This window comes from Salvia splendens, chromosome 11, assembly GCF_004379255.2.
Source record: "Salvia splendens isolate huo1 chromosome 11, SspV2, whole genome shotgun sequence".
NCBI lineage: Eukaryota > Viridiplantae > Streptophyta > Magnoliopsida > Lamiales > Lamiaceae > Salvia > Salvia splendens.
The window spans coordinates 33,568,770-33,639,064 of NC_056042.1; the positions used below are offsets into that span (position 1 = coordinate 33,568,770).

At 39.9% G+C, this 70,295-nt stretch overlaps 6 protein-coding genes, 1 long non-coding RNA gene and 1 other non-coding gene across 10 annotated transcripts in view; 4 read left to right on the forward strand and 4 right to left on the reverse strand.

Moving 5' to 3' along the window:
- Positions 1–7,095: 7,095 nt before the first annotated feature.
- On the forward strand, positions 7,096–23,771 carry LOC121756087 (transcription initiation factor TFIID subunit 1-like). Of its 2 annotated transcripts, XM_042151549.1 has the most exons (21): positions 7,096–7,259; positions 7,424–7,533; positions 9,453–9,515; positions 9,673–9,718; positions 10,861–11,118; positions 11,568–11,668; positions 13,827–13,992; positions 14,218–15,313; positions 15,738–15,940; positions 16,030–16,267; positions 17,145–17,481; positions 17,734–17,943; positions 18,071–18,163; positions 19,419–19,625; positions 19,728–19,931; positions 20,277–20,763; positions 21,187–21,377; positions 21,514–21,624; positions 21,879–21,935; positions 22,010–22,999; positions 23,135–23,771. In XM_042151549.1, exons 1-21 carry the CDS (start codon positions 7,181–7,183, stop codon positions 23,483–23,485), a joined length of 5,598 nt encoding a protein of 1,865 aa, XP_042007483.1. In that variant the 5' UTR covers positions 7,096–7,180; the 3' UTR covers positions 23,486–23,771. The 2 variants fall into 2 exon arrangements, with proteins under 2 accessions (XP_042007483.1, XP_042007484.1); XM_042151550.1 differs by lacking the exons at positions 7,096–7,259; positions 7,424–7,533; positions 9,453–9,515; positions 9,673–9,718 and having other exon boundaries at positions 11,087–11,118; positions 11,576–11,668.
- A 134-nt stretch (positions 23,772–23,905) lies between these two features.
- On the reverse strand, positions 23,906–25,560 carry LOC121756089. Its single transcript, XM_042151551.1, has 2 exons — positions 25,314–25,560; positions 23,906–25,170 (listed from the first exon to the last, which is right to left on the reverse strand). The coding sequence occupies exon 2, from the start codon at positions 25,168–25,170 to the stop codon at positions 24,109–24,111; it is 1,062 nt and encodes a 353-aa protein (XP_042007485.1). The 5' UTR covers positions 25,314–25,560; the 3' UTR covers positions 23,906–24,108.
- Positions 25,561–31,425: 5,865 nt separating this feature from the next.
- LOC121754266 (peptidyl-prolyl cis-trans isomerase FKBP12-like) lies at positions 31,426–33,056 on the forward strand. Its single transcript, XM_042149638.1, has 4 exons — positions 31,426–31,657; positions 31,734–31,795; positions 32,671–32,723; positions 32,816–33,056. The coding sequence occupies exons 1-4, from the start codon at positions 31,536–31,538 to the stop codon at positions 32,915–32,917; spliced, it is 339 nt and encodes a 112-aa protein (XP_042005572.1). The 5' UTR covers positions 31,426–31,535; the 3' UTR covers positions 32,918–33,056.
- Positions 33,057–33,081: 25 nt separating this feature from the next.
- LOC121754267 (zinc finger CCCH domain-containing protein 6-like) lies at positions 33,082–35,572 on the reverse strand. Of its 2 annotated transcripts, XM_042149639.1 has the most exons (4): positions 35,285–35,572; positions 34,341–34,490; positions 34,102–34,226; positions 33,082–34,011 (listed from the first exon to the last, which is right to left on the reverse strand). In XM_042149639.1, the coding sequence occupies exons 1-4, from the start codon at positions 35,342–35,344 to the stop codon at positions 33,192–33,194; spliced, it is 1,155 nt and encodes a 384-aa protein (XP_042005573.1). In that variant the 5' UTR covers positions 35,345–35,572; the 3' UTR covers positions 33,082–33,191. The 2 variants fall into 2 exon arrangements, with proteins under 2 accessions (XP_042005573.1, XP_042005574.1); XM_042149640.1 differs by lacking the exon at positions 34,341–34,490.
- Positions 35,573–37,017: 1,445 nt separating this feature from the next.
- LOC121754851 (root phototropism protein 3-like) lies at positions 37,018–40,280 on the reverse strand. The gene is made up of 4 exons (XM_042150145.1): positions 40,171–40,280; positions 39,976–40,045; positions 38,466–39,926; positions 37,018–37,709 (listed from the first exon to the last, which is right to left on the reverse strand). Exons 1-4 carry the CDS (start codon positions 40,278–40,280, stop codon positions 37,164–37,166), a joined length of 2,187 nt encoding a protein of 728 aa, XP_042006079.1. The 3' UTR covers positions 37,018–37,163.
- Positions 40,281–59,499: 19,219 nt separating this feature from the next.
- LOC121756526 (serine/threonine-protein kinase PEPKR2-like) lies at positions 59,500–63,299 on the reverse strand. Its single transcript, XM_042152090.1, has 5 exons — positions 63,142–63,299; positions 62,926–63,025; positions 61,772–62,841; positions 61,315–61,611; positions 59,500–60,000 (listed from the first exon to the last, which is right to left on the reverse strand). Exons 3-5 carry the CDS (start codon positions 62,517–62,519, stop codon positions 59,657–59,659), a joined length of 1,389 nt encoding a protein of 462 aa, XP_042008024.1. The 5' UTR covers positions 62,520–62,841; positions 62,926–63,025; positions 63,142–63,299; the 3' UTR covers positions 59,500–59,656.
- Positions 63,300–63,871: 572 nt separating this feature from the next.
- On the forward strand, positions 63,872–65,448 carry LOC121755639. The gene is made up of 3 exons (XR_006040844.1): positions 63,872–63,956; positions 64,267–64,322; positions 65,320–65,448. It is a non-coding gene; the product is annotated as an uncharacterized LOC121755639 (long non-coding RNA).
- A 4,825-nt stretch (positions 65,449–70,273) lies between these two features.
- Positions 70,274–70,295, forward strand: part of TRNAL-CAA — an 84-nt gene continuing 62 nt past the window's right edge. Inside the window, exon 1 of the tRNA in view lies at positions 70,274–70,295. This exon is cut by the window's right edge and continues 62 nt beyond it. This is a non-coding gene — a tRNA (tRNA-Leu).

Consider the following 70,295-nt stretch of genomic DNA (forward strand, 5'->3'; position numbering starts at 1 on the left):
AAGAGACGGACTACATCCTCAGAGAAGTTCATGAAGGATCGTGCGGTAGCCACATCGGAGCCAGAGCTTTAGCTAAAAAAGTTCTGAGATGGGGGTATTATTGGCCAACCTTGGTACAAGAAGCAGTGCAGCTCGTCAAGACCTGCCCGAAGTGCCAAATCCATGCAAATATCCCAAAGATGCCGCAGACCGATCTATCCACTATGCAGAGCCCTTGGCCTTTCATGCAATGGGGCATAGACATGGTGGGACCACTTCCTCAAGCTCCTCGGCAAATGAAATTCCTAATCGTTGCCGTGGACTACTTTACGAAGTGGGTGGAAGCTGAGCCATTAGCTACGATAACGAGCTCGAAGGCATTGGATTTCGTCTGGAAGAACATAGTGTGCCGATTCGGCATACCCCACATCCTCATCTCGGATAACGGGACTCAGTTCACCGACAAGACGTTCAAGAATTGGTGCCAAGAGCTGAATATTCAACAGCGGTTCACTTCGGTCTCTCATCCACAAGCAAACGGACAAACGGAGGTAACAAATCGTATCCTGGTAAAAGGGTTAAAAGCTCGGTTAGAACAAGCCAAAGGACAATGGGTAGAAAATCTCCCTCAAGTCCTATGGTCCTACCGAACTACACCCACAACCTCCAACGGTGAAACTCCGTACAGCCTTGTGTACGGCACTGAAGCCGTAATTCCGGTGGAGATCGGCGTACCCAGTCCCCGAACTCTAAATTTCTCCCCAGAAATGAATGACGACGGACTGAGAGCTGAGCTAGATCTTGCCGAAGAAAGAAGAGAATTGGCATGCATAAAAGCAGCCAAGTACAAGGAGCAAGTAGCCCGGTATTACAACCAAAGGGTGAAGAAGCTGCAATTTCAAGTGGGAGATCTCGTCCTGAGAAACAACGAAGTAAGCCGAGCAGAAAAGCTGGGCAAGCTCGAACCCACATGGGAAGGTCCGTATCGGGTGTCAGAAGTCCTCGGCAAAGGGTCTTACAAATTGGCTCACATGTCAGGAGAACAGGTACCCCGAACATGGCACATTTCCAACCTCAAGAAGTTCCATTTGTAAGAGACAGTCCGGTCAGTCAGTCAGTCAGTCTTATGTGCTTTCCTTGTTTTTTATTTGCTCTCTTTGCTCTCTTTGCCTATGTGCGTTTTTGTTTGTCTTACGTGCGTTGTGTCTATCTATGTGAGTGTCGTCTCTTACAAATGTAACTGAGGTATCTTGTTCTTCGAAGGCTGATCCCCTTTTTAGAACATATACAAGCCAACGATTGTGAGTCAAAGCTTCTACAGAAGATACAAGACCACAATTCAGCTTAAACAAGCAGTTCGTCTGAAACGAGCTGCAATAAGCCAACGATTGTGAAGTCCAAGCTTCTAAAGAGGATACAAGACCACAATTCGGCTTAAAAATCAAGCACTTCGTCTGAAACGAACTGCAACGAAAGTCCGATTCTCGCGATAAAACTTGCCTGAATTAGGACAAGGGAAAGTCCGATCCACGCGATAAAACTCGCCGAATTAGGACAAGGGAAAGTCCGATCCCCAAATTAGGACAAGGGAAAGTCCGATCCACGCGATAAAACTCGCCGAATTAGGACAAGGGAAAGTCCGATCCCCAAATTAGGACAAGGGAAAGTCCGATCCACGCGATAAAACTCGCCAAATTAGGACACAAGACGAGTCCGGTCAAAGATGTTTATTTCATCAGACCAAAGACGAGTCCGGTCAAAGATGTTTATTTCATCAGACCAAAGACGAGTCCGGTCAAAGATGTTTATTTCATCAGACCAAAGACGAGTCCGGTCAAAGATGTTTATTTCATCAGACCAAAGACGAGTCCGGTCAAAGATGTTTATTTCATCAGACCAAAGACGAGTCCGGTCAAAGATGTTTATTTCATCAGACCAAAGATGAGTCCGGTCAAAGATGTTTATTTCATCAGACCACAGACGAGTCCGATCAAAGAGGTTTATTTCGTCAAGGCCAAGGACCAAGTCTGGTCAAAGAAGAGTTCACTTCATAAGACCAAAGACAAACATCAACTTACCCCGTACCTTTATCCAGAATGCCGAAGTGATTCACTTCGCTTTTCGGGGGGGGGTAGTGATGGAGTACGTACTAAACAAGCCAGCACAAAGCCCAAGAAAGAGTATCAGTTCGGCATGACCAAAGAGTTCGGCCTCAGCCTACAGCTCGGTAAAAGCCAACCAATCAAGCTCTGCCCTCAGGTCGGCATCAAGCTCTACTCTCAGATCGGCAAAAGCTGCTCGGCAATAGTTCAACAGTTCGGTTTCAGCATCGGCAAAAGCTGCTCGGCAATACCGAACTGGGAGACACGATCTATCTAGTGGTGGACCCATGCAGCCTCCACGACATCCACGACATCCACGACATAATTACTGATGATGTAAGCCACCGCCTAGTTAGTGGCCATGCAGGATCTCATGACCTCCACGACCTCCACGACTTAAGGTGGTGATGCAAGCCACGATCTCAGTTCAATATATAAATAGAACTTAGATCTGGTAGAAGGAAGGTTAAGCTCTCTAGAGATAAAACACCATATAGCAAGTTTGTATTTGTAAGCTGTAGAAAACAGATCAAGCAATACAACTCTGCCCTCTTTTCTTCCCGTGGACGTAGATTTACCTCAGTAAATCGAACCACGTAAATCTCTGTGTCGTAATTTATTTTTACGAGCATTCATCATCATCGAAAATTCGCAGCTCCATCACTTATTAATTGTTGAACATAAATATGGTTAGACCAATATTGGAGATCAATTAATGTAGATGTTATTATCTCATAGTAATATCCAACATTTTTATAATGATTCTAACACGTGAAATTAATAATTTCTCAAAATTTAACATATGACTCTTTTATTAATTTTCTCTTGAACTGTTTTTAACCATACATCAGTGATTCGGTAAAGGTGTGTGTCTCGGTCTTATTGTTGGGTGTTTGGCTACACGTGACTCGGTTTCACCCCTCTAAGTACGAGTACGGTCACAAGAGTTGCTTTGAGCATGCATCCAAGCAACTCTAACCTGCTCTGTGTGTGCTTTGAACCTACTCTGTTGTGGATTGTAGGTGTAGTTTTTTTTGTTGATCTCGTTGTCACTTTGTGTTGTGTGGTGTTATTTGTAATTTTGTGTATGTTTCTTTGTTTTGATATTGCGGACTCAATTCGTGAAGAATTTCTACTACAATAATTCACCAATACATATAGTCATTAAAAAGTTGGAAGAGTAATGCGCCAAAATGTAAGCAAAAATGTCCCAACAAAATATCGAGTAAGCTATTAGATCGTATTATTAGTGGTGTTTAAGATCATCTCCAATAATACACTAAAACTTAAAATGATGTAGACAATTAGTTACAATGGTACTCCAAAATCAATCTCATTTTTTTATTTTTGAGTAAAAAATACATATTTTTAAGTTTACACTTAAATAAAATCAGAAGCTTTTTCAAATTTTGTAAATAAAGAAGGCATAATATAGAGGATATTTTTTTAATTAAGTTTTAGTTTAGTGTAAATGGTTAGAGTAAAATCATATTTGGTGTGACATTTATATCAAGATAAGTTTAAGTTTAATGTAATGGTCGAGGTGCTCTAAAAACTTTTCTCTCTACTATTTTTAAGGGTAGTTTTCTTTCTAACATGTAAATCACTTCATTATTCTATTTATAAGTTTTAAGTATATCATGATTATCCTCATTATGACTGTCAATGTTATGACCAAATAGTGTTTTCCAAAAATGCTACTTTTAAAAATAGAGGTATTTATATATTCAATATATTCCAAAAAGAGAATTCCCCAACAGCTTACCTAACTAATTAACTTATCACGTGACAAACTAATCACATCCTCTACTTATTTACCTTTTTTATTTGGGGAAAGTATGTGTCACCACTCACCACCAACCAAAAATAAATGAACCTTCAATTCTTTGAGCATCCATGCAAATCTAACTCCACATAATAATTTGTTCGACAGCCGATGCATAGTTGTATGATAATTCCAAAAATCATACCCCAATCACACTCAACATTCAATCACTGCAGCATATAGTTACTAAAAAGTTGGAAAAGTGTGATAAAATGTTCCAACACATATATGCAAAAGTGTCCAAACAAAATATTGATTGGATAAAAATGTTTCCAACCACAATAACTAGTGGCGAAGAGTATCAAATTCGTGACAACAACAATAATAACAATCTCCACACAAATACAAAGGAAATCAAATGAGCCGAGGGGCACCGCCGAATAAGGCATAAACAAGTGCATACACCGGCTATATATGATTCGTGTGGCGGGGTTCAGTCATCCAGTTTCATTAATTTCCTACACAATTGTATGTCGGGTACAAAAGAGCAATGCTATCTGATCATATTATGACCAACCATAAAATAGATGCATAAGAGTGATGCTACTTGATCATAGTATAACGGACCTTAAACAGTTCTCTCTCTATGATTTCGAGGATACTTCTTTTCTCTATTGCATGCAACACCACTTCATTATTTCATTCATTAAGCCACAATTATTGTTAATCATATTATGACCAAATAGCTTTTCGAGAACAAAATTGCTACTTGTAAAAATGGAAGCACTATTTAATATTGTCCAAAAAGAGAATTCCCCAACAGCTTGGCCAAGCCTAATTAATTAACCTGTCACATGACAAACCAATCACATCCCCTACTTATTCACCTTTTATTTGGGGAAATTGTGGTGTCACCAACAACCAAATGACAGGCTCTTTAATATCAAAGATTAATAAGCTTATGTGAAATAAATGTAATAGGTCACCCTATGCATCATATTAGCCCTATAAATTCCCACACTTTCGTGCCACAAAACCAAACCGAACCAAACCAAATCGAATCAGTGTCTACTATTACACCTAGTAAACACTTCTTTTTCCTAACTAACTAGTGAAAATGTCTTCAACCAAGTTCCTCATCTCCATCATCCTCGTCGCTCTAGTAATGCAAGTATCGGCAGCTGGGAACCGCCGCCTCCTTAACATCCCGGGATTTCAGCTTCCTCCCTACATGAACATCCCAACGCCACCGCTCCTCCCTTCCCCGACTAACATTCCACCCGTGGTGTTCCCCAGCACCCCCCCTTCCGATCCAACGAACAATCCAGTACCGGTGGTGTTCCCCACCCCGTCCAACCCTACACTCCCCAACGTTCCCACCGTCTTTCCACCTCCATCGGTTATCACTACTCCTTAAGAAAAAAATTGTGTTAATTAATTATGTAGTTTGTGTTTGTGATAGTGTGTGAGGTGTGTGCAGATCCATCCATGTGAGGAATGATTTGCATATTTATGATGTATTGTAATAATGAAGCAATGTTAGTTTAAGTTTTGAAAGTGCCATTATGGCAATATGTCTTATGTAGTAATTGGCCTAGTTGTTTTTTCCTAATGTATAACGTCTTATGCAATGTTGGTAATTTTGTTGTGGGAATATATCTGTTTTTGCAAGCCTCCTTTATTTCATGAATTATTCTTTAAATCTAGCATTTTTTAATTTCCCATATATTTGTTATTTGGTTCTTCTATGATGGATGAATTGGCAAGTGAGGTAAACACTTATTTTTTAAATGGTAAGACGTTTTTTCTTCATTCAATCGAAAGTTCTAATTTTAAAGGACAAAAAAGTACTTAGATGGAATTGAATATTTACGTGTATCAAAACTCCCGTGAAATCGGCGGGTACTCACTAAAACCTTCTTGAAATTTTTTCATAGAAATCAGCACCCGATTGAAAAAAACAAAGTTATAAGTCGAAGAAAGACAAGAACTGCCCGATTATTTTGGTAGGAGTAAAATGTTTCCTTCGACAAATAGGTTATAGATTTGAGTCAACTTAACATAAATATGAGTTGCAACTAAAAAAATAAAGTTATAAGTTGAAGAAAAGGCAAGGACTGCTCGATTATTTTGGTAGGAGTACTACTTACTATAAGCATCTAAATTGAAAATATTAGTGAAAACCACATGAAAAAAGTTCAATTCTTTCGTTTCATATGAAGGAAAAAAAAATCTTTATTGTCTTCTTTAAGTTGAGAAAAAAATCTACCAAAAAAATAAAGGAACCTATAGTTTTTTTTTAAAAAATTCCAAAATATCAAGTAACCATTAAAGTAAAAACAATATATAGAAAAATTCTTAAAAAACAATTAATAGATATAAATATATAGCCCCCAAAAGTATAAGCAACACTAAATAATGTAGCATACTTATTTTAGACGAGTACTATTTTCCTTATGGTATTTTCTCTTTGTTATTTCTATTAAAAAATTATCTATCAATTTATTCTAGACAAATACACTTTTTCTATGATATTTTAGAGATTTTTATTTCCTTTTATCAAATTATCTTTATTTCGCAAAAGAGAGATTCCAAATTAAAAAAGGCTCATCAAAACGAAGGCCCGATCCGCTGAGAGTCAAAGTCGGGCTTAGCCTGACCCGATAGTCATTATTTCATCAATAAATTCACTATAAAAATGTAAAAAAAATAAATATATGAAGCACTACTAGGAGTATAAGAGCATCCACAATGGCGGCTAGCCGATTCCCGGCACTGGCCGGTCCGCTCGCCGAACCATTGCAGCCGGCGAGCTGCAAATCGGCGAGAAAAGCGGCGTGCGCACGCCGATTTGCGGGCGCTAGCCGATCGGCTGACCGCCATTGCAGGCTCCCGATCAGCGAGCGACCGGGCAACCGATTTTTTTTTATTTAATTTTTTATTTAATATTATTATTGAATTTTCTCGTATCTGTGTCGTAAATTTAATTCCGTATTTTGTGTGATTGTTAATTATTTGTTTTTATAATTTTGTTTATTGTGACTAGCCTATGGCTAGCTAGCCTATTGCTTGTCCTGATGATGTGATATGAAGAGTTTTTAAGTGCTAATGATGTGGCGAAGTTGTGGCTAGCCATAAGCCATCGTGGATGCTCTAAAATTAAAAAAATAAAATAAAGAAATCAATAAAAATGTACACAAAAATAAAATGAATAAATCTCTATAAAATAGAGAGAGAGCAATACACAGAATGCAGAGAACGAAGAAAGAAGAGAAATAGAAAGGTGAAGAAGAAGACGACGGAGACACTGTAACACAGAGAGAAGACCGAAGCTATGGCTCTTTGGGGCGAAGGAACTAGCTCAGGCGCCGCCCCCAGCGATGGAGCTGCCGAAGACGAGGACGTTGCTGTCGGTACGTGCCGAATTCTTATTCGCCAACACAATTTAGGGTTTAAATTCAGCTGAGACCGTGCTCGGATTGGCCGTTTGTAATTCTCAGTGGCCGTGCTGTACTGCGGTAGGGTTAGCTTCCGGTTCATGTCGCGGTTCTGAATTAGTCTCGTTTTGAATTGGCAGATGACGATGAGGAGGAGTACGAGGAGGCTGAAGGGGGAAACCGCCTCCTAGGGTTCATGTTTGGGAATGTCGACGGCGCTGGTGATCTTGATGTCGATTATCTGGATGAGGTGGTTATGCGATTTCCTTTAGTTTAGAATTTCTTATTTTTTACTGCCGGAGCTCAGGAATGGCCGACATGATTGAAAAGATAAAATTGAGTAGCGTATAGTCGTCTGCGTTGATTGTTTCGAGTGTCGAGTGATTAATCCTAATGGATTTTAGTCAGCTGAACTTTAGCAATACAGGACTGAAAAGACAAAATTGGATTATGTGATTATAGTCGTCTTGGTAGTTTCGAGTACTTAATCCGAAAAGATTTCAGCCAACTGAACTTTAGCTATGCACTTATACTGCGATGATTATAATTTAGAATGTGGCTAGTCCTCTACCAGAAAAGCTGCTATGTTCATTTGTACATTAACAAAAATTCGGAAGTATTATGGTTGTTCTGGAAGTATGATTGATGCTTTGGTAAATGGTATGTGTATGCCCAATGTCTTTATATGCCAATGCCAGATTCTCTAAGCTTAGTAAACATTGTGGCCCTTGTGGATTATCTGGTACTGAACTACTGATAGAAGATTGACCAAACTGAATAAGAAGTGTAGAGATATGTGGACTTCCATTCAAAAATTTAATATTCAGTTGTTGTTAGAATGAGATTTTCACAGTTATGATCCATTTGAGTAAAAAGGTTTATGCTTAGTGTCATTCTCCTGCAACAGTTGTCTTTTAAGCTTATGGAGTACTATTTTTTGGTTTTTAGTACTTTTTACCCTTGCGATTCGTGCCTTTTATATTTAATGGTAAGGTGAAAAATTGGGAGCTTTCTTTGTTGCTGCTGACATGAGAATCTTGAAAGGTACGGGTAGGCCCTTTGGTAGGTTTCTTGGAAAATGAGACCATTTCCCCATTATCATGTATGAAAACTAGGTTCAGTTTTTGCTCATATCATCCTGAAATAGTTTGTCTTCTCTTTCCTAATTTTCATCTTTTTTGGGGTTAGATGGGGTAATGTTGAGCTTCTTTCCTGGTTTTCAACATATCCAAGCTCTTTTAATGTTAACAAGTCCCCCAGCTTGAATAGAATCAAACATGCTATTGTTATTTAATAATTAGTAGTATTAAATACTTGTAAAGAGATGCTGTGTTCATAGAATCCACCATTGTTACTATTGAGGTACTGCCACGCCTTAGGATCCATTAGATAGAATACTATATATATGTAATTAATTAATTATTATTTCTGAATATCTAACTGTAGTAAAATGCTGAAGTGAGTAATTGTTTGCAAATTGCTATTCTTGATCATTCCAGCAGCAAAATAGCTTGCAGAGTACTTAACATCTTGTAGTTGGTTGGAACAGCATTGATATTAATATACTAATAGGTGGAAACTGAATAAATAATGTAGTATCTAACAAGTAACTTTATGTAAAGAATCTGAACCTTTAAATGTGATGGTGGTGATTTTAGGAAATATACCAAAGTGTAGCAGTACCTACACTGTGATTTGGCTTTCTGATTGTCAGTTGGTTTTGAGTATCATCTGGAGCTTGGTTCGATATTTGTACCAATTTCTCAATGACAAGCTTTAACTTTTAGTACCCTGATAGCAGAGAGGTTATTTGGCTGCCATTGTCTATTAATCTGAAAAGCCTGTAACAAAGACTGTACATCTGATACAAAACATGTATATGAGTGTCCTAGTTAGTAGAACAGAATCATGGTTTTTGTTAACCAAATCTCAGTAGGAAAATTATGGTGAAGGCTTGTATGCTCACTTCCCGAAGGGCTGTTTAACTACATGCATAACTACCACCTGAATTGGTTTCGTATGAGCTGAAACAGAATTGTAGGAACAGTCAGATGGCTTGTGTTTCCTGTCTAGTGTCTACTAATCCTTTTTCTCTTTAACCATTGACTCTCCTTCCCTTACTATCCTTTGCTGAATAATGCACATGCTAAACTACTAATCCTCTTTCAGGATGCGAAGGAGCATCTTTCTGCACTGGCCGACAAGCTTGGTTCTTCCCTAACAGAAATAGATGTATGGAAATCTTTATCACTTCTCAACCATGGTTATTAATACTAGATCAGATCTTAATGGCTGCTTTTTTACAAATTAGGATATTATTTTTGTAACTAGTCACAATGGCACTCTTATCAATGCTGAATAACTGTTTTTTTTTCTAATTGGGTTCCAGCTCACTATGAAATCACTGCAGACACCATCGGACGCTACTGATCAAGGTGATTATGTATGCCAATTAAAACAAACGGAGAAACTTTCTAAATCTCAGTTAGTATATTCTAGTTTTTCTAAGTGTAGTGTGCCATTTTTGTTGTTAATTAGAACAATGGTTGCTCTTGGTTTTCCACTAAGTAGCAAGTAATGTATTAGAAATTATTTTCTGTAGTGAATTACTACCTAGTGGCACATTTCAATAATTATCTTGTTAATGATACTAATATATGCGATCTTAAAGTAGATTCTTTTATTTGGGTGTGGTGGAATAAATATTTAGAAGTAATATGTGCAAGCATGTATCTTTTTCTGGGAGAGTCTTCTGGTGAAAAGATATTGCTGTATGCTTTTAAATTCTTGGCATAAGTTAGATTTTCCAACTTTATATGCATGTACCGGATGTTGGACCTTGGAAATTATAATTTACCCCCAAGTTTGGTTACTTATGGCATGATGAACTCTGCATATGGTGCTGAATTGAATATGACTTTAAATTATGACGATTTGTTATGTGATAAAAAATTTAATTTAGTTTTAAGATTTTCTTAACTACCCCTTCAATTTACTTCTAGAATCTCTTGGAGCAGAGAAAGAAGTTTTCTGACTTTGAAGTGGAGTGCTAAGTAATAAATTCTTGAAACGCCCTATGGTCCTACAGTCCCACTAAAAGAATGATGCATAACTTTGTGTGGGTGTGCATATATATGTACATATACTTTTTTTATTCAGACTGTCTCAATCTCCCTGTTTTAAGTTGTGATTACAAAACATCTTGAAAACTTCAGATGTTAGTCCAACAAAAGTATACGAAACTTGCTGGTCGGTCCTAATTAATTTTACAACCCTAGTACGTTTTTAATACCTGTTTCATGGTTATTTAATGAAATGCATTATGCTATGTCATATACTCATTACCTTGGAAAGTAACACATATAAGATTACAATCTCTTATACTTTTGAATCTTAACTGTCATTAAACCTTTATTAGCAGAACTTTCCATCTGAACACGGAGCTATCTACTTAATTTTATTAGTTCGAATTAGGCTTTAACTTTGCATTGCATATCTATCAGGACGTGCTACATTTTTTTTCCTTTGGTCCTGATTTTTATCTTTCCCCCCTACCATTTTCTCCCATGCAAACTAGATTATGACAGAAAGGCAGAAAATGCTATTGATTATGAAGATATAGATGAGCAATATGAAGGACCAGAGATCCAATCCGCTACCGAGGAGGACTTTTTGTTGCCAAAAAAGGATTTTTTCTCCAAAGAAGTTTCAGTAGCGTCTTTGGACAATAGAAATTCTCTTTTTGATGATGAAAATTATGATGAAGATGATGATTTGGAAAATCAGAATACAGGTGGGGAAGACCATGCTGAAACTCAACAGTTGTCTCCATCAGGTTTTACTTTATTTAACAAGCCTCTATTTTAAGTAGTTAATTGCTGAATTTGTTTTGACTTCATTTGTGATCTTCTCTGGTTTTGAGTTTGTGCATGTGGTAAAAATATTCTATGAAACCATATGGCATGTAACTTACTTTAACATGTTAACTCTAGGACTTTCTATCTAAAATGATACACTCATTAGTGTCTGAGGACCCCAACAAATTCATTTCTAATAGTAAGAATGAACGGGAACAAATAGACAAGCAACTGATGAAATCCTTGTCCACTCATGCTGGGGTTCCGTCATGATTATTGGAAGATGAACCATAATTCTTGCTCCAGGGCAATCTAAACTCGGCTTATTCTACTACGCAGTTGATCTAGACATCTTTGCCAAGTTGTATAATGGAATATGTAATGTTATCCTTTTTGATATACAGTTGATTCATTTTTTCCTTGACAGATGAGCAGGATCATAAACATGAAGCCATTTCTCTGGACGAAAGTCTTCCAGATGATGATCTTGATCCTGAAAAAAGTACAGATTTGGGAGATTCTGAGGAGGTTGGCTTTTTGTATATTTTGCAATTGTGTCAATTTCTGGAAACATCTGAAAGGAAAATCTTTGTGATTTTTTATACCCCCTAAGCAACTCTGAATATTACCCATCCCACACCTCCTCTAAGATTTCTTCTTTATCTTAAAAGATTCATCTACTTCTTTTCATGGATAAAAAACAGAATTTTTTTAAGCCTGTGCCACGGTGGACTCAAACTTAAGACCTTTGGCCGCATAACTACTCTACCACTACACACACACGCCAAAGATTCTTCTACTTCTTTATAGCCATAGAGGCCAAAGAAGGGCGGGAACTTTAAACCCCACTACCCCAGTAACACTCTACTTTCTCTACATGACTGGTTGTCATCGTGCTCGGCATTCTATGCCATAGTCTTAGGGCAATGTAGGTCTACGTCTTCAGATTGATTTCTGTATTTGACATGCTACTTTGGGGGAAGAAGAATGTGTGTCTTTGTATCACTTCCCATGTGTGTAACTATCCAACACCTGTAATCATGAAAAAACACCATAGCTTTTCATGGCATGAGAATCTCCTAGATAACTGTAAAGCAAGGGAAAGAGGATAGTCAATTCATTGGGAGGATTGGATTTAAAAAAGGATTTGCAAGAGAATTTTCCAGATACATCTAAGACCCAACTGCTAACATCGTCAAACGCCTTTCAATTGCCTTAGCAAAGAAATATAATTCTTGCATTCAAAATCTTAAGAATATGAATGACGTGCAAATCCCAACTAACTGAAGACCAAGAGGTGCCATGAATCAGAGGGACAAAGATGCAATAAGTTTATATTGGTAATGAACACCAGAGTAGTTAATAGTCCATTCACCCAATGCGCAATCAATAACCCCTCATTGCATCTTTCTATAAAAAATAGTACTCACTCCGTCTCACTCTAAGTGATTCATTTTCCTTTTTGGATGTCTCATTTTAATGGACACGTTTGACGTTTTCCAAAATTGAAACATCATTATCTCTACTTTATTCTCTCTTCACTCAACTCACAAAACAAAACTGCATAAAATCCTTGCAGAACTTAAGAAGTGGAAATGCTCCACTTAGAGTGGGACAGAGGGAGTATTTAAGAAGTGAGATTGCATGTTTGTTAGAACTTAGAAAATTGCAATTAGCATAAAAACTTCTTGCAAAACAACTAATGATTGTGTAACCTTAGTTCTACAAGATTAATAGTTTGTTAAAAAAATATACCTCAACCCTATGTTCATTCTGTTGAAACCCCTTTTTGTCCCACATCGACAAAATGGAGATCCTGGCTCCTTTGTAAATGAGTGAATAACCATCCCCTCTTATAAGGCCTTTTAAAGGGGTGAGTGACCCATTCTAACATGGTATCAGAGTGGGCCTGCCCAAGTCGGTGATGAGTTCCGTTGTTGCAAGTGTGGAAGTCCGATGATCATTTCGGCCCACACATTGCGGGGGCGTATTGAAACCCCTTCTTGTCCCACATCAACGAAATGATGATCCTCACTGCTTTATAAATGAGTGGGTAACCCTTCCCCCTAAAAGGCCTATTAAGGGGTTGAGTGGCCCTATTTCCAACACATTCCATGTTGCATCTTGTTGTCCCTGAGTTCATTGCTTTTTTTGTTTTTGATGAGTGAACACCTAATCATATTTAATGTTTTACTCCTTCCGTCCCATAATAGGAGTCCTATTTGGTTTGGGCACGAGTTTTAAGAAATGTAAAGAAAAGTGGGTTGAATAAGCTAGTTGAATGTGAGTCCTACTTATATATATTAATTTTATAATAAAGTGTGAGTGGAATTAGTTGGTGGGAATATGGAGCCTACATACCATTCATGGTAAAAGTGAAATAGGACTCTTATTGTGGGACGGACGGAAATAGCAAAATAGGACTCTTATTGTGGGATGGAGGGAGTAAGTTGTACTACCGACCTAGAACATGTCCTTTCAGTAGGTTTCCCTATCCTTTTAAGCTCTATGTTAAATATATGTAAAGTTGGTTTAAATGTTAGATCTTTATAGCAAGTGTTTCTAAGTGCCTCTCCTGGAAGTAAGCTAGATGTGGCCCCATTTATGAATACTTCTTCGGGTTCTTCTTTTTATCCTGTACGATATGATTTCATATTTCATGGTATAACTTGTCATGTTTAAGCAGGATGATTCAAATGCTCTGGATGAGTCAGTTGATGGTGACATGTTTTCGCTGCTTCCTGTTCTTTATGTAGAGGATGACAAGGCAATCTTACGGTTCTCTGAGATTTTTGGCGTTAAAGAACCTGTGAAAGCTGCAAGAAAAAGAGACCGGCATCCGATACCTAAAGGTGGGTATGATTTGGTTAAATGATATCTGTTCTGATTAACAATGCTTCGCTGCTTTTTTAATTGATTCAAGAAGCAGTCTGGGCTAGCTCCACTCTTTATGAAATTTTGGCGCATTTTCTCTATTTAGTCCTCTTATTGACATTACACCTTACAATCTAAAGTTATTACTGGCTTGTAGTTTACTAGCTTTCTGAGCCAGTGAATCTTCTTCTGTTTTCTTATAGAGAAATACAAGTTGTTAGATGCTTCTGAGAATGTCGAGGAAGACGAAGAGAAATTTATGAAGGCACCTTGCCAAGATATTTCCTGGATGAGACAATATGGCGCAAAAAGTGACGTTTACATGGGTGAAATAGGTGATACATTGATAACGGATTCTGTTGGGGGATCAGGAAGGATGTCTGTTGGACATACGAGGGATATGAAAGATTCCTTTGTTAATGCTGAAGTAATGAAAGATGAAGTGTCGCTGTCTAATTTTCCGGAATGGAACACTAGCTTTTCTTCCAAATTCTATCCTCTTGACCAGGAAGATTGGGAAGATAGAATTGTTTGGAATAACTCACCATCATCTACTGAAACCTTGGTAGAGAGCTGTGAGCTGTCTGGACCTGATTCTGACACACTTGGTGACAAAGAGAGGGATTTGAAAGCTGAACCAGGAACTGTGGAGTCGGAATTCCAAACTGAGCCGCATGACAAGCATCATAACTTATTTGAAACTAAATATTCCATTTTGGTGGAGCCTTTTGACTCTGACAGATCCCGCTCTACAGACCTTATCATCTCACAATACCATCCCCAGCTTCTACGATTAGAGTCCCAATTAGATGATCATAGTACAAATAATGGAGCACTGAAAGATGTTGCCCCTGAAGCAAGGCTTTGTAGTGATGCTATTAGACGTTTCAATGAGCTCACCTTACAGAATACAGATGTAGTTAAAGGATCGTGGATAGATAATGTTATCTGGGATCCACATCAATCTATTGCAAAGCCAAAGTTAATTCTTGATCTCCAGGATGACCAGATGCTTTTTGAACTCTCAGATACAAAGGATACTGAACATCTGCGGCTTCATGCAGGGGCTATGATTGTAGCACGCTCTCTGCATCCCAGTAGTGGGGATGTACTTGACCTGCATAATCATGGCATTCTATCCGCGGGACGGTTTAATATCTCTAATGATAAATTCTATTCAAACAGGAAATCCTCCCAGCAGCTGAGATCTCATTCTAAAAAGCGTCCTGTTCATGGACTTAAGGTTTTGCATTCAGTGCCAGCACTTAAGCTGCAAACCATGAAAGCAAAGCTGAGCAAGTACGAAATCTGTTTCGATTCTATTTCTTTGCATTTTCCTCCATATGCATTAATAGTAGCTGCTGCTGCTCAAATCAAAAGAAGACTTCCTAGTAGTTTGTATCCTAATCTACTTTCTAAACTACATTATATCAGTACTAAATGTGGGTGATGCATAGGACCGACATGCCTTTTTAGCATGCATGTTGTAATGTGAGTAATCTATGTGACTTGTGGTTACCCTCCTCTACACATTGGGGGTCAGATTGTATTGATTTCATGCCTTTTTACAATAAGTGCTTTTTGTGAATTTATCTTAGATACCTATCATAGATTGTTTTCCGGCTTTATAAGTGTCTCTGCATATATTATGAGTTTTTAGCCAAATTCCCATTTTCTTTACATCTATTCTATCCTAGTTGTGAAGTAATTGTTATTGTTGCAGCAAAGATATAGCTAATTTTCATCGTCCAAAAGCGTTATGGTATCCTCATGATATCGAGGTGTCATTAAAGGAACAAGGGAGGCTAGTCACACAAGGATCGATGAAAATAATTTTGAAGAGTTTGGGTGGCAAGGGGAGTAAACTTCATGTGGATGCAGAAGAAACCATTGCCTCTTTGAAAGCTAAAGCTTCGAAAAAGCTAGGTAGTCTATTTCTTTGAGTGGTGTAAATTTTCTGAACAATTTTATATAATATTGTCAGGCACGAGTATTAATTAATATCTTTCTTGTAGATTTTAAACTATCTGAGCCTGTGAAGATATATTATTCTGGGAGGGAGCTTGATGACAACAAATCTCTAGCTGAACAGAATGTTCACTCAAACTCAGTCTTGCACCTTGTTCGGACAAAAATACATCTATTGCCTCGGGCACAAAAGCTTCCTGGTGAAAATAAGTCGTTGCGTCCCCCTGGAGCTTTTAAGAAGAAATCTGACCTTTCAGTAAAAGATGGTCATGTTTTCATAATGGAGTAAGTTATTAAGTTATTTTGGGATTGTCTGTGTTTATTAAGTTATTTTGGGATTGTCTGTGTTTTGTTTTGAAGTAAAGAATATCAACTGACGTGTTATTATTAGTTTGATCCGGTTTGATGTTTTCTTCAATATAGTGTTCTGTTATTTCAAGTACTTATAGTTTCAATTTTGCATCTTTCTCCATAGAGTGAGTTCATATATGCTCATGGCCTTTCTTTCAGATTGTGTTTAAAGATGCTGAGAACATCATATTTTAATCATTGGATGAAATACAAACAAGTAATGTTTTAAATCATGTGACCTTTTTTCATAATGTGACATTGATCCCTCATAGCAAAAGTGATACAGCATCAATGAATCTTTCACTATGCTGCATTATCAGATTATTTGTGGTGAAATGCATCTTTTAAAAACCATATTTGAGTCACATTATATCTAAAATGAGTTGTGTTAAGGTTGATTTTAGTCATGTGAGGCTAACTGTTCACTAGCTTAAGTTAGAGTAATAGTATATCAGAGGGAGTCATCTTACTTAAAACTTGCAATATTTTTCTGACAAAGCTGCATTGTAATTGCATCTGCATTTTAACATATTTTCAGAAGAAGTTGTAACTATGTACTACTCTATTGAAATATAACATGGCTATAGACCACATTGTTGCATTGACTTTGGTCTTTCAGCCTTTCTGCTGATTGGCTTTTGTCTAATGAATGATGCATACCTTCATTAACTCTGCAGCTGATATGCTAAAGTTTAATTGAATTATACTTCTGTTCGGGTCATCTTCTCTATAGAGTATTCAACCTAATTGTATGACTGATATAAGTTGAGTTTTCTGCTTATATTTTTTATTGATAAATTTTATATTTCAGGTACTGTGAAGAAAGGCCTTTGCTTCTAGGTAATCCAGGGATGGGTGCAAGACTCTGTACATATTATCAAAAATTGGCACCTGGTGATCAAATGGGTAACTTGATGCGGAATGGTGATAATGGTTTGGGGAGTGTTGTCACTCTTGATCCTGCTGATAAGTCCCCATTTCTTGGAGATATAAAACCTGGTGCAAGCCAGTCTTGCCTGGAATCTAACATGTATAGAGCGCCCATATTTCAGCATAAAGTGCCATTAACTGATTACTTATTGGTGAGGTCTCCAAAAGGGAAACTTTCCATCAGACGCATTGACAGGATTGATGTTGTTGGACAACAGGTTATGCCAATATTCTTGTTAAATTTGGTCTTCTAATTTCTAAATGGTCTTGTTTGGTCTGTGTGTGAGATACTGTCCGTCTGCCCTACCATTGTCTGCCTTTCTATCGAAGTTGCTTTTTGTGTTGCTTCTTTTTGTCTTTTTTTCCTCTCCGAGAATTGGGGGAACTAGCCCATATTTTCAACTGCTATTGAATACTAGAGTCTTCAGATGTTTGATAATGTATGTTTTCTAACTTGGATTTGTCAATAGGAGCCTCACATGGAGGTTATGTCTCCTGGGTCCAAAGGTGTCCAGTTCTATATCATGAACAGAGTTTTGGTACACATGTACCGGGAATTCCGTGCTTGTGAAAAACGTGGGTTGCGTCCTTCGATTCGTTCAGATGAGTTGGTCTCACAGTTTCGTAACTTGTCTGAAACATTTCTCCGGAAGAGGCTGAAAAATTGTGCTGATTTACAGGTATTACATCTTGCCTCATGATCCCACTTGATAGCATTTTTGATCCCTCTTGACGGCATTCATTTACTTGGCTTGCTTATTCTTCTATGGTGAGTAACATCCGGTTCTTTTTTGTGTGGGCTATTAGAGGGGTCCACATGGGCAGTATCTCTGGGTTATGAAACGCTCTTTTCGCATTCCTTCAGAAGAAGAACTGAGGAGGATGGTCACTCCTGAAAATGTGAGTGTGTTATATTTTATCCTCTTTACTTCATTAGATGATATATGCTATGTGAGGGGAGTGTATGTGAGGTTTTTTCAAGCTCAGAAAAATTCCACAGCTTATCAGGGTTGGCCACCATTTGTGTGAGCATCAAATTCTGATAAAAGTAGACTAAATAAAATGCATTGTTCTTTTATCTTCTTCTTTGTTTGGATTGTATTGTATTCTTTTGTAGTATGTGTTTATTGTTTTCACATATTCCTGTTAAGGTTGACTAGTAAAACAATGATGTTGAGATTTCACTGCTTGATTGTATGAGTTGTTATGCCACTTATGAACCAAATAAATAAAGTGTGGTGAATACATCTGTTACTTCTTTTGTAAATGATTCCACTGCCCTAGCTTATACCTATAGTTGTCGAGGCTCTGGCTGCATTTAAGGTTGTCAGAATTAGATATGTATATATGGTTTAAATTGGAGAGCAAGTCAGTGCTTTCCTAGTTCAGTTAGTACTCTTATATATACATAGGTTCTTTGATCAATAGATTAATATAGAGAGTTTTCCACAACATCATTTTCCACCTTTAATTTAACATTATGCAATGGCCTCATATCCATTAGGTGCAATTAAACTGCATGCTCTATGATCATGGATGCTAACACTTGCAATGACCCCAGAAGGTATAACTGTTCTTTCCTAAAAAAAGTACGTGTTGGAAATGAGCAATCATAACGAGACAGATAAGGCACTGTTGTCAATAATTATCAGATTATAATCTATGACAACAACCAACGGCCAGTTAGTCATAGTCATTATCATAAAGACTTATTTGGTTTTGCATTTACTGTAATTGGATACATTTTCCTACTTGACACTATATATGCAATAGACATTGCCTTTACTTCTAGATATATAGGCAACCGCCAACATGCCAACATCGCAATCAAATTCAATTTGTGAATAAAAACCATCAAACTTACCCTCAAATTTCTAACAACCAGTTCAGTTGGATTAAAGCCGGTATTCTTAAATAAATCACATGAAGATACCCAAGAAAATCTCTTAGAAGTTGATTAAGACTGTTAGTGGGGAGGTGGGGAAGAGATTAAAAAGAACACAATTTTCACTGATTCATTATTCAGTTCTAGTGCATGAGTGACTATATATGTTCTGCTCATGAATGAGCTTTCCCAGTTATATGCTTAGCAATAAGAATGTCCATGGTTTATGACATTGAAAGAACTGTATACTGATTTGCAATTTTGCCTTAGGTCTGTGCATACGAGAGCATGCAAGCAGGTCTGTACAGGCTCAAACGTTTAGGAATTACAAGACTGACTCTTCCTGCTGGTCTTTCATCTGCAATGAATCAGCTTCCAGATGAAGCTATCACTTTAGCTGCAGCTTCACATATCGAGAGGGAGCTACAGATTACACCATGGAATTTGAGCAGTAATTTTGTTTCCTGTACAAACCAGGCAAGCTACCTATTTCCCATTGTTTTTCTCTGGAGGGCTATCCCTGATGTTTTATCTTTCAAATTTAACATTGAACGAGAAATGTGCACCTTTTCTGTTCAGGATAGGGAAAATATTGAGCGTCTGGAAATTACGGGTGTTGGTGACCCTTCAGGAAGGGGCCTAGGTTTTAGTTATGTTCGCACAACTCCTAAGGCTCCAATCCCAAATTCGATGGTGAAAAAGAAAACTGTTATTGGTAAAGGGACAACTGTTACTGGAACTGATGCAGATCTACGCAGATTGAGCATGGAAGCTGCGAGAGAGGTAAATGTGATTTGCACTAGAAGTCTTTTTTGTTACTCAAATGCTGCTGATATATCTCAACTTAATGAACTCTTTTTGGGTTTTTATTAATTTGTAAAGATCACACTATCTTTGTTGTCGTATTCATGTTTTGAGATAAAAACATTTTCTTTCTTATTTATTAACCTCATTCCTTATGAGACTTCCTGCATCCCTTGCCATCACTTTCAGGATGCATTTTTGTAATTTACATCTTGTTTGATTACTTGTAGTTGCACTATTAATTATCTCTTGTTATTGTCCAAAAATAGTAGTCACTCCAGGTGAAATGCTGCTAATTGTTCTGTTCATTTTGTTTGCATACAGCTTCTCCTTAAATTCAATGTTCCAGAGGAGCAGATTGCAAAACTAACTCGATGGCACCGCATTGCTCTAATACGCAAGCTTTCAAGTGAGCAAGCAGCATCAGGTGTCAAGGTTGATCCAACAACAGTCAGCAAGTTTGCTCGTGGACAACGAATGTCCTTTTTGCAACTGCAGCAGCAGACAAGAGAAAAATGTCAGGAAATATGGGATCGACAATTTCAGAGCCTCTGTGCTGCTGATGGAGAGGAAAATGAGAGTGAGTCAGAGGCTAATAGTGACTTGGATTCATTTGCGGGGGATCTGGAAAATCTTCTGGATGCAGAAGAATGTGAAGATGGTGAGGAGGATAATTTTGAGTCCAAGCGTGACAGCATGGATGGTGTTAAGGGGCTAAAAATGAGAAGGCGGCCACTCCAAACTCAGCACCAAGAGGAAATCGAAGATGAGAGGGCAGAAGCAGAAGAATTATGCAAGATGCTCATGGATGGTATTTTTTTAATGTATCAGAGAGCTATATTATTACTAGAAGAGCTACGCCGCACTTAGTAATCCCTCGCAGTGTTTTATTGGAGGGCATCTTTTACTTTGTTTGGTAAAGGTGCCACTTCCAGTGAAATTGATTGTGTATGTGCTATTGGGAAGATTAATAGTAAATAGGTTGACCTGCAAAGATAATCCATAAGATACAGATATGCAATAATACTCTATGCTATCGGTTTTCCTTTGTTGTGCAGTATCAACCTCTGTTTGATAGATGGTCGGTATAGAAATAGGTGGCAGTTATTGCAAGTATGATTGTGGTTCATTATTCTTTATGCTTTTAGGATTTGTTGTTATAATCCATGTTTTATAGGAGTATTTGTCTATTTGTGTTTTTACATTCAAAATTTGACCATTGACTGTTTTCCAGATGAGGAAGCTGAACGCAAAAAGAAGAAGAAGACAAAAACTGCAGCAGAGCAAGCTGGGTTGTCTATTAAGTCAAAGTTTGGTTCTGAGAATGGTGATGGAATCAAGAAAAGCAACGCGGTTTCAAAGAGATTCATGCAACCTGAAGGATCCTATCTAGCAATGGAGAAAATTGCTAAAGACCAAAAGGAGGTGCATAATTGTTTTGACATTGTTTCCATTTGTTCATACATCTATCCATTTCTTCTGATAGTCATGCTTGATAACTAGGTTGCATAAATTCTTTAAGTTCTGATCACGAAATCTGCAATTCTGTATTTTGATACAGGGAGACTACCTGTCTGCTAAAAGTCATATTCCGGGGAAATTTAAGGCCAAGAAAAAGAATGAGTTTGAAGTACTTAGCAAAAAGGTGAAGATATTGGGGGATGGAATCACTGTAAGTTTGTCACTTAAACTGTGATTTATGCTCAGTTAGACCTACAGTGTCCTGAATCCCAATATAAACTTTACTCGCAATACTATTGTTTTTGCATTGATTCGATGTTAATTTGGGTCTGGGTAACGAAGGATGCTACTTCTGAATACCTTGTGAATTCCCCGCCACCCTTCTTGCTGTCTGAATTTGCATCCATATTAACATGGGTTGTGTGGAGGAATTTTGACGTTGATTGCTTTTAAATGTAAAACTAGGTGATCAAGGAAAAGAAATCTGCGAGGGAGAGTTTTGTCTGTGGAGCATGCGGTCAGGTACACATGAATTCTGAATGCAGAATTATGTACATCTGGATATTGTTCTTAAATGTCCCGTTTCCTATCTCCAGCTTGGTCATATGAGGACCAACAAGAACTGCCCCAGATATGGGGAAGACACTGACACTCGAGCAGAGAGCATCGATCTTGACCGGATAGCGGGCAGGCCTAATTTTCCAGATCAAATAGAGCAGAAACCCCATGTGAAGAAGTTAATGCCAAAAATTGGGCCAAAAGCTGTTGGTTCAGAAGCACCAGAAGATGATAAACCAACTTCAAAGGCAAAAATCCTGAAGGTTAAATGTGGCTTGACGGACAAGCTTCCTGATAAACATACTCCCACAAACTCACAGAGCTCTGATAGACCAGTTACATCAGATGCTGAAATGGGAAGCAAGTCTGTTGTTAAAGTCAACAAAATCACGTTTTCCAACAAGACGAAACCGGATGATGTGGTTGAAACTCCTAGGACCTTTCTGGTAAAGCCTCCAGTGGATGTTGACAGGGAGCAATCCCGCAGCAAGAAAGTTATAATCAAACAACCAAAGGAGATCATTAATTTTGAAGAAAACAACCAGGATGGAAGTTTTGGCTTTGACTACAGGAAAACAAAGAAATTAATGGAAATATCTAGTTTGGACAGACATATGGAACATGAGAGCAAGCACTACTTTGAAGAGTCTTCAAGGATGAGGGATCCAGAGAGTAACCAATTGTGGGTCGATGAGAAAAGGAGAACCTTTGGCAGACAACAAGAAGGACGAAATAGAAGGGGAGAGAAATTGAAGATGATCGAAGACCAACCAAAGTATGAGTTACTAAGGTATGAAGAAGCCATTCGAAGAGAGAGGGAAGAAGAAGAGCGTCAAAAGGCGAAGGATAAAAAGAAAAAGAAAAGAAAGCTTGAAGTAAAGGATGATTATTTTGATGATTTTCCTCCTAGAAGAATCGACAAACGGATACCAGATAGAGATAGAATGGTGAGGAGGAGGGCAGAACCTGAGTATGCAAGGCCCACTCCAGATTATGTCCCCGCTCTAAAGCGGCGACGTGGAGGAGAGGTGAGTAGTTTAAATTTTTGTAACGCCCTCTCTTGTTAAGTTGCTTAACGTCCCCAATTTTTTGCATTCAAACATGGAATATGCATGTACTTGAAACCCTTTTGAAACTAACCGATGTGATAATCACAATTTCAGGTTGGCTTGTCAAACGTCTTGGAGACTATTGTCGAGACGCTCAAGGCAAGGAAAGAAATATCGTACCTATTTCTAAAGCCTGTAACGAGAAAGGAAGCTCCTGACTATATAGACATCATTAGTCATCCTATGGATTTATCTACGATCAGAGATAAGACAAGGAGGCTAGAGTACAAGAACCGAGAGGATTTCAGGCACGATGTGTGTCAGATTGTGATCAACGCTCATACGTATAATGACCGACGGAATCCAGGTATTCCTCCTCTTGCGGATCAACTTCTCGAGCTCTGTGACTTCTTGTTAGCTCAATACGATGCAGACTTGACAGAAGCGGAAGCTGGGATTGAATAGATAATTATAGGCAACGTGCGTGGGATGGTTATTTTTTTCGTGTCCCCTCCCCATTTTTTAGGTTAATTGGTATTTTTGTAGCTTAAAATTCGCCAAGTCTGTACATCTGAATGATCCCCAGCTTTGATCATAGGTTTGTTAAAAGATGTGTAGATTAGTTATAGGTGACAAAATGTATAGAATGTGCATAGCGGCAGCCCCTTTTCCTGTCGGCAGTGTATCTTGTATGAAATCTTTTTTATCCCTTTGTCTCGGTTCTCATAAATCCGATTTAGAGATTCACACATATCAATTGGTAAGATGTTTCTTGTCCAACCAAAGAGGTTAGGGTTTTGACCATTTAGTGGGCGAAGTGTGTTTAATTGATAAGATATTTCTCCTATATATATATATATATATATATATATATATCCTCGAATCTAATAAACAAGGAGAAATACATAGCTATCTATATAAAAGCCACAAACATTAAAATCAAACAAATACATTCATACTCATAAGTAAACAAGTTGTTGAGGATTTATTCGACTATAGCTCCCCCAGAAACTATTCGATCATTTCTCCACGATTTGAACGTTCCCAAAATGGATACTTTCGAGTTGGGTGGGTCAATCCAATCTAATTCAAAACCACCATTGATGAACAGCAATCCCCTCACTCCTAATCTTCCCATACAACTCCACACACTTCCAAAAAGCCCTCCCTTCCTCCTCCTCTCTACAATCCAAGAACAACTCATCCACCACACAAATCGTCTTCTCCCTCAGCATCCTCTCCGCCGCCCTCGCCTCCGCCTTCACCACCACGAAATCCTCCGCCCCCCAATCCCATTCCCCCTCCATGCCATACACTTCGAACTCCTGCCCCCGCATCGGATAATTCTTGTAGAACCAATCCACCGCCCCGTCCTCATCCGCAACGAACACCCGCCTCCGATACCCATCCAGCGGATCCTCCATCAAATCCGGCAAGTAATTGAACCTCGATTCCCTCTCCGCCCGTGGAGGCTCGAGGTCCAATCCCTTCAATGCAGCTTCCTTCTTCCTACCACCACCAATGCCGCTGCAAATCACTCCCCTCCGGCCGCCGGAATACCTAACCGCAGCCGAATTTTTCCTCATGGCAACCACCGTGTTGCCGTTAATTCGCCGGAGGTACACGATTTTGAAATCACGCAGCAGCCGGATCTCCGCCGAGATGTCGCCGCCGAGAGGCGCGATCGCCAAACCCCCGCCGTGGATGGCATCTTCCACCAGCTCGATCCCGCTGAAATTCGGCGCGTAAATATAATCGAACACCTGGTGTGCATCCGCTTTCACACTAAAATCGACGCCGGCGTTTCTCAGGAAGGCGAAATCGACTTCATCGGCGGCGGCGACGAAGCCTCTGTGCCCCTCCGCGAGGAGGCCTTCATCCTCCAAGTCGCGGAGGAGAAGCGGCAGATTCTCGATCCAATCGGAAATAACTCCTTCATTTGAAGCCGCTCGGATAATCGAGCCGATCGAGGGCAGCGAGAGGAGAACGACCGCGAGGAACAGCGATCTCGACACCACACGCAGGGATCGTGAATCCGGAAGCCTAACGACGAAAACGGCGTCGTAATTCATCTCAGTTTCGAACTCATCCGGCTCGTCAATGTCGCTTCCTCCGCTCTTAATCCGTCGGGCCCGGCCCGATTTGTCCATCTAATTCAATTCAACAGTAGCCGAAATTGCAAATCAGCAACGAAATCTAGATAGATATATATAGAGAGAGAGAGAGAGAGAGAGGGGGGAGGGGAGAAGGGAAGGGTTTTAGCGAGTGCAGAATCTGGCGGCGGTGTGGTTACCACCCACGAGAGCTACACGGTTGCTTTGGCTTCTACAGCGGAGGAGCATCAATTGCTTGATTCTCGCAACTTCCATCGCTCGTATTTCTGTTGAGGATTCAACTGGATTAGGCTTATTGGAGTTGGTTTCACATGATTTACTACAACTCGAACTGAATTGAGAGAGAGAGATGAAGGAGGAGTGGTGTGGGAAACGAAAAGCAGAAAACAAGGGAGATATAATGTGAGGATTTTGTTTTTTAATTGAAGATCAAAAATATTTTTTATATACTTATGAAATTACTTATTTAATTTTGGGGTCCGCTTTAGTACTAGATTTTGGTGTTTTGTGGTGAAGGTTTTATTTCTCAATGCACTTTGTTTGAACTAACGAAGGAGGATGGACTACCCATTGGCGGACACAGGTAGAGCTAGGGAGGAGCTTCAGCACATGTCAACAATTTTTTTTTCTTTATTTTCTACTGTTAATTTTTTTGAAAATTTCAATATACAATCTTCAGCCCTTCCTAAATCAATGCTATTAAGAGCGTCCACTATAATGAGGACGCGGCTATAGCCGCGTTTGGGGCGGAAGCGGGGCGCCTTATAGTGGGAAGGGTGTCCGCCGCGGGGGTGGACGCGGCGGGTGGGGGGAGGGGCGGCGGACGAGGAATCGCCGGGCGCGGGGCTATAGCCGCACCTATAGGCGCGGCGCCTATAGCGGCGGACATTAGCCGCGGCTATGGACATGAGATTTTTAATTTTTTTTACACTTCAATTCACCTATAAATACACCCCACTCCATTCATTATTTCACACCATTCAAAAACAACATCTATACAAATTTCTCTCACTACAATTTGGGGTCGGAAATGAACAATTTGTGGTGAGACAACTGGAATGCTCTGATTCAACAGGTGCAACACCAGGCCGCCCAGGAGGTAGCGGCCCGTTTGGCGGAGGAGGCGGAGGATCCGATCCCTCGCACCATTACTCATCGGCGGACAATCCCACGAGACCACGTCGGTGCTCACCAACGTTTAATGGATGATTACTTCGTGGATAACCCCCGTTATCCACCCGAGATATTCCGCCGGAGATTCGGGATGTCGCAGCGGCTGTTCAACTATATAGCGACGAATTTGGCGGAGCGTTACCGGTGCTTCACCCTCCGGCGTGATGCGGCTGGCCGGATCGGGCTGTCCACACAACAGAAGTGCACCGCTGCAATTCGACAGCTTGCCTACGCTGGACCAGCGGACATGTTCGATGAATACCTACAGATGGGTGAGACGACTAGCCTCACAGTGCTTAGGCAGTTCTGTAAGGGGATCCGAAAAATTTTCGGTGGGGAGTTTCTACGGAAGCCCAACACGGATGAGTGTCAGCGCCTACTTGATATGCACGGTTCGGTGCACAGCTTCCCAGGAATGTTAGGAAGCATCGATTGCAAGCATTGGGAGTGGAGGAACTGCCCCGTGGCATGGAAAGGCCAGTTCACTACTGGATTCAAAAGCAAACATCCAACGATGATACTGGAAGCCGTTGCGGACTACCGTCTGAAGATCTGGCATGCGTATTTCGGCGTGGCAGGTTCGAACAACGACATCAATGTTCTTCAGTCGTCGCCTCTCTTCAACGAGGAGTGCCGGGGGAAGGGGCCAGAAATCAGCTTCGTAGCCAACGGTACGCAGTACAGTAGGGGCTACTATTTGGCAGATGGAATATATCCGCGGTGGCCCGTATTCGTGAAGACTGTCCGCCAACCGGTAGGACCGAAGAAACAATATTTTGCGCGCAAACAAGAGAGTGCTAGGAAGGACGTTGAGCGGGCTTTTGGTGTCCTCCAATCGCGGTGGGCTATTATACGGTGTCCGTCACGAGTTAGGCACGAAGATGATGTCGCGAATATTATGTTAGCTTGTATCATATTGCATAATATGATAATAGAAGATGAAGGATTTGCGGCAGAGCGATGGGCGCCGGAAGAGGGTGCAAGTACAAGTCACGGTGTCGCCTCCGCGCCGATCCAGATGGGCGTACCACGGAGCAATGAATATTTGATCCAACGCTTCGCTGATGTGCGCAGGACCACATCACATAACACACTGCATGCCGATTTGATTGAAGAAGTGTGGGCACGTAGGGGAGAGGTAGTGGCGTTGTGTAAACTTGGTAGTGATTTGTACTAGATTCAATGTAGTGTGTGATTTTAATTTTAATTTAGTGTGTAATTCTAATTTTAATTTTAATTTGTATTTTATTTTTATTTTTATTTTTAATTCGTATAGTCGGCTTCTTCTAATCCACTAAGAGCCCGATAAATTTGTTCATAATTACTTGAAATATTATAAAATGAAAATTGATTATAAAATTTGGGGGCTATTGGAGGTGTCCACCATAGTGGCGGACACAAAATTTTGGGGCTATGGACAAAAACTGGGGCAGGGCTATTGGGCGTGTCCACCTTATAGTGGACACCCTAAAGACTAAATTATTGGAGATTGAATGATGGAAGGGGCTGAAATGAATTTCTGTTTGAAAAATATGCAGAGACAAATGAAGAAATAAAATTAGCTGTCATGGTTTTGGCCTTTTGGAGAAGAAGATGACCCAACTCCCAAGAAATAAATAGTACTCCCTCCGTCCCGGGCTACTCGCCCATTTCCTTTTCGGCACGGAGATTAAGAAATGAGTGTATAGGAAAGTCAAAAATTACGGCTGTAGTTGAAATTTTTTACTAAAAATAGAAAGAGTGCAAGTAACTTGGGACGTCCAAAAAGGAAATAAGTGCGAGTAGTGCGGGACGGAGGGAGTACAATACATAATAGAAATTTAAAAAGTACAATTTTCAAGGAGTGCATGTCTAATTGACTTTTCAACTTTTAACTCAATTTTTCTATTTTTTTCTAGTTCAATTATGCAAATATTTATGTTTTAACAAATTTTATGTATTATATATTAAGCATGAAAATATAAAAGAAATTATAGTGGATTGAATGTTAGAATTTTGTTTTAAAAGTTTAATATGTTTGGGTTAGAGTTAATTTGATGTGTTCAGGTTGGATAATCTGAAGTTTGTCTCAAGTGGAGTAATATTTACTATTCCTTCCGTCCCACAAAAGATGTTACACTTATAGGACGACACGAGATTTAGGAGGTTTTGTTTTGTGTGTTAAGTAGAGAGAAAAATTGTATAATATTTATACTAATGTGAGAGAAATTATTTTCCAAAAATTGAAATGTGACATCTTTAGTGGGACAAACTAAAAGGAAAGTGAGACATCTTTTATGGGACGGAGGTAGTATCTTATACAACGTTATTGTAAGATAATTTTGGTTTAATTAATTGAAAGTTTAATATTTTGTCTACTATATTTTTTCAAATGTATATTACTAAAAAATCATTCCCCCCATTCGTGATTTGTTATTTTATGTATCTTACTTTAACTCTTGGGATCGAAAAAACTGTTAAAAAAAGTTAGTGAAAAAAATTTAATAAAATTTAAGTCATATTTTTATATATTAATTTTAATAAAATGTAATAAGGGTCGTTAGTGGAATCGGAGTCCAATTATTAAATTAAATAAAAGAGGGTAAATGATATAGTTTTCCTTACACGAACGAAAAAGGATATACGTAGCATGAAACAATTATTTGAAGATGGAAGAAGTATATAATGCAGCCCCTGCCATAATATTTTTCTGCGTCCGCCACCCGACTACCAATCATTTTTTGTACGTAGTACAACTCACGCACGCTAAGCTTATGGTCCTAGCTGATTTGAACTCTCGATTTATTACCTAAAGTGAGAAATATTTACCGATTAAGTCTAAACGTAACACGAAGGATAGTCATTTTTCCTAAAGGGTGCATTGTGCGGGTAAGCTACATTGTGAGAATTAATTTTAGAAAATAGATAGACCCGTGAATAAGGATAAAAGATGAAAATTTTAAAGACATGTGGTTGTGATACCGATAGGTATCGACGGTCAGACAGAGATTGGCAAACTGAGCGGTGAGATACTGTCTGAAAATTGAGGACAGAGTAAACCTAGTTGCCAAACTAGGGTTTTCGATGCATTTTATAGATCTCTGTACCTTATAAGTTTGACTCTCATTTGTGTTCCCGAAAAGAAAATCTGAAAATGAGTTTATAATTTTGTCTAACTTATTGCATTGATTAAATTACAAATTATTTAACGAAAGATAATATAGATCAGATGTAATATGAGAAACATCTATGAGCATTGGTGTTGTGATGGGGTTGAGTCTAGCCTTGTGTTGGGGTGACACGTGCTACTGATGTGGTGGGACTCATTGTTGCCGTAGTTGGGGCTGGGGGAATGGAGATGGGACTGCCGATATATATTTAGTGTTGTAGGTAAGAATAAGTATTGTTGGGATCAATAGTGCATATCCGAACTCTATATTAGTATGATATTGTCCGCTTTGGTAAAACCCTCACGGTTTTGTTCTTGGGGTACTCCAAAAAGTCCTCATATTAATGGAGTGTGGGTAGCCCATATATGCTTGCAACTTTTATTCATTCTTCAATGTAGGATTTTGTCTGTCCTCACAAGTATGAAGTACATAAATAGTGTAAGTGAACTAATTTATATTTCGTTGTTGTGGACTATCAATGCTTTAAGTTTTTGTTTACAATAGTTTCATTTTCCACATTTTATTTGAATACACTTTATTCGTCCCACAAAATAGTACATACTTTATCATTCCACTAATTCTGATTTGAGTGAAATCATATACCATCACAAATCTATAGATTGTTTGTACTTGAAATCTCAGGCTGATAATAAAGTACAATTAAGCTAAAAATAAGTCAGATCCAAAAGATTATACTAGTTCGGATGTTGTACGAATTAGTAAGGGAATGAGATTTGCATAAATAAGTTGGAACTAACACACTTATGCACACACACTAATGTAAAGGATGAGATTAGAAAAAAAAAGTTACAACTATCAAAAGAATCTTTCTGGGCTTTTTCTTTTTTAGTTCTAGGCTGTTTTATAACTTCCATAAGTATACTGGGCTTTTTTTAAATTCCGGCTTTGGGAGAAACGCATGACCCTCATGCGTCGCCCGTTAATGAAACGCATGACCGTGATGCGTTTTAGGGTAAGACGCATGACCTTAATGTGTCTTTCAAATTTTTTTTAATTGAACGACGCATGATGCACATGCGTCTTAGGGTAAAACGTATGACCCTCATGCGTCTCTCTTTCGAATCCTCCAAAACCATTGTCTTCGTCTTCGAAAGGGCTTCGCGTGAGTATCTTGCACGCCCCCATCGGAGTCCGGATGAGAGAGTTATGTCCATTATACGAAAGTCGCGTATTAAAGCGCGAATGACTCCAAAAGACATGTCATCGTCATTGGTCGATGAATGTCCTTGGTGGGGTTGATCAAATGAAGCGAAATTATTCTTAATAATTTCTCATTTAATCGAATGCTTTGAAACTCGTAAGCTTATTAAAACGTGAAACAAAATTAAAAGAAGCCAACTAATTTGTTGGCGAATGAATGGTGACAAGATTGGAGGATTGCTATAATTATTAAATAACGATTGGGGAATGCAATAATTTGAAATGGGTGACAAAGGGCCCGATGTCGTACTATAATTGGTTGTTGCACAATAATGCATAGGGACACGTGTAGGCATAATATCTATAGGCTATGCTCCGTCATTCCGTTAAAAAATGTCTCATTATTTTGTTGTTTCGTGATGTATGCGATTTAAAATTTTATTAATCTCAACTAAATAAATCTTACCATTCAATTAATTACATTCACATTTTTTAATTTATTTAGTCTGAAATATTTTGAAGATGAACTAAAATTAATTAACTTGAGACGAAGGAAATGGAGCATATTCTATAATTGAGCATGAACACTATTCTAAATTAGTCAGCATTAATACGAAAAATAGTCACATTCGACAAAAAATTTAATGTACAATTAGTAAAGTACGAGAATAATTATAAAATAAAACGGTAAAGTAGAAAATAGAAAGACAAAAAATGGATAAAGTTGGATTAATCCACCTAAGTTAACATGGGATGAAAATTTGATAATAGGACATGTTTGATAAATCCAAATCTAAATCTAAGTTAGCTATAGATTAAAACCAAGATAGGATTAGTTATCTCTCTCCCTCCCATTTAAAAGTTTGAAACTTTGGAGAAAATAAGACCGAGAGAGAAAGTGTTGTTGAATTGGACACAATGGGAGTGGAGAAGGAGCTGCTGAAGCCAGGCAACGGTCCCAAGCCACTTCCCGGTCAAAAGGTCACCGTTCACTGCACCGGATTCGGCAAAAATCGAGATCTCACCAAAAAGTTCTGGAGGTAAATCTCAACACCTTTTCCCCTTTCCTTCTCCGATTCGCATAGAATTGGTGTTGATTTAATCTCTGTGGTGCAGCACCAAGGATCCTGGGGAGAAGCCTTTCACTTTCCAAATCGGCCGAGGTCAAGTTATTAAGGGTAATGTTGCTGCAAATTAGTACTCCCTATTTTTATTCGCTTTGAGTTTTAATTCTCTGATTAGGTTTGAGTTGTGTGTGCGACTTTTCTGTGGAGGCAGTTCATGTTTTGCAGATTGATTTTTTGGACTTTGTTTTTCTGTGTTGTTAGTTATGCAATGCGATGCTATTTTCAATTGAAGTTAGTTGTTAGTTTTGCAATGTGATAATAGTTTCAATTGAAGATAATTATCAGTTTTGATTTTAGTTAGGTAAATAGATGATGCCAATATAGAAACATATGAATCAGCAGCTGTATGGAAAAGGAAAAATGGCTGCAAAATGCTGTATTCATGCACTTGTATGTTAATGTTATCTCTGCCATCATATGAATGTAAACTTGGCTGGTGATCTTTACAAAGTAAACACGATATGATTAGAGGGGCCGGGGAAATATTCAGTCTTTGAGGGGCCATATATATCTTAGAACTTGTGGATGCACTATTCCATGATTGTATATCTAATCCAAGTGATAACTTTCTACGTCAAAATCGGGGAAAATCTTGGATGTGGTATTCCATTGTTCTAGTAGTATACTGGCAACATATGTAAGAACATAAGAATACCAACTTTTAATCTGCTCTTGTTTATCGGCTTTGGGGAATTTGCTTGATGAAAAGATATTCATATGTTTTCAGTTTCTTTCTAACAGCTTGCACTGATGCTCTTTACATGTATTTCAATAACAGACTGACTTTAACTAGGCGTCTTTCTATGGATCTAAAAATTGTTTGTGACATAAATGGGGACATGGTTATGTAGTTAATTGCGTAACACAATAGTCAAAATAGCTTCTTTGTGCTCTTACTATACTGGGATGTTCTGCCTTTGTTGCAGGCTGGGATGAAGGTGTTTCGGGAATGCAAGTGGGAGAAGTTGCTCGACTGAAGGTACTATGCAAATCTTTTCTGTTTCCGTATTGTTCTAAATCATTTTCTGTTTCTGTATCGTTGATTCCTTTTTGGTTTTGAATCATGTCCAGTGCTCTCCGGATTACGCCTATGGGTCGAATGGCTTTATATCGTGGGGAATTCAGCCCAATTCAGATCTAGTTTTTGATGTTGAATTGTTGAGCGTTGAGTAAACCAGCAGCTGCAGCAACTTGTTGAAATGAAGTGTTAGTTTTATGGATTTTGCATTATGAATTCTAGTCTCATTTCTACTTGTATAAACTGATGAAAACTTTTTTATTTATATGAGTAATAATGATGGATTACATCCAATTCAAACTATGCAGAAATGATTGTATATCACATAAACCATTAAAATGAAACAAGAGTAGTGATAACATAAGGTAGGCAACATAATATTTCTCATTAAATCTCATCGCAAAACAAAGGGGGAAAATGAGTTCCAATCTAGCTACCCAGTTTCACTCTTTTAACACCAACAACCTCTGTTACACAACCCATCCTTTTTCGAGATGACAACACATTAACATCGTGCGAATAGGTACAATTATCCCCGTTCCTGCAACCCCTTGGTGTATTAAAAAACATGCATGGTTTTACTGTTCTTGATTTCAACACATCTCTAGATTTCGTAAATTCTTGCGCTGCTCCTGTCATCCGTTTGGACATAATACCGCAAGATTGTGCTGAGACACCTCCTCCGCTGCCTCCGTGCTGCTGGATGAGGCTCTTATAATAGTTCATGTCCTTCGCCACGCCATTACAGTGCGCTGCACTCACATCAGCCACAGGTGGGGTACAAGCTGTAGAGACGAAGCCGGTGCTAAGATGTGGTGGAGCTGCTCTAGTCGTATCATAAGGTGCATTGAGCTCGGGCACTGATGCTCCTCCATTTGTGGAAATGGTCGAGTCTGATGAACGTGGTGGCTTCATATTTGGAACGTGCTGCGTGCCAAAGCTGATGGCGAGCAATTGTTGAAGCGATTTCGGGTTGTTGAGGATTCTCACGAGCAATTCGCAATCAATTAGGTTCATTTGATCTTTGTTTGAACTGACTGCTGCCAATGCAGCTTGAGCAATATTGGGCTGCATTGAGTTTCCCTCGGCACAATAATGCTGTGGCTGTGGGATCATCGGGCAACTATCTGCTGCGTGGGAGACGGATGGTGCAAGTTCAGCATCAGCCTCTTCAATTGGTGTCATACGAATCAAGGGAGTGCTGCGATCATCAACAATTGATCCGGGCGCATTCACTGGCAGACGAGGACTAGACCAAGATAACAAACATGGTTAGTAACTTAACTTCAAATAGAAACAGAGAAAACACCAGACATTCTAGCATGAGGAAGCATCTTACTTGGGAGGAATGGCTGATGGCCGAGGATACGTTGCTTCGAGCACTATCCTCTCGCGTTGATTCTGAAACTCGATCTCTGTGCTTTCTTCCCCAGAGACCACTTTCCACTCCCTATTCACTTCAAACTGCAACACCACAGGAGATGCAGTGATCAGATATTCATTCAAGCCCATGTACAGATCAAGTTCATCTGTTATTCTTCTCATTCAATAAACACATGAAATTGTATATTGACTTACTCTAGGAGGGCATTTCCATTTGGTGAAGGATTTTTTATAAAACTTGAGAATTTTAGGCTTCATATATTCAAAGCCAGGTGGCAAAGTCTCATTAGCCATATTGCACATTCCTACTTCTGAAGGTGGTTTTGCAGATGAAAACAGCCTCACCTATTATTATTCAGATTCAACTCATAAGCTAATGCCAAACAAGAATTTGAGAATTAAAAATAAGCAGACCACTAATAAATGAAGTGAGCAAGAACTATGGCAAAAAGAAATAATTTTCACTCAAGAACTGTAATTCCTTGATTACTCCATGAGGTCTGGTTATAGTTTCCTAAATTGTATTGCAATAATTGTCAAGAATTCAATGATTTCCCTCTCAGATATGGCAGTATAGCACCAAATTTTTTCTAGATTTTGGAAATCAAAATTTTCTCTTTAATGTTTATCTTTATGCATATCTCATTCACTTTACAATATCTTGAACAATTTCAATTCTTTAAACAAATAAAAAAGTTAAAAAAGCATCAAATTGTAATAATTTGTTCATCTGCGTCTTCTTCAATTTTAAAATCAAAATTAATCCGCCATCGATTACTGAAACACAGAGTACGAAGGAGATGAAGATCCTAATGAATCTTTACAAATCAAAATAATTTTCCAATTAATTAAATCGTTCGAGATTCGAAAATCAAATAATTATCCACCAATTAAATCGTTCGAGATCGATGTGTATGTGTAAATAAAATAATTTCGATTTAATAATATTATGGTTTAACCAATTTTCAGAGATCGAGATCGATGAATATACATAATTTTTAATCGACAAATTGAAATAAAAATAATACAAACGGATCCAATTCGTAGAAGTCACAGTTCTTCAGATTCAATCGCTTTTCGATCGATCAACAAAATTCATAACAATTTTTCGCAGAGATAAATTAGAGATCTTTGTTTACCTGACAAAGATTAACTTCTGAAGCCCAAGTAATCCTTTTAGATTTCTTCGATTCCCCCATATTCACAAAACAAATTGTTCGATTGTATTGAATTCACAAATAAAACGATTTATCTTATAAATTCAATCAGCTTTTTAGCAATATCAGAAATCCGGTGACGCAAAAGATCTTCAGAGAAAAACGATGTAAAAGAAACCCTAGAATTTTCGCGAGTCCTGGTAGAAATTGATGGGCGATTCCAAGCAAGCGTCGTGACTTATATAGAGGGAGAAGGAGAGAGAAATTCATTTTTCCAATTCGGCGTCTGTTTCGGAGTTGGCGGTTGTTGAATTTGATGTATATATCTCTTTTATTTTCTAATTCAATTTATTTTTATAATCTACTCCACTAAACTTCTTTATTAGGTTAAGTTTACCATAATTAAATATGTTTGATTTTTTAAAAATTAAATAGAGATTTAGGGAATCTGATTCATTATTAGGTTCACAGCTGGAGTTGGTTAACATATTTGAAGTGTGGTTTGTGGGAAAATATGATTTTTAAGAACAATATATTTTTTTAAAAAAATATACTGTTTCGAATAAATTATTTATTATGTTTTGTTAGGATTTCAAATTTAATCAATATAATTGCAAATAAATTATTTATTATGTTTCTTAATAGAATCATGTGAAGTTGTACTGTATTAGTTTCCATATTTACTAACCAAATTTCCATATCAAACAAACAGGCCAATTTATGTACTTAGTTTTCTTGTAATGGGTTTATTTCGATAATGATTAATTATAATACCTTACATTGTTTTGTGGTAATTGGTATATTGAAATTACGCGAGAATATGAGTGGACTACTTAATATCTTAATATTGTGAAAATTGATAAGGGTGTTATTAATTCATAAGTAGCATTAACAAACATTTACTACTATTTGTTAACGTGCTTCTAATTAATATATGTAAATTTATTGTATGTATTTAATAATTAATTAATTAATTAATTAATGCCAACTCAAGAGACTGGATTAGTGTGATACATGTGCATAATATGAAGATGCTGGATTAATTAGTGTGATACATGTGCATCGTGTATATATATAAGTGAAAAGTTGATGTGATTCAATATGTGTAACTGTAAGACTAAGTACTAAAAAAGTTGATGTGATTCAACTTACATACTAGTACTATATATTAAAAAAAAATCATGTAATAAAACTTTTGTCCCCCCTAAATTTCAAATAGATCGTTTTATATAAAAAATAAAAGGATAGTGATATTATATGATATAAATTTTAATATTCCTAACTTTAATTTTCATAATGAAATGATTGTGTTAGTAGGGATTCTTCCTTTCTTTCTAATTAACAAGTAAAGGCTTTGATCAGAATGAGAAATCTATTTGTGTATGAATATTATACTAATACTTATGAATCAGAATAACATTGAGAGATAATGATATGCTTGATAAAAATAAGCTGGAGATTCCATTTTCAAACTGGCAAAACTTAAGTAGAAAGCATTATCAGCGATACATAGATTGTATATAAAGATGAATAAATGCTAATCTGTCAAAAACAATTGGTGTGGAATATTTAATAATATTCCATGGATCAGGCACAAAAACACAACAAACAACTGGCGGATCCAAGAAACGAAACTCGTGAAGTTGACCAGACAGTCAAGAAGGTCGTCACTGATGTCCGAAGGAAGAAGCTGCCGCACCATGGGATTGTCAAAAACCAAATTTAACGAAATTTTTGGGCCTCATAAGCCAACAGTGGGATCGGTCAACTCTCTCGACCCTAATGGATAATTCTATCAACAAAATTCAAAGGCAAATAAAAAAAACAGAAAATGCACATGCTGAATTGATAGATATATGGTTCATGAAATAGAATTCCTCCATCTCCTAGGAGCTGTCTTTCTTGGGACATCGGCGGCGGGCAGATGCTGCCCGCTGTCGTTATGTTCAGGAGCCTTAGCAAGCTTGCTGAGCTTCTTCCAGCCAGCAGTCCACGGGGACTCTTGCTTGGGCTTCGTCAGCTTGTCGAACTGCTTCTGCAGCGTCTCCATATCGTTCTGGAGCTCCAAGTACTTCGCCTTGAAGCTGTCGAGCTCGAACTTGAGAGTGTTGATGTCCTTCTTCGCCGCGGCCCAACCCTCTTGAAACGACTGCGGGGTCCCCTCCAGCAGCGTTTTCCGGTTGGGTATAAGCGGCTGATAGTGGGACTCGCCGCCTCCCTCTTTGAGGCTGCTCCCCGCGATGGCGTTGCTGGTCTTCACTTGCTCCGAGAAGAGCACTTGCACCACCACCCGAAGCGGGAGCCTCTCGTTTTGGGCCGCGTGCATGCACGCGTCTATCGACAGTTTTTGGCAGTCCATCACGCGGCACAACCTCTTCCGCTCGTGCTCCGTTAGAGTCGGATGCGCCTACCACACATATACAGAGTCTCGTGTCAGACAGTCTCATAAGGGGCTGTTCGGTTTGCAAGATTACATCTCGAGATTAAATATGTAGTGTGTTTGGTTCATGAGATTGAATCTCACAACTCAATCCTAGATGGATAATCATGTGATAATTAGTCATAGCTAACACCCTCCAAATAAAATAATCTTATAACTTAATCCTATATTATATCTTGGTACTATTTTATCTACCAAACCAAACACCTTCTAAATATACTCTTTACACAATATAATTTGTTATTGGCCCAACATTTGCCCAATTTATCATCAAAAATCAATTAAAGCACGCTAATTTACCATCAAAACCTTCTCTATAACGCGCAAAGTCAGAATTTAGTCAAAGTTTGATACAGTGTTGATAATTTTAGATATAAATTTACAGTAAAAGTTACGTTTAAGATAGTCTTGCACATGAGAAAATCTCACACAAATGACGCAATATAATTTGTCAATTGTCTTTCTCTTGCCAAATTATGATTTTCGCATACTAAAAAAATTTCGCTAGTAAATCACTATATTTTGAATTGATTCCGATCGAAAGTAACAACACAAATTGACGCTGACATAGTCTGATAGTAGTATGAATTTTGACTATCTCAAATTTCCATGTCAGCGTCAATTTGGATTAAATTCACCTAGTCACAAAGTCAAAATCAATTAAAAGACCTTTTTCGGTGACGTGCAAAATCAGAATTTATTCAAAGTTCGATAATTCGATACCTTAAGATAAGAATCGATGGCCCGGTACAACCCATCGTCGCAGCTCCGGGCAGATTCGGGCAACGCCTCCGCCAAAACTTGAAATTTCGTCAACGACAGGTTCCGATCCCTCGACACCTCCGTGAGGTATCCGTCTACCAGCCGCGCCACCCTCATCTTCGCATTCGGGTTCGCACCCCTCGCGGCCCCTTCGTACATTTTCGTGTCGGAAAACGACTGCCGCCCGGGGCTGCACCCCTCGGACTGCTCCTGCACTAGAAAATGCTCCAGGAGCCTCTGTACCAAGTCCACATCATACATGGTCTCACTCTTGTTATAAGCCGGTATGAGAAGATCCGCCAGCGTCGCTTGCTCGAACTGCATCCCGACGCGCTTCTCCAGCTCCGTCACCAGCGCCGGCGCCACCTTCAGCATGTTCGCCATCCGCAGCAGCCGCAGAAGGAAGCTGCACGACACGCTGTCCTTCTGCGGTGGCACGATGCTGATCAGGCTCTCCACGACCATCCTGTGGTCCTTAGCCTGGACCGTGGCCGGCGCGCTGTCATCCTTCGCGCCGGCCACGATCATGTGGAGGCCCCCTTTCCAGGAGCTGGAAAGGGTTTGGCCTCCACCACCACTATCACTGCTGAATGTACTATTGCTCCCGTCGTCAAGGGGGGAGTCACGAGCGAAGCCAGGGAGCCATTTCGTGGCGTAGTGCACGATGGTCGCCCCGACCAGCTCGTGGCGCATCCCCTTGACTTTGATGGCGGTGACGACGCGGACGAAGTGGTCGATCCGGAGGATCGACACGTCCTCAAACCACCAGTCAGAGGGAACAGGGCTCCCCCTGCTGGGGCTGGAGTCCTTTAATTCATTCCATTTGGGGCTTGACACGGAGGAGCGATGCTGCTTCCCCGTGTACTGCCACCGGATGCCCTTCGGATTGGCGCACGCCTTCCAAGCGATCGACTCGCTACACCTCCGGACTATCTGAAGATTCTCCGCCCACGGCGAGAGCTTCTCGGAATTCTTGAGCACTAGGATGGAGTCTCGCCAAGAAGAGAGGACGACGTAGCTGAGGAAGGCTTCCGTCTTGAAGATCAGGTTGCCTTCCTCCAAATCCTCCGTCATCTCGAGATACTCCGCCGCGCATCTCAGCCCGGAGATGTTCGCTGCGGTTAGATCGACCGGGATCCCGTAACAGAACTTTGCAGCCAGTTCGAAAGCCTCCGGGCCGCCCGGGAGATCATCTAGGTTGATTCGGTTCCCCTCCGTCTCGCGAGGCGATTCGTATATCACTCTGTTCATTTTCCCGCTCCGCGAGAGGAGCGGATACTGCACACATAGAAGCAAGGAGGGGCTTAATTTAGTCGTTGTGCAAAAGCCCTTATTATAACACCAAAACAGAGGAAATTCAAAATTTAGAATATATAGCTTCAACCAAAATAAATTTATGCGTCCACCAATACTAATAATAGTCTATATAATTATGGTTAATTATGTATAAATTGTTATTATAATTGTCTACCTTGTGTAAATGGAAGCTGATGTCTCCAATTTGGATTAATAGATCACTAGGGACATCTGTTGCAAGGTACCTATTTAAGAAATAGGAAATCATTATTGATCCTCTTTATATAAAAAAATAAAAGCGAAGTCTAGTGATACGTACCAAGACTGCTCTTTATATAAAAAAATAAAAGCGAAGTCTAGTGATACGTACCAAGACTGGCCTCGTTGCTCGAACCCATCGGTTCTGACGCTGGGTTTGGCGGTGGAAAGGACTCCGTTGCCGTAGACATCCCGCCCGGACTCGGCCTCCGAATCCCACATCGTGGCGACGATGGAGCAGAGTAAAGCTAGAGAGGGAATGCGGAGAGAGAGAGACACAAACTAAAGATGAAGAAGTAGTGAGAGAGAGGAAGAGGAAGAGGAAGATGAAGAATCTCACATGGTGAGATAACGAGGAATGATAAGTTGTCGGCTCACACTGATTTCAAGGCCTCTCCCACAGGCTGTGAAGGAATGGGCAAACTCACAATCTTGTTTGGTTGTAATATTCTAAAATGCCTTTTCCTTAACCATCAAACTCTGATGCTATTTCTCAATTTAGCAACCCTTTCTCTCTCTATCTATCTACATTGACTTATCACTATCTGATGGATCCGCGAATTTCTGATGTTAGTAAATGCTGGTAGAGAATGAAGATTATGACACAGAGAATTTACGTGGTTCGATTTACTGAAGTAAATCTACGTCCACGGGAAGAAGGGAGGGCAAGATTGTATTGCTTGATCTGGGATTACAGCTTACAACACAGACTTGCTATATGGTATTTTATCTCTAGAGAGCTTAACCCTTTTCTATCTGATCTAAGTTCTATTTATACATTGAACTAGGATCGTGGTTTGCAGCCCCACTAACAAGATCGTGGGTGAGCAATAACTGCTCAATAACTGCTTCGTACCACTAAATAGATCGTGGGTATAGCGGAGGTCGTGGAGGCCTTTCACGAGTCCACTAACCCCTAGTTCGGTCGAATGCTGAGACCGAACTGCTGGACTTTACCGATCAGCTCTTGCCGATCTGAGAGGAGAGCTTGACTGGTCGGCTTTTACCGAGCTGTAGGCTGAGTCCGAACTCTTTGGTCGTGCCGAACTCTTTGGTGCCGAACAGATACTCTTTCTTGGGCTCTGGGCTGATGGGCCGTCACTGTTATTACTGTTATTGGGCTTGCCATTAGGGTTTAGTTCGTACCCCATCACTACCCCCCCCGAAAAGCGAAGTGAATCACTTCGGCGAGGTGAGTCACTTCGGCATTCTGGATAATGGTAAGGGGGAGGCTGACGTCAGGGGACGTGCCTTGCGCGTGCCTGCATTAAATGCGACAGTAAAATCCGGCCGTTGAATCCTGAAAAGGTGGGATTCGAAACGGCGCAACGATCTCGAAATCTTTCCCGAATCTGATAAATATGCTCTTTCTTCCTCATTTGAACACCTTTGCTGTTGCGTCTTCTATACTCTCTCTTTCTCGAGAAATTTTCTTCCGCTTTCACGAGCTTCTTCAGACTTTCTTCACCTTCAAAAAGTAAGAAAAATGTCTTCTTCTTCTTCTTCGGAGTCGGGTAGCGGTAGGAGAGGGGGCAAGGGGTCTTCTGGCCGGAAAGAGTCCGGGGAGAAGACCGTAGAGTATTTCCATAGTATTTTGAGTAAGGATATTGTGATATCCCTACCCGAAAAATACTTTTTTCCTGGGGGGAAGGCGGTGGTACCTGACGGTGATCATAGGGCTGACTCCCCGCCGGAGGGGTACGCCACCGTGTACGAGGCCTGCTTAGAATGCGGGCTTCGTTTCCCCCTCCCTTCCGCCTTTATAGATTTACTAGATTTTTTTCAGCTTCCTTTAGGCCAAGTGACTCCGAACTCTTGGAGGCACTTGTCGGCCTTCGCTGCCGAACTCCGTAGGTTAGGAAGGGATTTGTCTTTGAAGGCGATCCTTAAATTTTTTCAATTTAAGAGGAAGGGGTCTTGGTTTTACTTGATCCCTTTACAGCCCTTTAGGGCCTTTTGTAAAACGAAGTGGCCGAAGTGGCAAAATCGCTTCTTCTACTATGATAGGACCGCGGTTCCTAGTTTTCCCTGGAGAGGGCCGGAGTCCGTTATCCGTCATCCTCGGCCTGAACCGTTGGACGAGCTCGATGGCGAGCTCAACAAGATTCCCATAGTTAGGAAACAATACACGGAGTCTGAGCTCGTCAAGGGCGACGTCGTGTTCGACATCTCGTCTTCGGACGAAGAGGCCGAGGGTAAGGATTTCTCTTTATCTTTATGCTCTACTGCTTTAACGAAGAAAATCTGACTTTGCTTTCTTGCTTTTTGGCAGTGTACATGCTGAGTAAGGCTAGCCGCAAATCTTCGGAGTCCAAGGAGCCGGAGAGGCCGAAAACCACCAGCTCGGCGTCTGATGCCGAGAGGACTCCGAAAAGGCAAAAAACCTCTTCGGATCCGAAGAAGCCGGAGTCGACTTCGGCAAAGGGGAAGGGGAAGGCCCAGAAGCCCCCGAGAGCGCCAGAGAAAGATGTGGTCTTGGCGCCTCCTTCGGAACATATCTGTGAGCCGTTTTTATGGCCCACGGACTTCGCCGAGGTGAATTCTCTTCTTGATTTTCTGGCCTTGCTTTTTTCCTGTATTTTTTGTGGCCCCTTTGTTGACTTTTTTCTTTATTCATTCAGAGGAACGATATGCTCTCCAAGCTCGTAGCCGTCGAACTCTCCAAAGCGTCCAATGACTATGCTGAGATGCAGAGGAAGTTGGCGGCTGCTTGTCATCGGGCCGAACAGGCTGAGGCTAACTTTGAGAAGGCCAGAGCTGCTAGGATTTCGGCCCAGGATGAAGCTCAGTTTGCCAAAAACCAGCTCGTCATCCAGCGAGAGCAGACGAAACGGAGGGATGCTGCTGCCGTGGTTGCCCAAGGGGAGGCTCTCCGTGTTTACACGGAGAAACTCTTTTTGAGCAGCCAGTTCTCGGCCTTTGTCGGTAGTCTGGTAAGGCTAATTACCGATAAGGGCGAGCAGGGGGCCGACGTCGTGCTGCCTCTGTACAGCCGAGAGATAGCAGCTCGGCTTCAGAATCTGCCGCTCCTTGAGGAGCTCGCTTCATCCTCGGTCCTGCTTTCTGCAGACCGAGTCCGGAGTTGTCGAGCTGATCGGGACGAGAACCTGGAGGCTATCTTTGCCTCTGTGGGACCCGTTTCACCCGCTTCGACTTACAACGGAGAGGGTGAGGCCGAGCCGCTGGAGCTGGAGGCCGAAGTCGAGCGGGCCGGGCATCCGGAGAAGGAGGCCGATCAGGAGGCGGAGGCGAGGCCGGCAGGATGCGAGGCCGAGGCTGAGGTAGCTCAGGAGAAAGAAGCTGAACCAGACCAAGGAGCCGGAGACGAAGCTGGCGGAGTATGATTTCGTCTCCCTTCTCTTAGTCTAGTTTCTTCCTTGTAAAATGGCCTTGAAGCCCTCCTAGTGTAAAAAATTTTCCTTGTGAATGAAAAATTCTCTACACTTGTCTTCGTATAGCTTTTCGTACTCGCCTTTATTCCTGTTGTATTTTACTATCTGCTCGGTACAGCTGCCGAACTAATATAGCTGCTTTGTACTCAAGGAGATGGAGATACTTCACTGGAAACGGCTGTACTCTTCGGCTTTAGACGAAGCTGAGAAAAGAGCTATAGCCGATCAGACGAAGAATGACGAGCTTCTGGCTCGTTTAGTGAAGCTGAAGGCCGATAATAAGGACTTAGAGTCCGATAAGAAGGATCTGGAGGCCGAGCTGAATACGACCATTGCTGAGAGGACTGCGTACGAGGATTACATCCGTGTGCGCGGGGGAGTGACCATATCAGATGTTCAGAGTCGAGTTGACGAACTGTGGGAGGAATATCATGTACTCCGTAGGAACAATGTGCTGGAGAGCCCGGCTTGCCAACAAGTTGTGACATCACTGCGGCGTTGGGCTTCTCGGTACAACATTGTTCTTTCTCGGCGCCCCTCCATAGAAAGATTCCTTCGGCATATCGTGCCAAGAGATGCTCGCACTCCAGATCAAGCCTCTGGTTCCCTTGTTCAAAATCCTACTCCCAGTCAACAACGAACTCCGGAACAGCCGGAAACGTCAAGACGAGAACGGGCTCAGGAGCAACCGGAATCGTCAAGACAGGGACGGACTGAAATTCGCCGAGGAGTTGTGACTATGAGCGAGCAAGATCAGCAGATGCTTATTGCAGAGACTCTTCATCGCCGAGGTGTTAGGACTTCTCGGGCTCGGGGAAGAGGCGTTGGGTCGAGGATAGCATCTCGTCGACCTGCTTATTCTTCATCTGCTCGGAACAACCGAACTCGGCTTCCAGAGGATTTTGCAGATAGGTGGCTTAACTTCAGCAACCCTGGACAGTAGAATAGTCCTTTGTAATAGCGTAACGCCATTTTGTAGGGTAGCGGAGTTGTATGCCGAACAAGATTTGAAAAATGAAATTTTGTTTTCGCTTCTAACACTGTATTTACAGCTTAGCGAAAAAATTTCATCGTACTTGTCCTCGGTCTTATGAAGTAAACTTCTTTGACCGGACTTGGTCCTTGGTCTTATGAAGTAAACTTCTTTTACCGGACTCGTCTTTGGTCTGATGAAATAAACATCTTTGACCGGACTCGTCTTTGGTCTGATGAAATAAACATCTTTGACCGGACTCGTCTTTGGTCTGATGAAATAAACATCTATGACCGGACTCGTCTTTGGTCTGATGAAATAAACATCTTTGACCGGGCTCGTCTTTGGTCTGATGAAATAAACATCTTTGACCGGACTCGTCTTTGGTCTGATGAAATAAACATCTTTGACCGGACTCGTCTTTGGTCTGATGAAATAAACATCTTTGACCGGACTCGTCTTTGGTCTGATGAAATAAACATCTTTGACCGGACTTGGTTTGTGTTCTAATTTGGCGATTTTTGTCGCCGGGATCGAACTTTCCCTTGTCCTAATTCGGCGAGTTTTATCGCGTGGATCGGACTTTCCCAGTTAACCGAAGTGGTCTTATGCAGTAAACCTCTTTGACTAGACATGGTCGTCCCCGGTCTTATGAGGTAAACTTCTTTGACCGAACTTGGTCGTCCTAATTCGGCGAGGTTTATCGCGTGGATCGGACTTTCCCTTATTGCAGTTCGTTTCAGACGAAGTGCTTATTTCTTAAGCCGAACTGTGGTCTTGTATCTTCCTGAGAAGCTTGGACTCACAATCGTTGGCTTACTGCAGTTCGTTTCAGACGAAGTGCTTGTTAAGCTGAATTGCGGTCTTGTATCCTCCTTGGAAGCTTGGACTCACAATCGTTGGCTTATTGCAGTTCGTTTCAGACGGACTGCTTGTTAAGCTGAATTGTGGTCTTATATCCTCCTTAGAAGCTTGGACTCACAATAGTCTTTAATAATCGATCTAAAAAGGGGATCAGTCTTTAAAGAACGATATACCTTGGTACCATTTGTAAGAGACGACAAGCACATAGAGACAAAACACATAGAGAAAAAATGAAAAAGATGAAAGAAAAAAACTTTAAACTTTTTATAAAACGACAAGTAAAAGGTACAAGTAAAAACAAACAAATAAAAACATGTACCCCTATGACCGAACTAGACACAAGACAGACTGACCGGACTTTGTCTCTTACAAGTGGAACTTCTTGAGGTTGGAGACGTGCCATGTTCGGGGTACTTGTTCTCCTGACATGTGAGTCAATTTATAAGACCCTTTGCCGAGGACTTCTGACACCCGATACGGACCCTCCCATGTGGGCTCGAGTTTGCCCAGCTTTTCTGCTCGGCTTACTTCGTTGTTTCTCAAGACGAGATCTCCCACTTGAAATTGAAGCTTTTTCACCCTTTGGTTATAATACCGGGCTACTTGCTCCTTATACTTGGCTGCTTTTATGCACGCCAATTCTCTTCTTTCTTCGGCGAGATCTAGTTCTGCTCTCAGTCCGTCGTCATTCATTTCTGAGGAGAAATTTAGAGTTCGGGGACTGGGTACGCCGATCTCCACCGGAATTACAGCTTCAGTGCCGTACACCAGACTATACGGAGTTTCACCGTTGGAGGTTTTGGGTGTAGTTCGGTAGGACCATAGGACTTGAGGGAGATTTTCTACCCATTGTCCTTTGGCTTGTTCTAACCGAGCTTTTAACCCTTTCACCAGAATCCGGTTCGTTACTTCCGTTTGTCCGTTTGCTTGGGGATGGGAGACCGAAGTGAACCGCTGTTGAATGTTCAGCTCTTGGCACCAATTCTTGAACGTCTTGTCGGTGAACTGAGTCCCATTATCCGAGATGAGGATGTGGGGTATGCCAAATCGGCACACTATGTTCTTCCAGACGAAGTCCAATGCCTTTGAGCTCGTTATCGTAGCTAATGGTTCAGCCTCCACCCACTTCGTGAAGTAGTCCACGGCAACGATAAGGAATTTCATTTGCCGAGGAGCTTGAGGAAGTGGTCCCACTGTCTATGCCCCATTGCATGAAAGGCCAAGGGCTTTGCATAGTGTATAGATCGGTCTGCGGCATCCTTGGGACATTTGCATGAATTTGGCACTTCGTACACTTCTTGACGAGCTGCACTGCCTCTTGTACCATGGTTGGCCAATAATATCCCCATCTCAGAACTTTTTTAGCTAAAGCTCTGGCTCCGATGTGGCTACCCGCACGATCCTTCATGAACTTCTCTGAGGATGTAGTCCGTCTCTTCTGGTCCTACGCACCGCAATAACGGCTGGAGGTAAGACTTTCTAAAGAGGACTCCTTCATGAAGTTCGTACCGAAGTGCTCGGCACGTGATCTTCCGAGCTTCTCTCTTATCCTCGGGCAATTGTCCTTGATCCAGATACTGCAAGATTGGCGTCATCCAGTTCGGCGAGCTGGATACTGAATGTACCTCGGCTTCATCAATGCTTCGATGCATTAATTCTTCCGCCTTTGAGCTCGGATCTGAGGCCAACTTACTCAAGGTATCTGCTCGGCTATTTTCCGCTCTGGGAATGCGGATTATCCGAAAATAGGAGAAACTTCGGCTGATGCTTTGCGCTTTGTCCAAATACTTCTTCATTCTCTCGTCACGAGCTTCACTTGTACCCAACATGTGATTTACTATGACTTGTGAATCACAATGGACTTTGAGAGATTTGACGAGCAGACTTTGCGCTAACTGGAGTCCGGCCAGGAGGGCTTCGTACTCGGCTTCATTATTAGTAGTGGGGAATAGGAACCGAAGTGAGTAGGTTACCTCGTGTCCGTCGGGAGCGACAAGTAAAATACCAGCTCCACTTCCCATCTTGTTTGAAGCTCCATCTACGAATCCGCTCCAGCAGTCCGGCGGCTCTACTTCGGATTCCCAGGGCTGTGCTAGTTCGGCATTGGCAGAATTCTTCTGTTCGGCAATAACAGGAATTGCTTGATCGAACTTTGCTTCTGCAAGAAAATCTGCCAAGGCTTGTCCCTTGATGGCTTTCCGAGGTAGATATTCAATTGTGTGCTCTCCCAACTCTATAGCCCACTTGGCGATTCTGCCTGATGCTTCTGGTTTGGTCAACACTTGCCGAAGTGGCAGATCAGTTAAGACGCATACCTTGTGAGCATAGAAGTATGGCCGCAGTCTCCTTGCTGCATTTACTAATGCCAGAGCAATCTTTTCCAGAGGTTGATACCTGGTTTCTGGACCTCTTAATGCTCGGCTCGTAAAATAGATGGGAAGCTGCTTTAGGCCTTCTTCTCGTACAAGCACCGCGCTGATGGTTTGATCCGATGCCGCTAAGTATAAGAATATTACTTCGGCTTCGGTTGGAGCAGAGAGAAGAGGAAGCTCGGCTAGATAACTTTTGAGCTCGTCAAAGGCCTTTTTCTGCTCGGCTCCCCACTCGAACTTTGGTGCCTTTTTCAACACCTTGAAGAACGGCAGTTGCTTTTCGGCTGCTTGGGAAAGGAATCGATTCAGTGCGGCTAGACATCCGGTTAGCCTTTGCACGTCATGTATGGACTTCGGCATTGCCATGTTCTGAACGACTTGAACTTTTGAGGGGTTTGCCTTGAGTCCGTCCTTTGAAACCCAACAACCCAGAAACTTTCCCGAATCTACCAAAAAGGTACACTTTTGGGGATTAAGTTTGAGGTTGGCTTTCTTGAGCACGTTGAGAGTGGACTTGAGGTTGTGCTCGTACTCCGAAGTGCTTTTGCTTTTGACGACTATATCGTCAACATACACTTCGACCTCCTTTCCAATCAGGTGCCGAAAAAGCTTGTCTACCATCCTTTGATAAGTGGCTCCGGCATTCTTTAAACCGAATGACATCTTTTTATAAGCGAAAATGCCGAAATCAGTAATGAAGGTCGTTTTTGAAGCGTCAATCTCATCCATTAAAACTTGATGGTATCCTTTGTACAGATCAAGAAAACAAAAAATTTCAAAGCCTATCAAAGCTTCTACTTTTTTATCTATGTTCGGAAGGGGATAGCAATCTTTGGGACAGTGCTTATTTAGATCGGTGAAATCTATGCACATCCGCCATCCTCCTTCCTTTTTCTTGATCATGACAGGATTGGCCACCCACGAAGGATACTTCACTTCGAACAACACATCCGCCTTCAATAATTGACGGACTTCGTCATGGATGACTTGACTTCGTTCTGCCGCAAAGAGTCTTTGCTTCTGTTTTATCGGCCGGACTGAAGGATCAATATTTAACCGATGAGTGATTACCTCGGGGGGCACTCCGGTCATGTCCAACGGAGACCATGCAAAGACGTCTTTATACTCCTTGAGGAGCTGGATGGTTTTTTCCCGAAGTAGGGGCGTTCCCGCGAAGCCGATCTTAACCGTTCTGGATGGATCGTCTTCGTACAGCTGAACTGTCATCGAGTTCGGCTCCGGTATGACTTCGGTCATCGCCTCTGACTCCAGCTGCTGTGATTGTTATGCTTGGTGGTGCCGATCTGACTGCTCGGCACTTCTAAGCGCAATTTGCAGACATTCCTTTGCTCTCTTTTGGTCACCTCGGATGACCGCTATCCCTCCTTTAGTAGGGATCTTGATGGTGAGGTGATAGGTGGAGCAAACGGCCCGAACTGTGTTGAGCCAGTCTCTTCCCAGGATGACGTTGTACGGGGACCGAGCTTTCACCACGAAAAACTCAATCATCGTACTGGAGCTAGTAGGCGCTTTCCCCACCGTGATCGGAAGGCTGATAATACCTTCAGGGCGGGTGTCCTCCTGGGTGAAGCTCTTCAGGGGAAGCGGAGCCGGACTGAGCCGAGCTGGGTCCACTTCTAGTTTGTCGAAGCACTCTTTAAAAAGAATGCTAACCGACGCTCCTGTATCCACAAACACCCTGTGGATCAGTTTGTTTGCCACTCCGGCTTGGATGACAATGGCGTCTTGGTGAGGAGAGATAGCCGGGACGGGATCAGCAGCCGAGAACGTAATCACTTCGTCCTGCTTCAGCCTTTTATGCGTTGGCTCCTCTCGATTGGAGCCTCTGCGTTCTGACTTTAGGGACGACTTGGTCTTCCCGGCAGGGAGCGCGTCAATAGTCTGGATTACTCCATCATATTGCGGCTCGTCATCGTCTTCGGGATCCGGCTGCCTTTTCGGATCCTGAGGAGCGCAGTTCGCACCACTCTGCTTTTTATTCTTCTTAGGCTGCTTGCTTCGGTATTTTTTCAATGTCCCTGCCTTCACAAGAACATCGATACCTGCAGCCAAGTTTCTGCACTCCTCAGTATCGTGACCGTGGTCTTGATGGTAGGAGCAGTAGCTATCCTGTGGTCGGCGCGCGGCTGATTTCGTCATCCGCTTTGGCTTTTCAAACAGGTCAGAGTGCAGTTCGAAAATTTCCGCTCTCGGCTTGTTCAGCGGTACGAACTGAGCGGGCGGCTTCTCGGGATTGAGACGAGGTCCCAATCTGTCTTGCACCGGAGCCCTTTGAATTCTTTCAAATGGAGTCCGGCGAGGATGCCCCTGATCGCTATGATCGGGCTTCCTTCTGTCTCCTCGGGACGATGAGCTGTCTAACGACCGTTTGCGACGGTCTGCCTCATCGGCCCGGGAGTACTGGTCCGCTATGTCCCACATTTCCTGAGCTGTCTGCGGACCGCACTCAACGAGCTTCCTGTAGAGAGCTCCGGGCAGGATTCCATTTTGGAATGCCGAAATGACAAGCAGATCGTTGAGATCGTCTACTTGCAGGCATTCCTTGTGGAATCTTGTCATAAAGTCGCTGATTTTTTCGTCGCGACCTTGACGAATGGAAAGCAGCTGAGCCGAAGTGATTCGGGCTTCCGCTTTCTGAAAGAACCTCCTGTGGAAGGCATCCATTAGATCTCGGTAAGATCTGATGCTGCCCTGGGGGAGGCTATCGAACCACCTTCTCGCGTTCCCGATGAGCAGCTCGGGAAACAGCTTGCACATGTGGACCTCGTTGAGACCCTGGTTCGCCATGTTATATTGATAGCGCCCCAAGAAATCGTGAGGGTCCACGAGCCCGTCGTAAGTCATCGACGGAGTTCGGTAGTTCTGTGGTAGGGGAGTTCGGGTGATGTCGTCCGAGAACGGAGTCTTCAGTGCTCCGTACACGGCGAATCCGATATCTCGTCGGTATGGAGGAGATTGAGTTCTCCTGTGATTCCGGTACCGAGGAGGAACAGGAATATGTCGGGGTTGAGGATTCTTCTTCCTGGAAGACACGGCACTACTGCGGTAGTGACTTTCTTGTGCGGAGGGAGAAGGAGAATCCGCCGTTTTCGTCTCCGGCTGCTTTTGGCTTTTTCGCAGGAAGGTTAAGAATTCCTCCTGCTTCGCCGCCAAAAACTGCTTGACAGCCTCATTCAAATCGGGCTGCTGGGAAGACTCAGTGGGACGATTTTTGGAGCGGCTTGTTCCTTCGCCATGAGAACTGGTGGTGGATTTATCCCTAGGCTGTTTTCCAGACCTATGGGATGGATTGACTTCCTCCTGGTTCTCACGGGCAGGAATACGGGTACTCTGCGATCTGGTATGCATTTTTTGGGTGGAAAAAATGGATCAAAAATTCGCTTTATCACAAATTTTGTTCTCTGCTTCCCACAGTCGGCGCCAGTGATGGATCCGCGAATTTCTGATGTTAGTAAATGCTGGTAGAGAATGAAGATTATGACACAGAGAATTTACGTGGTTCGATTTACTGAAGTAAATCTACGTCCACGGGAAGAAGGGAGGGCAAGATTGTATTGCTTGATCTGGGATTACAGCTTACAACACAGACTTGCTATATGGTATTTTATCTCTAGAGAGCTTAACCCTTTTCTATCTGATCTAAGTTCTATTTATACATTGAACTAGGATCGTGGTTTGCAGCCCCACTAACAAGATCGTGGGTGAGCAATAACTGCTCAATAACTGCTTCGTACCACTAAATAGATCGTGGGTATAGCGGAGGTCGTGGAGGCCTTTCACGAGTCCACTAACCCCTAGTTCGGTCGAATGCTGAGACCGAACTGCTGGACTTTACCGATCAGCTCTTGCCGATCTGAGAGGAGAGCTTGACTGGTCGGCTTTTACCGAGCTGTAGGCTGAGTCCGAACTCTTTGGTCGTGCCGAACTCTTTGGTGCCGAACAGATACTCTTTCTTGGGCTCTGGGCTGATGGGCCGTCACTGTTATTACTGTTATTGGGCTTGCCATTAGGGTTTAGTTCGTACCCCATCACTATCCAAGATGATGTGTTGATGAACAGATGAAAGGATATTAACAAGATAGATACTGCTGAAAGATGTTGTGGAATGATTTTGATATCGATGGTTGTGATTGCAAGATAGGGCTGCCTGTTAGAGTTGTTTTTTAATCGGGCCGGCTCGGAATTGGACCGCTGGTTTGTTTTCGAACCGAAACCGATGCTACCTTGTTCAACTAGAATTGACATATTGGTTCTACTAGTCTAGTTTCAATTTCAACATTTTTTAAACAGTGAACCGGTGGTTTAGATCCGAATAATTTGCGATTTTTGCTTAAAGATTGAAAAAAATTCATTGACAAACCAGCCAAAATTGGTGGTTTTGAACCGAAACAGGAATGAACACTAATGCTTACGAGTATGTGGTATGATTGTGCACTATTGGTGTTGGTAAAGATGAAACAAGAATCTAGCACTAATCTCTAAAGTGTGGTATATAGTCTCCAATTATTACAATCTTGGAAATAAGAGGTTCTTATCTTTTTAACATTACATTCATGGGCGGACCCAAGTATAGTGAGGGAGGGGCTTAAGCCCTCAATGAATATATTTTTTTTACTTTTTTTCTATCAATTATTTTTAAATTTAATTCAAATTTAGTGTAAATTATAGTGTAAAAGTCCCTACAAATTATCTATATTACTCAAATATACTCCCTCCGTCCCGCACTACTTGCACTTATTTCCTTTCTGGGCGCCCCAAGTTATTTGCACTCTTTCCATTTTTAGTAACAATTTATACCTACAGCCGTAATTGTTGACTTTGTCTATCACTCATTCCTTAATCTCCGTGCCCAAAAGGAAAGGTGCGAGTAGTGCGGGACGGAGGGAGTATATTTTAAAACAAAATTTAGAAATTCCAGCCCCTATCTATAAATATTTCTGTGCCCGCTGCTGATTACATTATTTAAGGATTTTTATATTCTCACCCTGCCCACAATTACTAGTCTTATTTTTCAGTGTTGTATTCCTCTATGAAAATTATTCACCTTCAATATTACTTTTAACACATTCAGTTATCTACAAATTCTACTATAATGCTCACTTTTATATCATTGTTTCTCACTTCATTCATTTTGCAATAAAGTCTTATCATCTATTAACAAAACTATTTTATGTAAGCTTTATTTTGATAGAGATATCTATTGTACTTTTATGTGGAATCGCACTAGATTAAAAGAATAAGAAAACATATAACCAATCACACTACTAAGTTCGGCATTTTTCATCATCTTTCTATCATCAAATTGAAATTTTCATACACAAGTTGTTTCACATTAAAAATATATATATTAATTTAAATACCAGTGATCCACTCCAACCAAACATTAGCTAGTTATGAAATGAAACTTTACTATAGTTTCTTTTTTTTTTAACATCAAGACTATAATTTTTTTAATCTTCTCTTCACATATACACTTTAGTCAATGAGAAATTTAAAGATCATATCATAATGAACTCAACCGAAACCTTTAGTATAAAACATTAACCATCTGACCAACTCATACAAACAAAAAACTGTCTATCTTTTGTTACCCCAACATTGGGCCAAGGTCACAAATCTTGCCACCCAATATTTAAAATCTTGATGAATTATACCAAAATAGGTGGTCTATCATATGCTAAAAACTGATGGCCTATATAGGTAAGAGGAGGCAATAATTTGGTAAATATATACCGATTTGACTGCAGATTGTCAATGCTTTTATTATGCAATCGGTGAAATTCTTCAATGAAATTGTCTTTCTAAGACACTGGGAACATCAAGACATACTTTCCAAAAATACCTCCTGCCATGTCATAAGGACATTCCATTGTACAATGACGGATATCCCAGCGGACATCCACAATAATAAAAATTCACAAATTCACCAAATTAAACAATTTACAGAATTAAACAATTTAAGGAATTAAAATTTCAACACGAATACGGAGGAAATGAAACCACTTTATTTAAAACAAAAAACATACATAATTATTAAAAATAATACATAGTTAAAAAAAACAACCTCAAGCTTCGACAAATGCGGCCCCCGTCTCACTCCTCGTCGTCCCTGCCGCCAGTCCCGTCGTCCCCGTCGCCAGTCCCGGCGCCACTCTCGGGCAGGGGTGCCATCCCCAAATCGCGTCTCATAGTGTCGATGGCATCCTTCAACATGATCTTATATAAGGGATCAGTCGCTGCATACCACTTGTCCATGGTGTCGACCATGATCTGCGTTAGCTACACACGAGCGAGATTGTTGAGCTCGGGAGTGACCAGGGACGGAGATTCCGATTGGACCTCGTGGGACTCGCTAGCGCTTCCCCTAGCCATCCGCATCGCGGTCTTTTTCCCAACCGGGCGACAGCGGCGGGAAGACGATAGAGGGGTCGGGAACTCTGCCTCGGCGTCAAGGAGTTCGTGGGAACCGGCACTGCTGCTGTACTCCCTGGAGGCGTTGATCTTCGTCCGCTTTGGCCAGCCAACTTCACCACCCTCACTAAACTTGGCGAAAGTCTGCACCACAAGATAGACCTCCCAATATTTGAACTCCCCGAAACCCAATTCACTATCGGGGTAGTGCTGGTGAGACAGAAGCTTCACATCATCGGCGGACATGCCGCTTGATGCCGTGCGAAGGTTGTTTTGGTAGATGCCGGCAAATCGGCTGAGCTGCCTCCTCAGCCGCTCCCACTGTTTCCGGCGTTGCTCTCCATCGTGAGGCTTCCCACCTGATGGTTTGAATTGGAGGTAGCTTTGGCTAATGCGCCACCATATTATGTCGATGTGTTGGTTAGCCCCGACGTAGGGATCATCGACTACACCGACCCAGGCCTTCGCCAGCGCGACGCACTCCTCTATGCTCCAGATGGTCTTCTTTCTCCCGCCGGCTTCCTCCCCCATTACCTCGGCCCCCGCCCCACCATCGTTCCCCGCACGCGAGGACGAGGTAGTGCCCTTGCCCTTCCCTCTCCCCTGCTTCCGCGTCCTCCCTGCCGCCGGTTGCATCTCAGTGGTAGACTCCCTGACCGGAGATAGTCCCAACTCCTCAAAAGAGAAAGTCTCGATGCCGGTGAACTGAGTCGCCAGAGGAGTACTCTAGGGTGAATCACTCGACAATAAATCCATGTAGGGGCGATAGACATTGTCCCCAAGTGATTGGGGGACCCCCTGCCTCTCCCCCCGCAGCGGCAGGCATGCCCTGCATCATCCCAGGCATTTGGGGGCATCATTCCCGTCATCGCGGCACTCACCCCGGGCATTTAAGGCATTTTTGGCATCATCCCACCCATCCCTGCACACCAAGGGGGGTACATATTGTAGTACCCCTGCATCATCCCCGCCATTTGGGGTTGGGGTATCATCGGCATCATTCCGGGCATCATCCCGGACATCGGTGCACTTCCGCCGGCGTTTCCCCAACTCTAACGGGAAAAGTCTGTGTTTATGACTCGCTCGTGGCGGGGGAATCACTACGTGGTACTCCATTTATCTTCAAAAGAAATGAAAGTATAGAGAGAGAAACTCGTTAAAACAAGTGGTGCGAATGAAATGAAGTTCAATAAGCCGTATATATAGAGTCTTTTTTTTAAATTAAAAATCGGGACGTCCGTCGGGAGCCTGATGCGAAGCATATTTCTTATACTTTTCCCCCTAAACTACACACTTTTATGTTAATTATAACTCATCAAGTTGTTTGTGTATTGAAGTTTAGGAGGGTTGGAAGCTAGAAGTTCGCCGGGTGAAATTGGCAAAGCATGCAAAGATCAGAAAGTTCGCCCGGTCGGGCGAAACGCGTAAGAGCATGAGGAGAGTCCAGAAAGTTCGCCCGGTCGGGCGATTCTTCAAGACATAAAACGCCCGGTCGGGCGTTTCCCGTGATACACCCAGTAGCAGTCTGCCCGGTAGGGCGATTATCTCTTCTAAATTAGCCCGGTCGGGCGTTTTGGTTTGGCAACTGATATTTAGCAGTTTCGTCGGCAGTTAAAGCAAACAAAAAATGGAGGGGGACGGACGAATCTAGAGGGTAACTGGGTGGACAAAAATTGAGATTGAATTGAGGAGAAAGGAATTGAGAATTGGAGAAGCACGAGTTTGAAGAAGCAAGAACCAAGTCAAACATTTCTTGGATTGTGTTTCATGGTTTTAATTGTTGACTCTCCATTTATTATTTTTTCTAGTGTGGAAATGCTAGGCTAAGAACTCCATTGTTGCTCCAAACATGTAGATGGATGAATTAATTGTTTGATTTATACTATATTCTTCTTTATCTTATGATCGTCTTCACCATAATTTCCTTGTTTGAATCTATTACTTTTGGTGCATCTTTAGTAGTAGTTCCTTTAATCCTAATCAAATGTCTCTTTAACTTTGAATAGGATAGATCCTTGTGGTGATGAATTATCAATTAGAGTTGTTTAGACGATAATTTGGTAATGGATTGCTTGAGCTTATAGTAGTTGATCTTTGATTCTCGCGCATCCGTAGGTATCTTAGATTAATGAAGAGTGGTTTATTGAATATGTGTTCAACTATTCTTAAGCTTTTGTATGTCAAGCATGTTTAGTGCTAGCATCGTGAATTGATATTGAAGTCCCGTAATTCATAAGATAGAGTTGGATATTAGAATAAATCATCGTTTTATCCGTGAATGTTTGGAGTAACACGTTCTTCTCTTATTCCGTCTTGCTTGTTTAATCTTTTGTAATTGTTTTAGCTTAATCTGGAAATTAAAATCCTCAAATCAAATCACCTTGTAATTGGGATCCTAAGCATAATATCTTTAATGACTTTTGTTTTGTTTACTGACAAAAGTTACATGGTACTTTTTCATAGTGTAAAGTTTCAATTTTCTTTTTTTTCCTTCACAAGAAAGCTAAGATGAATTGATATACTATCATACTATATGGTGGAGAAAAGATTATCTATTTTGCAAATACGAATAAGAAATTAAAGAGTTTTTTAAGCTATTCAAAGGTTTCCTATCATACACATAGGTTCATTTTAATGTTTTACCCCAATGCAAATATTAGTTTATAGTTAAATATGTTGACATACTATAATTGAAAAGTAATGGAAAATTGATTTTTTTTTTGGTTTTGCTCGAGCAAGCTAACAAGCAATGGACATTATAGAGATAAGATGGGCCATGGCAAGCTGTATTAGGGCCACTCCTCCACCCAAAACTTTATTCTACTTTTTACAAACTCTTTCCATTGTGCAAATTTGCAAATTAATAGTGTAAGATAAGATATCACATATTTTACTAATGTACTGTGATACTATGTTTTACTAAGTCTAGTATGATTTATATTATTATCGAGTCCGGCTTGTATCATACTATCTATCCATCTAACACGTAAAATTTATGAACATGTTCCATCCAAAACAAGCTTTCCAAATTCATACTTAAATTCAAATATTTATAACTTTTTCAGTAAATACTATCTCCGTCCAAAATAAATAGACTAATTTGTAAATAACACAAATTTTAATGTGTTATTGGTAAGTAAAGTAAGAGAAAATGATGGAAAATGCGGTGGAAGTAGTATTAGTGGATTATGAGGTCGACATTTAGATTGATGTGTAGAGTTGTATTTGCTTAAAATTTTTCTTGTTTAGAATTGGTCTAATTTTGATGGATGACCTAAAACGATAAAGTTAGTTTATTTTTTTATGGATGGAGTTAGTAGTACTTATTCTAATTGAATACTATATACTCCCTCTATCCCATTAGAAATGAAACGTTTTCCTTTTTGGTCTGTCCCATTAAAAATGAAACATTTCTAAAAATGGAAACAATATCCTCTCTACTTTTTTTTCTCTCTTGCTTTACTCTCTCTTCATTAACTCACAAAACAACACTACATAAAATCCCGTGCCGAAAAGAAAATGTTGTATATTTAATGGGACGGAGGGAGTAGTATATATGTAGTAGTAGTAATATTTTAGTAATTTACGATAAAGTCTATAAACGATTAACTTAGTTAGATATTTAACCTATTAGATACATTAAATATAATAAGTTCCCAGAATGGATCCTAATCATAACACAAGCCTATAAAATTGAGATCAAGGTGACGTGATTTTGTGTAAGACGATAAAATAAAGTCGAGTTGATTTCAATGAATGACTATTATATTGATTGATAGTGATAAGATAAGCTGAAATAGCGAAATAAAACTCGTATCACATCGAAAACCATGTAATTCGATAGTAAGAGTGTTCACTATAAGGCGGACACCCCAATAGCTTCGCTCCAGTTTTTGTCCACAACTCAAAAAATTTGTTTCCGCCACTATGGTAGACACTTCCAATAGCTCCAATCTTTTTTTCATTTATGTTAATTCAATTATAATTAAATTTATCGGAGTATACGTAATTAGAAGAAAACGGTTATACGTGAAGAAATTAAAATTAAACACTAATTTTTTGTCGTATTAAAGCGCAGAAAAAATTATACAATGAAAATTTAATCTAGTGCAAATTCAAGTGAGAGAAAGTTTGAGTGATGAAGAGTTGGAATGGTGTGAAAATAATGAATGGAATGATGTGTATTTATAGATGAATTAAATTGAATTAAAAAAAATTAATTTCGCCGTCCACCGGCGCGCCTATTCGCCTCGTCCGCCTCGGACCTGCGCGTCCTCGCCCCGAAGACGCCGATTGATTGTCCGCCCCGGAAATTTCGTCCGCCTCGGGGCGAACATGCTCCCCACCATGAATAGCTCCGAGATCGCCCTGGTCAGGGCTATAGCCGCGCCTGGTTTATATTGGATACCCTAATTACTCGAAGCCGTTAAAGGTCAATTTCAAATGAGAGTCTATTGTTGTTGAATATTCCACTAAATTTGAAAGTACTATTGTATGACATGACATGATATCATTCCACATCTAAGGACCCACATCACGCTATAATTGTTTTTTTATTTTTAGATAAAAATGGTCCTCATGTATTAAAATGCAATTATTTATTGGGATTTAAGATTGATTTTAACATATTCTATAGATAATTCGGTTAGTGATGATCATTCCAAACATATTAATCAAATAACCAAAGTCCTTTTGTATGAAGTTCCCAAGTCCTCCATCATCTATAAAGTACTACACCAATTATAATAATTAATGAATAAGAGATGATTAATTAGCTACAACTAAAGCTTGAAATGGGAACTCTAGTCGACATGTGATGTGCCTTTCTCAACTTGACATCCTTCAAGACATTGATCACCCAATTGTGAAAATAGGTCTCGTTATGTCCGATTCGTGCGTTTTTGTAAAAAGACATGCAGCAACGCTCACCATCGGGCAAGCGGCAGTGATTGGCGGCCTCCATGAGCGGGCTCAGCCACGCCCCAGCTCGCTGTGGTGGTACAGTATCTACCTCTGCGGCGGATGAGCCTGGAATGGCACGGCGGCCTGGGAGGAGGGTGGCGGCACGTGGGGCCACGCAAGGGCGTAGGAGTTGTGGAGAAATGGTGGTGTGGAAATGGAGGAGGGTGGCGGAGACAGCAAGGAGGAGGAGGAGGAGGAGGATGTGGAGAGATGGAGGTTTCCGGCAGCATTTGTTGAAGGTGGATGAAGGGGTTTCTGCCCTGGATAGCATGCTGATATTCGTGATTATGGTTTTTATTCATCACTCCACTTTTGATCACATAAACTGAATCGTATCTATCCAACCGAACAACACTTGTAAGACTCGATCTTTGTCTAACCCATCGAAACACCATGACAACGTTGTTCTAGTTATTCAAAAAAGAAAAATCAAAGCCATGACTCGATTGATCCAAGATATATCATCCATCAAAGGAAACACTGTTTATTTACATAAAACATTATATATCAGCAAATCCTATATATTAGTATTATATCTCAATCAGTTAAAAGCACAAAAGTGATGAGTGATAAAAGAAAGCAACATGGTTATACCGTCAGAGTTCAGAATGCTGTACAGAGGTTGCTAGTCTTCAAGTTAGAGGAGCACTCCTGCCGGATCTCCCTCGAGGGGCTGCATATCCTGCTACGCTTCGCCTCCGATATCTCGACGCGTGAAATGGCCACAGCTAACATGTCAACCAAATCGCCACTCTCCCCGCCACCACCTACTTCACTCGAGCTAGAGTCGTCATTGAGATGGTTAGATGACATTGTCCGTTTTCTCTCCAACTCTTTAGCTCGAATACAAGTTAGTTTCCTTGAAGTCAGCCTCGCGTTGCTGTTACTTGGTCCGTCAGAATAAGTCTTTAGTATTGGTTCGGTGTAGAAAGAAATCCATGGATGTTCTGTGCAAGAAACGAAAGTTGATCCAAGCATCAGAAAACGACATACTAAGATAAACACAAGAATTGTTACCCAGTTCGATACGATGTCTGAGATCGAAGTCAAGCCAGGGATTTCACTTTATTTTCGGATGCAACTTACAGTGAGAGAACAACTATACATCGGCAAAATAGCGAGCTCTAATCCTAGTAAGAATAGGAATCCTAGCAAAAACATGCATGGAAGCTCACAAAAAAATTAGCTCGTCATAATGGTAATCGTGGACTGATTCACTTCCTTTCAATTGTGGATCCAAACGACATAAGTGATGAATAAGAAGTTATTTGCAAGCTTATAAGCTCCCGGAAAAATAAGTTGTTCAGATTTATTAGAAACAAACAATTTACAGAAATAAGCCTAGTATGGTTTCTTATTTCCAACATGTACCATTTTTATTTCATTTCTCCTCACCTTTCTCTCTCTAATAAATACTCCCTCCGTCCATCCCAAGGTAAGTGATGTGTATTCCTTATTGGGACGTCCAAAGCTAAACGACACATTTCCTCTTTTGGCAAATATTAACTCTTATTCTATCAACTTTATTATCTCTCCATTTAACTCACTAAACATAACTTTCTTAATTTTCGTACCAAAATAAAATACATCACTAGTATATTCACAATTCTCACTCTTAGCTTATAAGCTCATTTATCCATAGACTTTGACAACTTATAAGCTCTTGACACATTACATCTTAAAAGCTATTACAGCTTATCAGCTGTCGAGAAAAAGCTTAGCCAAGTACCCAATGTTGAAAGAATAGAACAATCGTTCCGAGTGGACACATCGATAAAATCATGTGTTTACTATTAGATGTTAAGCTCTATTGCCACTAAACTACACCTCCTCTTGTTTAAACTGTAGACGCTCGAGAACAATTAAGAGCACTCTTACAGAAACAAACTAACCAAATGATTCCGCTAAGTCCGCTAAGTTCAATTTCAAAGGTCAAACAATTTTAGCAACCCAGCACAAGGGTTGGGCCATGAAGTGTAATAACCCTAAAATAATTCTACTACAAATAAGGGAGAAAAAGAAAAGATGAAGCAATATATGCAAGATCCAAAGAAGCAAATGACTTTGTTTAATAAGTGAAGGAGATTTTTTCAATACTCGGATATTTATATTCGCAAACTTACAGATTCAGTGATTCACACAAGCAAAAGACAGGCATATAATATTTGGAATGGCCTCATCAGATATTTCTTTTTGCATTCGTGTTTCCCATTGAGATGAAGCACAAGCAAAGGAAAGATAGGTTAGAAAGAGAAACTTACTTAAAACCTCGTTAGCTGTAAACCTTGTTGATGTACTTCTGGTCAACATTTTGGAGAGAAGATCACGAGCAGGTCGTGAAACAGACTCCCAACTACCACCAATAAAATCAAGTTTGTCTTTCTTAATAGCCTCAAACACTGTCTCCAAAGAATCACCTTGAAATGGAAGAACGCCGACTAAAAGTGCGTGAAGAAGAACGCCAGCACTCCATATATCCACTTTCTCTGAGTAATCACCCACCAGAACTTCCGGAGCAACATAAGCAGGACTCCCAACAATGCCAGACAGTCTCTGACCTGCAACACATTGATGAAGAAAAACATACTAAGACGGGATCAAAACATTAGTTAGGGAAACCACATCAAGACTTGAAATGAGGTAAATTCTCATTATCAACGTAAAAAATGGAAAACTAGAGCATTAGAGACATTGCGGAATATGGCTATGTAGAATTACCGTCTAAGATCCTCACAGCTAATCCAAAGTCAGCAAGCTTCATTTGTCCAGAGGATGTCATGAGAATATTCTCGGGCTTAATGTCCCGGTGAACCACACCCATCTCATGGCAGTACCGTACAGCCAGCATCAACTCCTTAATCACATTAGCAGCTTTTCTTTCAGAATGCATCCCTTCTCGAGACATTTCATCGAGCAAACGACCTCCAGAACAAAGTTCCATCACAAGATAAAACGACTCACTATCCTCATACACAGCCTTCAGCGTCACAACCCCCGGATGCCCAGAAAGGTGCTGCATAATCTCCACTTCGCGATGCACAACCTCCTCCCCCTTCCGCAAAGTCTTGCACGCAAACTCCTCCCCAGTCGCCTTGCTCCGACACAACACCACCGATCCAAACTTTCCCTTCCCTATCGTCTTATCCAGCTCGTAATCCTGGGAAATCTTCTTCTTCCTACCCAACCTAGTAACTGCATCAATACAACCGATTTTCCGCTTAAGACCCCTGCCCGGCAACTCCAAGCTTGCAGCCCCACAAGCCGGGGCAGTAGCAACTCCTTTAATAACACTCCTATGTGAATCAATTTTTGACACCACCCCCTCCCTACATTTCTTTTTCCTCCTCGAATAGTCCCCAAGCGACAAATGTGACCACCGATACGCCAACTGAGTCGCCTCTTCAGAATCATCCCGTAACCCTTCCGAGATCTCAGCTCCCTTCCTCTTCTTCCCCAAACACTCCATACAAGCCTATATTCCCAACCTGTCCCAAGTTATCATAGATAGCCTCTACTCAACCTCGTCCCTTCGAATTATCCTAAAACAGTACTAAAATTGTAAAATCATACGCTAGATTAGTCCCAAGAACATTCCTTTTCATCCACTTTCATCTATTAACATAACAATCCAACCAATAAGATATTAAAAGAATACTAAAATCACACGCTAGATCAGTCCTAAGAATATTCCTTTTCACCCACTTTCATCTAATAACATAACAATCCAACTAACAAAAAAGATTACAGTCACAAGCGATGTAACAACAGCAACAATTCTTGGTAAAGTCCTGCAATTGAAGCCATTATATTCATCAAAAACAGTTCCACAAACCTCAGGCATAAAGCAACATCACAGATTCGGATATTCATACCTTGAAATCTAGAGCAAATCTTGTATTTTTTCCTGCGGCCCATTTGCAGAGAAGGGCAAAGGTGTAATCTTTCTCTCTCTTCAAGGAATTCTGGAAATATCTGGAGTGATCCCACAAAAAAATTAGCGGTGAAAATCTTCAGAGGATAGAAGACGATAATTTATTCGAATTGAAACAAAGGATTAATCAAATTTTGTAGTTGAATAGAATGGAAACCTCGTCGCCGGAAGGGAAAGGGGAAATCGGTGCGGTTGATTGAGAATTGGGACACGGCTTCCCTAATCGACGATTGGATCTTCTACATCACTCGCTTAGTTGTGTGTACGCTTTTCTTGTGTGATGCATTTAGTTTGTGTTCCCTATAACTTCGTATATATAAATACATAAATAATAAAATAAATTTTACACTTTTTTATATACTAGTAATAATTTTTAAGGTATTATAGATAGGTACATAAATGTCTATGCTCACGGATTAAACTCACATAAGTGTATTATAACACTATAATATTTGATCTTTATTTGCAATATATTCAATGTATGTATTTAATGATCATTATCGATTAAGGTAAAACCAAATGTCATGCAAATTAATTAAAATATATATATAGGGGAGCATTATTCTCCTTTTCATACCTAAGCTCCTTTTCTCTTCTTAATATTAACCATTAGATCCTATGAATCAATGGACCACATTGATGCTGAAATTCTCAGTCCGCGTTGCATTATAGAACCTAACCTCATGCATTATGGGGGCAATATAGTAAATGGGAGAAATTCGAAGTGGCATATTTTTGACAATTGCGAATTTTCAGGGATTTGAACGTATCCATCTCTTCAACCTCTCTCATTCATTACTCTCTCAACCTATTCCACTCTCCCCACTCCCTTCACTCTCTAAAACCCTAGCTATTCATCGAGGGTGAAGAATTGACAGCAGCGATCCAAGATTCCGGCGATTAAAGTCCACCGGTGGTAAAATATTACCCAAATCTACACTCCTTGACTCGTTTTGGGGCATTTAATTTAGGGTACTGTCCATTATTTAATATTTTGGGTCAATTTTTTTCCGCAAAAAATGAAATTGTAAACTTTTGATCTAGGGTTCTGTCCATTATTTAATTTTTTTAGTTTATTGCTGAGTTGTATTTGGTATATGTTCTATATTTCCAATTGAAACCATACGGATTTTGTAGATGTTTCTGGAAATTATCGATTTTGTGTTCAGTGTGATGTCGATTCTGTCCAGTAATGACGATTTGGTTGATTATTGAGTTATATCTATGTTTTTTGTCGATTTGGATGAAGGAATTTAACAAATTTCGTTGGTGTGTATTACAGAGCATCAATGACGAAGAGAGACAGACCCTTCAAGAGTCAACGAACACATACTGAAGGTTACATAATTGTTTCCCTAGTTCTGATGCATTATTCGTTGGCTGTACTATATTATTGGTCAGTATTCTTGCATTATTTTGTATATGTAATGCATTATATAGAAATTTATTGACATAACCTGCAGTATATGATGCAATTTATGGGTATTGCGTGTACTGTTTACGTAAATCATTGAAGCTTACTTTTATATATTATATGGTTTGATTAGTGCATTATGTCTATACAGAAACCGTCATTGTGTGCAGAAAAGTATGCAATATGTATGGTGTTGTGTGTTTTAGTGACTACAATAAGTAAATAGTACATATGTGCACTTTTTTAGTTTGTACTGTGCATTATTGAACATGATTTATGCATTATGTTTACTAAATTATGCATTAATAAGCGCATTGGGTGTGTACTAATATTTACTCAGTCAGGATGAAATATGTTTATTAATTTGTGTGGGTACTGCATTGAGAATCTGTAGTAGTACATTTGTTGGAGTATATTGTGCATTATATGAGTGGTATTCATTATGTGCAGTAAATTATGCAATATGTAGGGTGTTGTGTGTTTTAGTGACTAAACTCAGGAATGAGTACATATGTGCATTTTTTAGTATAGACTGTGCATTATGGAACATAATTTATGCATTATGTTTACTAAATTATGCATTAGTAAGGGTATTGGGTATGTTGTAATAGCTGCCCAGTTAGTATGAATTTTTTATTATATTGTGCGGGTACTGCATTGTGAATCAGTAATAGTGCATTTTTTTAGTATTGTGTGCATTATATGAGTGGTATTATTTATATTGTTTAATACATTTTCTGTGTAACACATGTGCATTTTTGTGTTTAGACAATGCATTATGAGTAATTTTTAATGCATTATGAGGTTGTGTTATGCATTATTTCATATGATATATGCATTAATCTGTAAAAAGCTAGCACCATTATGTATTCTGATTTATTGATACTGTTTTGATGTATTACTTTGTTTGTTCCATATCAGAGAAGCGGCTAAGATCAGACATTGACGATGCAGTTGACGATGCTATTCCAGTTGACGAGAATTATGGTTTGGAGTGAGTCTTGGTTCGGCTATAATGAGATCTTGGTTAATGGATAAACTGATATTCGGATAGATGTTTCAATTTAAAACTGTACTTTTTCGCAACATAATAAGTGCGTTTGGATATTAGCTAATGCTTTTGAACTGCGTAAATTGTCTGTATTCAGCATTAAAGATTGTGCATTGTGTTTTACAATCTGTGCATTACTCCTTTATCGACTGTCCTTATTTGCAATATAGTGTTTGTTACGATAATAATTGTGTATATGCAAAGTCTGAGCTTTATGTGTAATTATATCGTCATTATTTACAGTTAATTATGCATTATAAGAAGTATGCATGGTAAATTTAAAGTGGATATAAACGTTGCAACAGAATTTAGGGGTGCATGGTTTATTTCAACTGGATATAAATTAAACATTAGATAAATTAGTGCATTATTTGATTAAAACGTTGCATTATTTACCAAGAAATTATCATTAATTAAAATTTTGTATTGAATAAGACATATCAACGGGCTGCATTATTTATTCCGATAAGTGAATTTTTTAATTTAACCGTTTCGCCAGAATTCAGGGGTCCATGGAATATTAAAATCGGATATCAATTCTGCAATAGACATTTTTGTGCATTATTTTACTAAAACGTTACATTATGACCTAGAAAAAAAAATTGGAACAAACAAAATAATTCATCAGAACACACCTGAAACAAAGTTGACTTCTTTAAATAAAAACCAAACATTGCATTATGATAGATATAAAGTTCCAATAACAAAAACAAAAACATGACCTAGTGCAACACACAAGAAGTTGCTATATGTACGTACTATACCCTATCCCCTAGTCTTATTAAACCCTGGGGGGAAACAAGAACTGTGTGTCAAACATCGTATTACGGTACATTTTATTCGTATGCATTGCAGTTCACATAATTTGCATTATAAAGTCAATAATATGCATTACTCGCTTCAATTTGGTGCATTATTCGAATTATTTTACAATTTGTAATTAATGTGTACATACTATAACCTAGCCCCTAATCTTATTAAACCCTTGGGGGAAACAAGAACCGTGTGCCAAACAACGAAATACGGTAAATCTTATTTGTATGCATTGCAGTTCAGATTTTGATCATTATATAGTCAAATATATCCATTATATAGTCAAATATATCCATTAGTCAAATCTTATTCATACTATTTCGCAACTTAATAAACAAAGGAAGAGTTGTGTCATACATAAACAAAGGAAGGGCCGTGTCATACATAGGCAATTGCTGACTCCAGATCCCCACGATTTTTGTAGATAACACCCATGGTGCAATATGCTTCAGCATACAGAGGTCGCTCTATTGCAGCTTTCTCGTAGCAATCAAGGGTTGTGTCATATTGCATCATTTCGGAATAGACGACACCGAGGTTATAATAAGCAGGCTGCAGGCAATGAACTGATACATCAAAATTTAAATACCAGAACAAAAAATCAATTAGCGAAAACTAATCACGTTCTGACACTTAATGCACCTAACAACAACTTTTATAATATGTACATTACGTAATACGTTAATTATGTATAACTCAAACACGTGCTATTTTTAAACGTTGTTTTTATTGTGTACGTACTATACCCTAGCCCCTAGGCTTATTAAACCCTTAGGGGAGATAAGAACGTGTGCCAAACATCGAAACAAGGCACATCTTATTCGTATACATTGCAGTTCACTTATTGTGCATTATATAGTCAATAATATGCATTAATAGTTACCATTCGGTGCATTATACGTACCGAACTATACGTTGTTATTAATGTGTAAGTACTATAACCTAGCTCCTACACTTATTAAACCCTTGGGGGAAACAAAAAACGTGTGCCAAACATCGAAACACGACACATCTTAATGTGTACGTACTATACCCTAGCCCCTAGACTTATTAAACCCTTAGGGGAAACAACAAACGTGTGCCAATGTCATCGAAACACGGAACATCTTATTCGTATACATCGCAGTTCATATATTGTTCATTATATAGTCAATAATATGCATTAGTCGTTCACATTCGGTGCATTATTCGTATCGATTTATACGTTGTTATTAATGTGTACGTACTATACTATACCCTAGCTCCTACACTTATTAAACCTTTAGGGGAAACAAGAAACGTGTGCCAAATATCGAAACACGACACATCTTAATGTGTACGTACTATACCCTAGCCCCTACACTTATTAAACCCTTAGGAGAAACAAGAAACGTGTGCGAAACATCGAAACACGACACATCTTATTCGTATACATTGTTGTTCACATATTGAGCATTATATAGTCAATAACATGCATTAGTCGTTTAAATTTGGTGCATTATTTGTATTGGTTTTAACACGACAACACAATAAATGAATTACTTGCTTTACGAAACACGTCACATCTTATTCGTATACATCGCAGTTCACATGTTGTTCATTATACACTAAATAATATGCATTAGTCGTTAACATTAGGTGCATTATTCATATCGATTTTATACTTTGTTATTAACGTGTACGTACTATACTATACCCTAGCCCCTACACTTATTAAACCCTTAGGGGAAACAAGAAACGTGTGCCAAACATCGAAACACGGCACATCTTAATGTGTACGTACTATACCCTAGCCCCTACATTTATTAAACCCTTAGGGGAAATAAGAAACATGTGCCAATATCATCGAAACACGGCACATCTTATTCGTATACATTGCATTTCACATATTGTGCATTATATAGTCAATAACATGCATTAGTCATTTCCATTTGGTGCATTATTCGTATTGGTTTTAACACGACAACACAATACACGAATTACTTGCTTTACAACGAGCGAATACTCGGACTGATGTGAATTGGTATTAACACAACCAACTGATACATAAACAAAGGAAGACAACACTGAATTACCTTATTCCATTATTGAGAGAACAACGATCGCTACAACGCCGACAACACAAGATTGTAATACTGAGGAGGCGTCAACGGAGAACGCCGGCAACGTGTGACTGAGCGACGAAGGAAAAATTGCAGACATGGAGTAGGGAGAGAATCACGTCTAGGGTTAAACCTGGATGTAGATGAACGTCACGGCGGCGACGAGGAAGATGTACCAGTAGTCGCAAGAGCACCTCATCATCCTTGATTAATTGAATCATCTCTCTCTTTGTTGGTTGTCGGAGCGTGTGGAGCGTAGGGAGAGGAAGAACGTGAATTCAATTGCAGAGAGGGAGTAGAGAGAGAATCACGTCTGGAGCGTGAGAACAGAAGCAATAACCGTGAAGATCTTCAACGGAGTAAATTTAGGGAGTTGCCATAACCAACGATTGTATTCATTACCAAATTTGCCCTTTTTTGTTTTTAATATAATTAAATTTAATGATTAAAATCACTAATTTAGGCCATAGGATGTAGGAAATCAACGGCTGAGATCAAGAAGGAAAAATGAGAAAATATGCAAAAAGGAAATGAATAAATCCCTATATATATATATATATAAACATTATTCTTTCTTATTCATAAAAATAGTCAGTTTTCTTTTAAAAACGATTATATAAATATGTTAGGTGTAGTAGTATTATTTATGCTAATTAATTGTACTTTTTTTCTTTTTTTTCGAAGTAAAATAAGTATATTTTGATGTTTAGAAACACAAGCCGGTCAATTAAAGCATTACAAATAGAGAAAAAGTGTATTGAATCTATCAAAAAAAAGTGTATTGAATCTATCGAACGTTTTTTTATTTATATATGGGATAAAATAACTGAAAAATGATTTAAAATTCCGAGGATGTTAATCAAATACTTACTACTTAGTACTCCACATAAAATGATACATACTATCAAGCTATAAATGGAGTGGTACTCAAAATGAGATGATGCTTACAATTCCATGGTGGTAACCAAATTTTTATTTGATAGTACTATATTCTATAAGTACACAATGAGATATGTTTAAAATTTATATAATTGTTTTTCAATCTCCATATGAGATGTTCAGAAATCAATTATGGTCTTTCAAATTTCATATAAGCTGCTGTCACTAATCAATAATGCTCTATTAATTTCATGTTGAGATGATACTCATACATAAGAAGTGGTTTGCCAAACTTCATTGAAGATGGTGTTGATAACTTATTTATGATCTTTTTTTTTGGTAATTACTTATTTATGATCTTTCATGCTTCATATAAAATGATTTTCACAAATTAGCTTTAATCTTTCAAGATTCAGCCATATTTAATGGTGATGTGCATATATGTCTAATGCATGTTAGTTATGTGACATATCAAGCTTTCATATTAGATAATGCTCAGAAGTCAGACATTTCAAGCTTTAGATGATGATATATTGTCTTACAAAACATATTCAATAAAACTTATATAAATCATAAACGGTATTTCTGTTATCCAAATAAATAATTAAAACTTCGAAGTGGTCGAGATTAACATAATTTGATCAAATTATAGTAAAACTTATATAAATGATATTTCTGTTATTCAAATAAGTAATTAAAACTTCGAAAGTGGTTGAGATTAATATAATTTGAACTATAACATCAATTTATTTTGATCAAATTAAATAAATAACTTATATAAATACTTTTTCATATGCTTCAATCACAGAAAAAAATATAAAAATTACTTCGTATTAATTTTGATGAATTATACTCCCGTATATGCGTATATGTATTTCGGTAGCTAAATTCCAAAATGTATCATTAAAGCGGAAAATTCCAAATACCATCTATAATTAATACAGAGATTAGGAGTTCTATTTTATTTTCTTCTTATGTTGCGAAAAAATGTGGATTAATTTTGTACACTTCTAAAAGATAAATTAAGTTATTAAATTAAATAACCGAAACAGTCAGGATGGCCGAGTGGTCTA

Excerpts from the sequence above, each read along its gene's own strand:
- LOC121756087 (XM_042151549.1), top strand. The coding sequence starts at position 7,181 with ATGGCTCTTTGGGGCGAAGGAACTAGCTCAGGCGCCGCCCCCAGCGAT. Across the intron at positions 18,164-19,418 it reads GGATGGTCACTCCTGAAAAT|GTCTGTGCATACGAGAGCAT; the intron begins GTGAGTGTGTTA and ends ATTTTGCCTTAG. Across the intron at positions 21,378-21,513 it reads TTGCTAAAGACCAAAAGGAG|GGAGACTACCTGTCTGCTAA; the intron begins GTGCATAATTGT and ends ATTTTGATACAG.
- LOC121756089 (XM_042151551.1), bottom strand. The coding sequence starts at position 25,170 with ATGGACAAATCGGGCCGGGCCCGACGGATTAAGAGCGGAGGAAGCGAC.
- LOC121754266 (XM_042149638.1), top strand. The coding sequence starts at position 31,536 with ATGGGAGTGGAGAAGGAGCTGCTGAAGCCAGGCAACGGTCCCAAGCCA. Across the intron at positions 31,796-32,670 it reads CCGAGGTCAAGTTATTAAGG|GCTGGGATGAAGGTGTTTCG; the intron begins GTAATGTTGCTG and ends CCTTTGTTGCAG. Across the intron at positions 32,724-32,815 it reads GAGAAGTTGCTCGACTGAAG|TGCTCTCCGGATTACGCCTA; the intron begins GTACTATGCAAA and ends AATCATGTCCAG.
- LOC121754267 (XM_042149639.1), bottom strand. The coding sequence starts at position 35,344 with ATGGGGGAATCGAAGAAATCTAAAAGGATTACTTGGGCTTCAGAAGTT. Across the intron at positions 34,491-35,284 it reads CAGAAGTTAATCTTTGTCAG|GTGAGGCTGTTTTCATCTGC; the intron begins GTAAACAAAGAT and ends GAATAATAATAG. Across the intron at positions 34,012-34,101 it reads CCATCAGCCATTCCTCCCAA|TCCTCGTCTGCCAGTGAATG; the intron begins GTAAGATGCTTC and ends ATCTTGGTCTAG.
- LOC121754851 (XM_042150145.1), bottom strand. The coding sequence starts at position 40,280 with ATGTGGGATTCGGAGGCCGAGTCCGGGCGGGATGTCTACGGCAACGGA. Across the intron at positions 39,927-39,975 it reads TCAGCTTCCATTTACACAAG|ACTATTATTAGTATTGGTGG; the intron begins GTAGACAATTAT and ends ATAATTATATAG. Across the intron at positions 37,710-38,465 it reads CCATCGATTCTTATCTTAAG|GCGCATCCGACTCTAACGGA; the intron begins GTATCGAATTAT and ends TATGTGTGGTAG.
- LOC121756526 (XM_042152090.1), bottom strand. The coding sequence starts at position 62,519 with ATGGAGTGTTTGGGGAAGAAGAGGAAGGGAGCTGAGATCTCGGAAGGG. Across the intron at positions 61,612-61,771 it reads AGCTGTGAGGATCTTAGACG|GTCAGAGACTGTCTGGCATT; the intron begins GTAATTCTACAT and ends AATGTGTTGCAG. Across the intron at positions 60,001-61,314 it reads TACAGCTAACGAGGTTTTAA|AACATCCATGGATTTCTTTC; the intron begins GTAAGTTTCTCT and ends TTTCTTGCACAG.